Source organism: Solanum pennellii, chromosome 6, assembly GCF_001406875.1.
Source record: "Solanum pennellii chromosome 6, SPENNV200".
NCBI lineage: Eukaryota > Viridiplantae > Streptophyta > Magnoliopsida > Solanales > Solanaceae > Solanum > Solanum pennellii.
In genome coordinates, this window is record NC_028642.1 from 19,157,041 (window position 1) to 19,229,129 (window position 72,089).

The following is a 72,089-nucleotide window of genomic DNA, read 5'->3' on the forward strand; positions in this document are numbered from 1 at the left end:
TCCCCTAATACCTAATTAAACCCTTAACTAAGTAAATTATTAAATGAACTAACTTAAAAAAATAGGAAATCCACAAGTCTGACCTAAGAGACCCCGACCTATGGGTCGTAGGTTAGTCGACGGCCAGGACCCCCACAGTCCATTGCAACCATAGTTTCAGTCAGAGAGTTTCCAAATTGACCCCTTATTAAAATGTATAAGTGACCACCGACGGAGGCATCGAATCCCCGTCGATCAGGACATTCCTCATCGCCTGCAATCGTTGATGGCTACTGCCTGCACTACCTCAAATGACAGCTTTGGTTCAAAATATAAGGGTCCTCCTCAGGGACCCGTAGGGTGGTCTTTGGGGAGTCGTGCCCGGACATTTTTACCCGAAATAAATTCTAATAATGTTTAGACACCTTTTGACCAAATTTCATCAAATTTCGACTCTTAAAACCTTGTGAAATTTGCTAAGGCACACTAGCACCTTTTTGCACTAGTCTCTGGACATCATGGACGTTCCTTGACTTTTTGACTCTAAAACTTTTTAAATGACATTTATACATTATTATTGACCTTAAAATAGTGTTACAAACCTTATACACTCATGTGAGGCTCTATACTAGGTCTTAGACTTTCGAAATGTTACTATAACTTCTTTCTATCTAAAGCTCAAAAAGAATCTTGTAAAATTTACAATACTCTATATGAAGTGACTCAAGAACTAGTGAAGATAAGGTACTTATACCCTGCCCAAAGAATCTATAAGAAACACCCATGGAAAATTATAAATAAACTTACTCAAGATGAGATCGTTGTATGAATGCTGCTGATTTCATTTTTTGAGATGTTTAAGTACATCCTTCGTTAATGGACTTAAGATATGGAAATTTTTTTGGTGAACGGATGCAATGTGAGTGTTTCCATGTGGGATTTAATGGAGGAGAATGTCTCTAATAAGTATGAATGAGGACGTGATTGGTTTAGGATGTTGCCCAATGATGATTTTTCACTATGGTGCACCGAATTGTTTAATGGTCGTAGATTGGGAGTTGGTTATGAAATTGAGAATTATTGGGAACCTATATCTGCAAAAATTGTATTCCAATTTCTTTATCAAGTTGGATCTAAGTGGAAAGGTTAAATAATTTAGGACCATAAATAACATATAAGCTATCATAGTCTTTGATTTAGTATTACTCTTCAATGTAATTGTAATAGCTAAGGACTTGATTATGAAATTTGAGTGCTTGAAATTCCCAATTTAATATACGCAATTACATTTCTGTACTTGTGTTTTCATTTTCTATTATTATACTGTTGCTTTAAGTTTGTGTAATAGTTTTGTAGTTTTGATATTCTTTGTCAACCTCACAGAAAATGCCATGAAATAAGGACCTAACATTGCCTAATTAAGGACCTCATTTCTTCCACAAACTCAATGGTAGAATATTATTATTTAATCATCAGTGTTGAATAAAGTCAATGCATTCCATACAATAAAATGGAATATATAAGACATCTTTAGCGAATAAGAGTATATTCTATTTGACATGTTTTAATAGAGGGATGTGATTTATAAATTGAACAAATATTTATTAACTCAAGAAAACTAATTTTGTAACAATATAGGGTCTAAAATCTTTCAACCCTACTAAAAGATTTTGCATTAGTACTAGAATAAGGCTACATTCATCTAAGTTTTTATTTCCATTTTTCTGCGTAATAGCTTGATTTTTTAGTCTGCACTTTTTCATAGAACAAGTTAATCTAACAACAATAGTCATCTGATTCATATTTTATTTCATTGTGTACAAACGAACATAAAGCATCTTCATTAACATAGTAAAAAATTAATAAAATATTTTTTTCCTCCCATCTTTTTTAAGTATTAAAAATTTAAAAGGTTATTCCGTAAATTAATTGTAGTTTTTATCATTTTGTCTAGTCAAATTTTAAATACAATTAATATTTCCTGTTAGAAGGAACGTTAACAATAAAACAAATTCAACTCTTGAAATGTCAATAAAACTTAACTCTTGATATAACTCAAGTAGTTTGATCACAGTTTTCCAAAGTATCTTAAAGTGCCATTCTACGAAGGTCTTAAAACAACAATATATTTTCTTAGTTTGTATATTTTTTTTAACAGAATCTATTCTGCATTTTTACTTGAATATGATAATATCATCTTATGTCTTCACTCCTTATATTTTATGATCTAAAATTGTTTTGTACTTGCATTCTAGTATCGTAGTGTCAACCTTCACATAGGAAAATGTAGTTCTTCACAGTTCATCTAACAAAATATGCACAGAAACAACAAAGACACGATGTCCATTTTTGTGTAAAAGACAATATTTTAGTGGTCATTTTTCTGAAGTTGATATACTCATAGAGAATGCCTTGAAATAAGGATGTAATGTTGACAACCAATTTTGAGTATCCCTATAGGAGTTAATTCAAGAGCTTCTTAATTTCCAAATGATTGAGAATGATTTCTTATATAAAATTCAAAATACATTTCGAAGTCATTTTAAGTTATTTTAGTCGATTGTTATATTTTGTAATTAGTAAATATATTCCATATAGTTTTACAAATATAATTGATATATTTCTTAAATTTTTAAAAATCATTTCAAAAAGATTTTATTTTAAATATTCCATTAAAATATTTTAGACAAATTATGGTTAACTTTAAAAACCAATTAGTTTATAGCTGAGCTTATTATTTTATTTTGTCAAAGATTGAGAAGGTAAAAAATTAATTATATTAATTCATCTTGTTTAGATTTTTTGTCGAATTTGCAAATGAAATTCAATTTGGTTATCTAAGTAGTCAATGGGCCAATTACAATTTTATTTGGCTAAATAATTGATTTACTTAGTTATGTCAAAGACATGATTTTGGGCCTATCTGACCAAATTTCACCAGGACAAATAATCATTCACTTTTCTCAGTAGCTCCTCCTCTAAACTCTTATTAGCTTTTGTTCTCCAATAGCCTACCCAGTTCCGCCTCAACCCGGACCAATCATATTCTAAACATACCCAACAATGTTAATAATACCATAAAGTTAACATCACAATAGAAACTCACGATCTACACAACATCTCTATCAGCCATTTCTAGGAGAAATTGTTTCGTTCAAAACGATAACAACAACAATCTCACAGACATCCTCTCCCAACGTTCTCTTATAGACGATTATTCATGAAAGCTAGTCGGGGTAAACACACTGATCAATACACTATGAACTCGTTGTCTTGTTCCTCTCCTGAATCTCAATAAGATTGTAGCAGCAAGAGCACACATTTTCGTCCTTCGGGCTGTGAGATCACTTTATATCGCTTCGAAGGACATATAATCAATCCGAGAATTCGGTCCCTCCTTTTCCTCTTTCAGAATGTTTTGATACTTCAGAAAAAGTTTGCCTCCCTTTATTGGAGAAAACAATTTCAAGTTTGAATTTCTAATAGGTCTTGTTCCTATCCGGTTTTCAACCACTTTCCCCCATTTCTGTACCCTTATTTCCCTTCTATATATAGTTGCTTATTATTCACTATGGAGGTTGGATAATAATATTGAACGAAAAATTGGAAGGAAAATTTGTAAAATTTTGAGTCATTACAAGGGAAAATATAGAGGAGAAGGTGAGGTTTAGAGATCACATACAGAAAAACAATGTTTAATTACAAATATATACAAAATAGATTTGAAAAGGTAACTAGAGATACTTATAATCGAGTTTATAGTTTTCTTTCTTGTTCTCTGCCTACGAAGTTCTATAAGAGTTTTACTCTAGTTGTGAAAGAGCGTAGCTAGCTCATTTTCGTTCAGTTTGCTGCCTAGAAAAAGGTGGTACTATTCTTGTCCGCTTGGACTCCTATATTTTCCTCCTTGTACTTCGGATGGGACATAAAGTCCCCATATCCTTTTCTTCCTTCAAGTCAGCCCCTTGAAAAGATGCTAAATGAGTAAACACAGTGAACAGGTTGAAAATGAAAATATGTGGATCAAGTTAAATTTATAGGTCATAAAAGTCCCAAAGGATAGTTATATACATGAAGTATACATTCTATTACATGATATAAATGCCCAAAAGTTTAAGATTGCAGGAAACCAAACCCAAAATCGTATTACAGATTTTCAAATGTGTAAATGGCCCCTAAAAGGCCTAAGAGAAATTTTGCAGATGACTCTTGATCTAAATAGGCCAAAATCATTTTTTTGGGTTACCTTTAAATTTAGGACATGTTATAAGGATTTGGAATTTGGGCCAAAGTCCTAAGTTAAGTTTTTTTCTCCATCTACTTTTAATTATTTGTTATTTATAAACTTTATTTGTTTTTTCTTATGGTTCAATTTAGTTATGTTCCTCAATATAGACTTTCTTAATTATGAAATATATATTTTTTACTTATTTTTTATATTGAGTTGCATATGATTTTTTTTGTCTCAATAAAGTCATGCCAAATCTTTTCTTTAGAAGTAACAACTTAAATTTATATTCCTTTTTAAACTTGATGGAATTTTCAATCTTAATTTATGAAGTCATTTTAATCAAATAATCGGTGAATTGTGGGTTAGCGGAAATTCCAAAGGCCTAAAAACTTCTCGGAATGTACATTGAACTTCGAACCCTTTTATTTTCAATTTATTTTATTCAATAAACCTTAATTTTTTAATTCAAAAATTAAGTGTCAACTCTGTTATTTTTGAAATTTTGTTTCTCTTATGTCATAAGTTCAATAAAGTTTATTAAATCTTGGTCATTTTTTAATTTTAGTTTTACAAGTAAAATAGAAATGTCGACTCCGTTATGGATTTAATTAGGTTCTAACCATAACATTTGACTATTTGATTAATTGTTATTAAGCGCTGAATTCTCCATTTGTGCTTAACGTGTTTAAACTTTCATAATTGTCATTGCATTTCATGGAATTTTTTGTTATATGTATTTTATATTAATGGATGGTTTTACGGGATAACTGGATATATTCCACCCTTTTCCTGAATGATTGATAATTTATTGGTACGTTATATATCTAAGGGTTGTCATGAGTTCCAACCTTAGTTGTCTACTTGGGTTGCCGGTCTTTCTAAGTCACTCTTATTCAACTAGCATAAAACTTATAGAAAAAACCTTTAAGTGCATGAACTAAGAAGACATAAAACCCTAAGCATGTTTTGCCTATCAGATAGACAAGCTTGATCCTAAAACGTCCCACGGACTAAACGGACGTTCATACTTGTATATTTCAATTTGAAGTATGTATTCATAGTTTGAAAAATCATTATACTAAGGGGTAAGGATTAGATTAAAGTTTATTCTAGTTGAAGAGAGTATGTAAGAAACTAATAGTCAATCAAAAGACGTTGGCACCAGACATGCCAAAAAATCAAGAAAGCAGAAGGATTATTCGTGGAGGAATGTTTAGGGTCGTACCCCTGCGTGGGTCTCATGATCCGGAGTAGCCCCTAGTCATAACCGGCTTCGTTGACCTCGAGATCTTAGCCAAACCTTTAGCATTTATCATCGCATATTAGATGGAATAAAACTAGAAAAATCTAAAGCTTTTCATTTGAAGTTCAATCTTCACTTCATATATAAAAATAAAACAAACTTGTCTCACATTTCTATATAGACATAAGAGTATGAAAATTTGAACTTAGCCCTTACATAATTAAAAGTCTTATAAAATGAATACAACATAGTCCATAAAATCGAAGAAGTTGAACAATGTATTTCAATATAAGCAGAACAACTAAAGCTAGAATCATAGGGTTTTGTCCTAAAACATGAGGACTAACTAACTTGGGAAACAATCCAAGCTTTCATAGAAAATGGCCTCTAATTACCTCAATGGTTCGAATCTACATTTGTGTAGAAAATAGAAGAAATATGGGTTAGTACAAACCACATGTACTAAGTATGGAAACATATACAAATAAAACATTGAAAACATACACAACGGGATATTTTGTTTATAACCATGCTATATTCACTTTAAAAGTATTTATGCAGTTTCCAAGAATAATATACAAGTCCATACCACAACAACACGACATATCCATATTCAAGATTAACATAACGCTAAAGCCATAGTCAACCTTTCATACTTAGAGTCCTTTTCATCAATACATAATAAGAACTTACTCATAAGCCCTTAATCAAGTCTACTAGTGCAATGCATATGTGAAACCCCGTAAACCCACACAAACCAATAAAAACAACAATGGAAGTCACAAGCATTGTCAGTTACCTCATACATAAACGTAACATGTATAGTCACACACATGCATACCAATTGACACGAATATAATGTTTGTAAAGTGAAAACGACATCATGCATATTATATGAGACGAACATCATGAATTTCATTCATGACATATATACATAAAGAACCCACCCTAGAACTCCCCAAAAGATCCACTTGTTCAATGTATATGTAAAGTCCCAAACCCTTTACTACACTAAGTAACACCTCTTACATACTCCTAATTAGCGATAATCTTCTTACTCTAATTCATTGTTATTAACATTTGAGAGACTTTGTCATAACCGACATAGACCATGTGAGTTACATGGAATCCGTTGTCATCCCCTCACACCGAAATGAGGGTGTCCTACATTCAAAGGTAAGACATAAACATTCATATAACAACTAGGTGGATCCACTAGCTAATGGTCTTAAGGGATCACATTGATAATGAATTAGGCGGTTGTTACTAGAAACCCTTTTTATGCTAATTATTATTGTAGTTTCCACCTCATGAGAAAACATAGTGTGAGCGTCCCTTCCTTTTTGAAGGAATACCTCTCATTGTCGAATTCACTCAATGCTAAGCTAAATTATCTTTTTGAAGCATCTTCGAGTCTTAATTAACATCAATTCATAACATAGGTAATAGGAGATTAAATCCTCATATAAGATGTACACATCTCATAGGCATTAGGATGATAAATTTCTTTCATTATAAACCCAACATTGTGTGAGAACATTACATCATAGCATAGTCACTAGATATGTATAGAAATTAACTTCATTCCACCTATTTATAGACCCATCATCATCTCATAATAATCACATTCATATAATGTTAATACATTCATTAATTTATCATTCCTACTTCAAGTAATCCACATTACCAATGATAAACCACAATACTACAATATAATGTTCATAGTTGTGATGGTCTTACCAATGGCCTCCACGATACCCTTTCAATATTTCATCCAAAATCTATGATAATTAACCATAAAATTAATTATTATCATTAGAAAATAGTCAATTACGCAAGAACATACGCAAACAAATCACCTTTAACCATTATTCAACATAATATTCATTGTCTTTAGGGATTAAGGTAAAAAACCTAAGAAAATACATCAAATAATACATAAACATTAATAATAAATAATTTTTAATCAAATATAGACCTAATAAGTAAAGTTTAAAGGCTACCCACGATATTGAATGAAATCTAGAAGTTTGGATGACTTTGAAATCAATTTGAAGGAACCTCATGAGGAAATGAGTCCCAACAGCGAAGAGTTACTTTGCCTTTATAAACCCTAACAATTAATGGAGAAAATCCTTTTTCTTGATACCTATTTGAATTTTCGACCTTCTTCAACGGAATCATTGGTCAGTGAGAGAATCTAGAGAGAGGTGGGAGTTCTTAGGTTTTGGAGTTATAAGGTGGAAGACTTGTTTTATGACTTTAATTACCTTAATATATGTAAAATTACTAATTATAACAACTTTTGAGTGTTACCTAGTTAATTAGAAAATTACTCAAATACCCCCACATAATTCATGTGGAGGAATAAAGCTTGGTGCCATTTAACGAGTCCCTATTGACGTGGTATCAACCACTCAACAGACTGTACTGGTCAATCATAGATTTGTACTGAGGTTGTTTTTTTGGGGAAGTGTGGAGGAGTTTATGTATGGAATCACTACCACCATTTATGGGGCATGATCCTATTGACGGTTCATGAATTGCCTCTTGTAATTTGTTGTCGTTTTAGATATCTTTTCGGACCAAGGGATAGGTCCTCATCAAGGACCCATAGGATAGTCCTTGGGGAGTTGTACCTGGATAATTCTACCCTAAACACGTACTAATATGTATTCAAATTATTTTTGTAATATTTGTCCCCAATACGACTCTTCAATCCCCTTTCAAGACCTAACAACACTCAAGATCATTTTAGCTATTTTCCGAATGTCATGGTTGTTTCTTGATGTTTATGCACATAAACATCCAAACTAAGTTAGTCATGTTAGTTTAGGTCTTAAAACATATATATATTTTTAATTTATAGTTATCAAAATTCATTCGAAGCTCTAGATTAAGTCATTGGATTTCCGAGGTGTAACAATATGCCCACCTTGGGGAACATTCGTCCTCGAATGACACTTTAAATATCTTTTTTGAACTTAAAACTCATTACTAGCATTCTAACCAGAACAAGATATATAATTATAATTCAATTACAAAGGAGGAAAAATTAACTCCACTCTCAAACACAACCATACATCACTATCAGGTATAAACTTTACCAACTTCTGAATATGCACACATTTCATCACTTCACATTTATGCAAGGAGGAATTTCCTTCTCTTTCTTATATAGCTTAACATATTCAACTGGGATCCAGTACATCATTTAATCACATCATACTTTTGAAATTTCATAACAAGTAATATCACACGAAATCATATACATCAACCACATCATCAAGTGCCATCAAGCATGGAGAAGATATGTTTTTATGGAAGTTGAAGACACTTATGATGTAACAACCCACAAAATATAATAAGGTAGCCAAAGTCTCACATGTTCCTAAAAGATGTAATAACATAATTATAAATTGTTTTAAAGCTTGTATAATTGATTTGAAGTTATTTGGAGGTCAAACGTCCAAATTCATCCAAGACGTTCAAAAGTTGGTCTTTAGACCTGCTAGCGAGTCCTTGTATGTTTGCCTTGTTTATATGTGTTTTTCTGTTAAGAAGTAGTGTATTTTACCCTAGTACCTTAATATACATGTTAAGGGTCAAAAAGACCGAGTACGACTCCCCCGGGACCACTCTAAAGGCCTCAAAGAGGACCTAAACCTTGGACAAGGAGGCTGCCCAAGGCCGCGAGCAGGCCAAGATTTGGAATTTCCCTGTGCGACGCACACCTACAATGCACCTTACTGTCCCAAAAATTATTTGGGTAGAATGGGAAGTCTTCCCCGCGACACGCATCCCACTCACAGATCTGGTTACATCATTTTTAAATAAATTTTTGCATGTCTAAAAGTCCCAATTCGTGTGGGGGTGTTTTGGTAACTTAGGGGAAGTTTTATTAACTTATTTTAGGACCTTTTTGAAGCCTTTCCCATGAAAAAACCCCAACACCCATTAAGAAATCAAATTTACAAAGTTCTCTTATCTTTTCCAAACCCCTAACCCTTCAGTGAAGACCAAGCTCAAGAACAAGCTATGAAGGTTGATTCTTGGAGCTTTGTTCTCAGATTTTCATAGGATTTTTAATATATAAGTTATAATGATCCTTCATCCTTAGATAACAAATCATCTATGGACTCCTTTCAAAGTTTTTCAAAACATGATTCTAAGGCAAAAATCATATCTTTCAATCTAGCAATGGGTTCATTCTCAAATATATTTCAAAAGCATTCTAATGATGAATATATGTTTATTTACTGATTTTATCCAATTTTATGAATAAATCACGATCCTCTTAATTTCTCAAACTAGCCTATCATGTGGATCTTGTGATCTTTATTTCATGTTTATAGAATGGTGATTAGAATGTATTGAATTGTTTATTAATCTTACTTTCTATATCAATTAAATATTAATTGTGGATGAATAATCAAAGATGATTATTATCTTGGAGATTTGGTAAGTTGACCTATTTCTTATTATTAGCCTATAATGTACATTGAATTGTGTTGATTGGTCCACTTATGGTGGAGATGTTTACATTCTTGTTCATGTTTATGTGTTATGATGATGGCCTTGAAGGTATTAGATTCAATATGAATTGATATGATTATCTCATGTTTTGGAAGTTGAATGATTAATCCTTGATTCTAATATCATGTTCTCAGTAAATTTCTGTTATGTGAAGTATATGAGTAGTCTTCCACACTAGTTGCATGATCTAGGTGCGTGGATGATATTGTGTGTATGTAATGATCATGTTAGGGTTAGGTGTGGTCTATACGATTAATGATGATGAATACTCTTGTAGCATGACTCTTACCTATATGAACCCTATATTCATATGTGATCAAAGTATGCTAGGAGTCTTCTATTCTAATGATTGAGTATGTTCTTGTATCCTATGATGTAATGTGAGTGTGTATACGCTATAGTCCTTAATGCTCTATGTGTGTGTATGGATTGAGCTTAGAGGAATGGCTGTACATGTTTTTGATCTTTAGAAGGTGATTTCCTCAATATTAGGTGTTAAGCCATTATGTGATCATGTCGACCAATGTACACACACACACTTCATGCATGACTAAGAATAGGATGGATTCATGATGAATAAGGAATGGATAGTTATCCTACGCATCATTACATATTTAAGGCATGTATGTATATGATTAACGAAGTTATGAACATGTGTGATTAGAGGTTTTATATGATGGTAGATCTCATATTGTATGCATACACACATGATGTATGATTGTATGATTATGTTAAAGGACATTATCACATGAATTAGAGTCTATGATGAAAGAACATTCTCATCTTAGAATCATTTGAGCTATATGATGTATGAAGGATCAATCTCCCAAAGCCTTCTTTATGAATTAATACACTTAAGGATTAAATATAATTAAAAAGGGAGTTAGATCCTAGCACCGAGTGGGCATGACAAATGAGAGTGGAAGCTCACGTTTAGTAAGTCCGGCTTCCCACAGAGAGAACTTCCACATTTAGTAAGTCCGGGTTCCCAAACTAGATGTTGTCTCATGAGCTGGAAACCTCCAAGCTAGAAGTCAAGGTTTCTAGAAACAATCTCCTTATTCCATAACTATGTGCCCCATAAGTTACAATTTGTGGTTTCCACCTAGATTGCTATGTACGAATGGTTGCACTTTATGCAAGTGTTAACCCTCTCTTTTCGGTACGGAAGTAGAACACCGGATTCCATGTAGCTCACATGGTATATGTAAATTATGAGTATGTCTGTCGAAGGTTTATAATTAACTAAGATAAGAATATTAACTCTAATCTATATTCCTTGAGAAGTGTACTTTGTATAGGAGGACTATGGACCGTACCTACATATTGCACTAGTGTGATTTAGCAGTTGTCTTAGGTGATGGTTGTTATGTGAAGTTTATGTTTATGAGATGTTTATGAATTATGAATATATATATGCTTTTCTACAAATCATGTTATGAAACACTACTGTAAGGTGACCTCAAAGTGATACATTGTACTAAGTACACTTGAGGGTTACTTAAGGAAAGAAGTAATATAAAAAAGAAGTAATGTATAATATGTATTGAATATGTTTCAAAGTATGATAAATGTGTCTATGTGATATTATGAGTAGCATCCATGTCTATATTATGTATGGAAACTATAGTGATCTTATATATGCCTACGTTCATGAAGTTTACTAAAAAGACATGTTGTATGATTTCAAACGAAATTTCCTCTTTAAATGCATGTTTTTTCATGGTTGCTATACTTAGTGCATACTTGTAATAATAGCATTCTCTTAATATTTTTACAAAAAGTTTAGGTGGTGATGGCTAGAGGATGTTTCCTATGTGAACTACATGGATCGATCTCCCAAGTTCAAGTTAAGTGAAACTTATGATTCAAGGGTTGCCTATGTCAAGATGATTCATTAAGTTAATGTAATAGCTTAGATTTATATTTTATGTTGTAAGGGATGTGTCTCTTTTATATTGTATTTAGTTGTGTCTTAAGATGGCAAACAGACATAGAGTATAATTATGTATTATGATATTATAAATGTGTATATGTGTATATGTATATATATATATGTGTGTGCGTGTGTGTAGAAATGTTCTACCATATGATAAGCTATGAATTTTTTTAAATTTTCCGCTTTTTTTTTAAAGATTATGCAAAGAAAGATGTCTAAGGAGTTTTATTAGACCTCCGAGAGGTCGATGACACTGTGTGGCATTTTGACGATAACATAACTTTTAGGGTATACCCTCTGGTCGTTACATATGAAACATGAATTCCTCACAAAAGCATGCATGCATAAAGAAAAATCGTGGAAGTTCAAATACACTTATGACCATTCATAAACCTAAACTAGGAGGATTACCAACATCAATTTTTACTAGAATAGGAAGGAAAAAGATGAAAATATCATAACTTCATATCAGCCTCGGCATCCCAAGTAATACTTTCCACAAGAGTATTCTCCAAAGAAAATTTACAAAAGCTACTTCCTTATTCTTCAAATTCATCACTTGCCGGTCTAAAATCTCAATCGGGACCTCTTCATAAGAAAGAGTAGCACCAACTTCTAAACATTCAGGAGGAAGGATAGACACATGATCACCTATGAACTTTTTGAGCATTGAAAGATGGAACACCGGATGTACAAAACAAACGCAATAGGTAATTTCAACACATAATCAACGCTTCCGATGTGTTTTAAAATCTCATATAAACCAAGTCACCCACCATAAACTAAAGGTCCCTCTTTCTGTTGGCAGACTAAGATTTTTGCCAACTTTAGGCCGTCTTCAATGTATTAGAGCAAACTAACCTACCTGAAACCACCAAATCGGAGATCTACATCTCCTCCCATAGAGAGACTCAAATGATCGATGGTTATACTTGAGTTATAACTATTATTGTAGGAAAACTCAATCATTAGTAGATAGTCATACACATTACCCTTGAACTCAAGTACACATGCATTCAACATATTTTGTAAGGTTTTAATGGTTTTTTCTGCCAAAACATCCATTTGTGTATGAAATGCGGTACTAAGATGCACCTTTATATCATGTCCACTTTGTAACACTTTTGAAAACCGGGAAGTTAATTGAGTAACACTATCAGAAATGATAGACAGGGGAACTCCATGCATCCTAAAAATATCATTAAGATAGAATTTTTCCTTAAGACACAAGAATACTTGGGACACGACCCATACTTCAAAATACGAATATAGAAATACCTAGTCTATTACAATACTTTGAATAAGAAACATAAAAGATATAAATATGCCCTCGAGTCAAGTGAGGACATTCTTCAACTTCTCTTGAACAATTTTCTAAGTCCAAGTCTTCACTTCTCAAAGCTCCTCACCTAGCAAGAACTATATAGATAGATAAAAGCGTGGATTTAGTACAACCACATGTACAATGTACGGCTTATGCATAAAAATCATGAAAAACAAACTTTATTGGAAATATCCATCTTTTCATTTCGAAATCATATTTTAATCATAATAACATCATACATCAATTTGAAACACATAAGATACTTCTAGCATGTAATTTCCTCAATTAAAGTCATCCTAAGAATCAGTTAAGTCAAACAAAGAGAGACCTCCCATAAACCTTCTCTAGATGTTCCTAAACGACCTTTAAGATTACCTATAATGATTCACACACATACATTACAAAGCAATCATAAACATCAAGGTAAGATTCTTCTACCAAATGTGAACTCTAAGTCTCAGTTGAGTGAGTTGTCAAGCGACTGCCCATACAATCTCTTACACACACACTTAAGAGATCCAATATAATCCCTAAGATAGAATCATGCTCACATAAATCACCAACGCATAGATGATATGATATTTACCAAAGGCTATCAAAAGAACTAGTTAAGTAAATCAAGAAGATAACATCCATAGTGACCTCTTGGAGATTACCTAAATAGTCCGTAAGACTACCTAAGGCTTAGATCATGTCCACAAAATCAATCAACTTCCCTAAATTGAGTCCTACTCAAGACTTCCAAAGATAAGACATGAAGAGGTCATCCCGTATGCCCTCTCCACACTTTAGCTAAGGAATTGTTAAGTCATTTTAGATCAGGTGCTCATTTATTTACACACTCCTTAACATAATTAATTAGTTCATTAAGACTCATACATCACATAAAGGACATTCAAATAATGGTCTTGAACAAGACCTAGGAACTCCACATAACACCTTAAAAGTCTATTGTGCAATGTCTAGATAGCATCCCATACAACCACCTAAACTCCATAAACTCCTCAAATGCTAATAGGTATTCTATATGATGAGAATAGACAATAACCAACATAGACCATGATAGCAATACATGGAATCTAGAGTTCTATCCTACTTCGATGAGGTTGTTCTACTTGCCAATGGTATAACTTAGACTCATCCCATGTACGCACATCGTTAAGGAATACGAAGGGATTCTTTTTATTCTAGTATCATACATAACTGAACTTCTTCCTTTACCATACTCACTCGGTTCTAGTGTCTTAGTGGGTTTATATGAAAGGATTGCTCATATAGTTATGCCTATAGACTCATGCATTAATATATGAACTTGTGTGACTTAATGTATTATGTGAAAGGTTTTCCACATATATGTATACAAACACACACATGTATGAAGATCTAGTCAAGAGAGGGTCTTTGAATGGTGTATTCATGTGTACCCTAAATTAGATGATGCTTTACATATGCTATGTTCTTGTGAATGGATTATTTACATGATTTACATTAATGAACTTCCATCTATGACCTATGATTTAAGCATATGAGGGGATGCCTTTCCTAATCCCATGATTTATAAAGTAAAAATATAATAAAGGTTTTCAATAAAGGGAACTTAGCTTAGCACCGAGTGAACTTGAAATGAGTTGTGTCCCTTGCTATGGTAGGAAGGTAGGTCACCATAAATCTCATGAGGTGGATAACGACAATGACTTAATGGGCATAAATAGGGTTTCCATAAGCGAATAACTACAATGCCTAATCTTGGCATAAAGAGCGTTTTCACATGTACCTCCAAGTTCCATAATATGTTGCCACCATAGGATACTAGCTAGTGGATCCACCTAGAAAGCTATGTTTATGATGGGTTCTACTTTGAACAGTAGACTACCCTTTATCGGTGTGGGGTTTTATGACATCGGATTCCATGTTTATCATCATATGGTCTGTGTCATTTAAGGCTATAGTTTCCCGAAAGTAAAATGCAAAAAGGAAGTAAATGACTAGGACCCTAAATAGAATGACTTAAGGGAGGTTACTTATGATAGGTGAAAGTAATGAACCCATCTACACATTGCACAAGTAGCTCCTTAGGAAGTTATAGGAAAGTGTTTTAATGCATGTTACTATGTATGTGTTCCCAATGCATGACATTGTAGTATTTGTATACTTATTATGAAGATGTGCATGATATGAGTCTTTATGCATGATGTTGATCTTGTTGACTATATGATGAAGGCCTTGACTTAACTATGTTTATGTGATATTATACTTGTATGATGGTATGTGTTTTTATATGATGTTTGGCCTTTGATTGTGTTTCTATGAAGTATATAAAATGATGTATATGTGATTGATAAAGGTTTTATCATGATTTACTCAAAATGGCATAAAGTATGATTTCAAAGAAAATGTCCCTTTTCAAATGCATATTTTCGCATGGTTGCCATACTTAGTAAATTCTTGTGATAATCCCATTATTCTCTACTTTTTACACAAAGTGTAGGCTATGGATGCTTAAAGAATGTCTTGAATGATGAAGAGCTTGATAGGTGATTCCCAATCTCAAGGAAAGGAAACCTTATGTAAAAGGATTTCATAATGTGTACTTATTGTGAAGTCTTTAAACATTGTATAATTCTGTAATGTGTCTTATGGTCCGTGTCCGTAATGTACTCCAAAGTTATTGAGTCTAAGATGGTAAAGAGAGTTAGAGCCTATATATGTATTATGACATATATTTTATATGTATAAGAAGTAAAGTTTTTAGTATATGAGGTGGTATGACAAGTATTATATTTTCTGCTAAATTTACTATGTCGATGCGATGAATGATAACTATGGGCTTGTATAAGACCTCCTAGAGGTCAAGTACGCCGTGTTACTTCAATGGGGGTGCTCCCCGGTCATGAAAACTTCAATCATTCTTAAACTTACCCTTAAGTCACGGTTTTCACATAACAGACTCTCATATCATTATTTAAAGTCACATGTCATTCATACATTCAAGACTAAGAGCTCTAACACCCTAATTCAATAAATCACATTATTCAAAGTCATATATAAGTCAAGCAAGATATACAAGTCAATCAAGAAAAGACGTCACATACTTTACTTTTAACACATAATAAAATTCATCTAGAAAGACCTCTAAAACAACCTAACATCTTGAAGCCATCATATATGTCATCATAATATCATTAATATACTCCACATAGACTCATAATGTCAATTAGGAATAACCAAGACTTAACCTAACAATATAATCATAATGTCAAAGTCAAAGTATAACATGATCACTTAAGGCAACATAAGTATATATGACTATATAACTTCACTTGTAGATAGATAACGTCAAGATTCACATAATCAACCTACAGAAATAGACATATAACTTCAAGTAGTTTCCAATAAGGCCATACTCATAATATTGCATACAGTAACGCTGACAAGGCCACGTCAATTGCAAGTAAAACACGTAGCACCGCCACCATAAGTGGACCATACCAATCAAAATAGAATTGAAGTATAATTGATATTAAATTAAAGAAATTCGGGAAGCATACCTTCATTCCCTTATTCACACATCAATTAAATGCTAAATCGTCCAATTCGACATCACAAGGCCCTTACCAAGGCCATAACCAACAATGAAACAATAATCATAAAATCCAATAAAATATCTATCAATTAAATCTAGGTTTAACAAATCTAGGATCAATTAGATAACGATTGAATACAATTCTTATATCATTAGAAATCCCATAAGAAACTACAGAACAATTCATCAATATTAGGCAAAAACTAGGGTTTATCCAAATTCATGGGTTCATAGGTTATTTAAATTGAAATCAGAAATACAATATCAATTCGATCATAATTCAATGTTTAGAAATCATTTATGCAGGAACCCATGGTAGAATGATGAATTTGTACAATTCACTTAAGAAAACTTTGAAAACACATGTTGAGGATTAGCCTCCTTGATGAAACGAGTTTCAAGGATTAAAAACCATACCTCAAGGATGATAATTCCTCACTTTGATGAAAAATTTCAACATAAGAACCCCTCACCAAGCTGCCTCTTAGAGTTGGACTTTAACGGAGGTTTCGGGATATTTTCTAAGTGTTTTGAGTATATGACTTTGAAGAATAATACTTAATTAAAATACCAAAATAACCCTTAAATAATGGTCCATGAATTATTTTAGAAGTGGTGTGAATTTACTTTTTAACCCCTTGACTTGGCAACAGCCTGCGTAGGAAGGCAGGTCGTGCGACGCCTGCCCTTTACGGGGCGTCACTACCTCGATGGGCCGTGACAGGCCTCTGTCGATGGAAACAATATCTGGAAAAGCTTCCTATATTCACCGTTGGATAATTTCCTCAAAACAGGACCCTTTGACGGGGCGTCACAGCCACGACTGGACGTTGACTGCGCCGTCGCCAAGGTCTGCGTTGGACAGCCTGCACACTGATTTTGGGTCTTCCTCAAGGACCCTTAGATGTTCCTTCGGGATAATTTCACAGAAGTTTCAAACCCAAATACTATATTCTATAATTTTAACACCTCTTACATGAATTTCATCCAAAAAAAACACGTACAACTCGAGGAAACTCGCCTAGATGTACAAGGTCGACTCAAGGCCTATCTTTCGAACGCCTTGGACGTTCTTGGTCGCTTGACTTCGAAAGTTCACGAAACATTAACCACGTCATGTACAATATATATTAACTCTATTAAGAACCTTAAAATACCATTAACCACACATAAATACATAGAACTACATTTTAGACATTTAGGTTACATAGTCGTCGAACGCCTTGGTCGTTCCTTGAGGTTTGACTTCCAACACCTCTAATACATTAGATACTGACTATATACCATATATTATACATATTTAGGATATTAGAAAATAAATACCAACATGATAGGCTCTGACTATATACCATATATTAGACATATTTAGGATCTTAGCACATAAATACCAACATGATCTAGTTAGCCTAAGTCATTTTAGGGGTCTTACAGTTCAACTAGTCGATTCCACCGTGGGTGGTATTATGTCCATAATGGTTCCGAATCATCTTTAGTGGTTGACGTGAAAGCAAAGTAATTCCCTTATCTGAATATAGAAGAATTGAAAAGGTGACACTAATGGTCCGTAGAGACTTTCTCTTATGGGGGATTTTGTACCCTAAGGTACCAAGGTCATTTATATGTTCAAAATGTTTACTAATTTAGGGAAAAATTCTCTCAAGCCATTAGTTCTTAATATTCTTTTCACTAGGGTGACACCAAGATGTAATGTGAGTTTTTGGAGATCTACTAGTGAATGAGATGAAGAATGATATTGCTGAATTTGTTGGTAAGTGTCCTAATTTCCAACAAGTGATGGTTGAGCATCAAAGACTAGGAGATCTATTCTAAGATATTATTACTATATGGATGTAGGAAGATTTGAATATAGAATTGTAGTAGGGTTGCCACAAACCTAACACCAATATATTCCGATTTGGCTTATAACTGACCAAATGAAAATGTTTGCCCATTTAATTTCAGCCAAGGTTTCATATACGTGAAAGATTAGGATATAATATATTTGAGAGACGGTGAGGTTGCATGAAGTGACGTTTTTTATATCTCCAATAAAGGTACTCATATAATTTTTGAAGCACTTTAAAATTGTCCTGGAACTAAAGTTAAGCTTAGCAAAACTTTTCACCCCCAAATAGATGTCCAAGCAGAAAGAACAAACCAAAAATTAGAAAAAATGTTTAGGTCTTGAGTGATATGCATCTAGGAAAATTAGGAGGACCAGTTTCCCTTGATCGAATTTGCCTATAATATTAAGTACTATGAGCATTGATATGTCTCCATTTGAGGCTTTTTATTGTAGCATGTGTAAGTCCTCTATAGGATTGTTTGAGGTGGGTGAAGTTTGTACATAAGGATATTAAGAAGGTTCAACTCATAAGATAGAGGTTTAGAATGAGCGAATGTTTGAAAACATCTTATGTGGACGTTAGAAGAAGAGACCTTGAAGTTGATGTGCATGATTGGGTTTACAAGAAAAAATCACATATGAAGGGTGTAACGAGGGTTGGTAAGAAAGAGAACTTATTCCCTATTTTTAAGTCCCACATAATATTTGGAGAAGTGTTACTAAGATTTACTATCATCTTGATTTTCCAAATGAGTTGGCACCGATGCATCCAATTTCCTTGTATCTATGTTGAAAAACAGTGTTAGAGATACGATATCCATAATTCCTTTAGAAAGGTTAGATGTTAAAGAGACATTTTATTATTAAGAAGTTATGGTTGAGATACTTGAAGAAAATTGACGAATAAAAAGGTAGCTCTCATTAAGTTGTTGTGGAGAAACCATCTTTTTAAGGGTGCTACTTGTAGGAAGAAGGTGATATGATCTCTAAGTGTCCCTATATTTTGCTTCCTACTATATCTTGAGGTAATCACTTCCTCTTGGTTTGTTTATGTTTAAAATCATGTGCGTTTTATATGTTTCCATGTTTTCCTTAAAATTTCATGTTCATGAAAAAGCTTAAGCTTTGGAAGGAAATATCTTTTATGTTATATTTTCCTCATGTTGTTGAGTGCTTATAAACGTCATGAGAAGAGTTGCAGAACATGCCTTGACTTTGAGTGGATATCGCCTCCTTGAATTTGTTAGTTTTGAGATAAAAATGCATGTGAGCTCCATGAGATTGTGTTTAGAAATATTTTTGAGTTTGGAGATGGTAGTACCTCCTCGAAGTAAGAAATTTGAAGTTTCATGCATATTGGGTTTTAAGATGTATCTCTTACTTCTTTAAGGTGAATTATGTTTTTTTTAGGTTTGAGATGAATTTCCTCATTATTTATATGCATTAAGATGAGTTGCATGTTTGATGGCCTGCTAGTCTTCAGTCTCTCTTCCTAGAAATGTTCTTAGAATCTAGTTCAAGGACTAATGATCCCATTGAGGAGAAAATGTAACACCCCATATTTGAAAAAAAAAAAGAAAAGTTTCAGAATTTGGACTTCCAAGTTCATTGCACAATGGCCATCTATGGCCCATAGTTTGACCCACTTACAGTAGGTGAGGTCGTGGATAGGTAATTGAAAACTTTGTCCATATTAGAAGAACGGATGGACCTACAGATCGTAGGTCCATCGACCGTCTCTTGAGTAGCCTCTGTCGAATGGATAAAATTATATTATCATGGACCACTAATGACAAGGACGGACCGTAGATCAATTGACAGTACCTCGATCAAGGGTCTTTAGTTCGTGATTGTGAGGTTATTCTAGGGGATTAAGGGACTTCTCTGGTTTAAATTAAATCAATGTGGTGTAATTTATACTAAGTATAAGACACTTATATAAGTAATTTTAACCCTCAAAATCCCCCATTAAAGTCATTCTCTCAAATTACAAAATAAAACCTAAAACTCCTTTAAAATATTCTCTCTGAAGAATTTGGAAGAAGAAGAAGAAGAAAAAGATTGGAGCTAGGACAAGGTCAAATCTCCAAATTTTCAAGATTTTGTGTGCAATATGACTAAGGTGTGATATCTTTTCATCCATGGGATCCTTCCGCCAATGGAGTCCCCTAGAATTCCACAATTTGAAGTAGAATTTCTCTAATCCTAGTAAGGGTTTCTTCCATTGTTGTGGGTTATGATGAACGTTGATCCAATTGAATGAATTCTGATTGTGTTATGATTCTAGTAATAGAATTGCATACATTCAGGATGAAATTGCATGTACCCATGCCTATCCTAATTTTTAGGGTTGAATTGATACAATGGGTTGATACCATGTAAGGGAAACTCTATTGCTTAGACAAATTCTTATAGGATTTATGAATCTTGACTACAATCTCTTTATAATGAAGCAGATTTGATGAATATTATGGTAATTTTTTTAGAGTTAAACATAGATAATGATCATGAGATATAGTTCTTTGTGAGTAAAGCCTAGACTCTAATGTGTTGATTATTGCTATTATAGTATGGAAGAAATAATTCCTATTAAGAATTGATAAGCATGAATGTATGAATGTTAAAGGTTAACTCACCTTAATGATTCTAGGTTTAAACGATTTCTCACCTAAAATAAATGAAGACTAAGATTCTTAATTAATGACAAGGCTAGACGTCATTACTCTTGACCTTTATATGTAAGTATATGAGGTGATTCTCATATTCCATCGAATTGTACAAGAGGCAAGTTCCCACATTCCTACCATTATTATTGAACATGGAGGCTTGTACCCATGATCCATATTAAAATTATGTATAGGCGAGCGAGTACCCGAAATATAAAAGTAAGGCAAGATGTCAATACCCGTTAATCTTTATATGCTAGGAATTAAGGTGAATCCCCATGTCTGTGATAGTACGTATGATTAGTATGACTATTTATGATTTTTACTTGTTGGGAGTGTTTATATATATGCCTTCATAGATATAAGCATCACTAGAGGCGGACCTAAGTCTTGGCTATTCTTAAGTGAGGTTAATCAAGAGAATCTTCCTCTTTCACTATGATGATGATTATTATTTCTTAATTAAGCTTATTCCCAATTTATTGTTTGACTAATGCTTTTGATTATGTTATTTATTTTTTGCAATATATTTAGTACTTGATTGTACTAATGCAAACTCTTGTCTACAATCTAATCTAATGTAGGGACTGACATTCCTGATTCAAACACGTGTGGCTAGGTTCCTACAGGACCATAAAGTAAAGATTTGGTCAGTCCTCAATTTATTCGAGTATCATATAATCCTATCTCATTATATATTTCGTTTATGTTTGATACTGTTGTATGGACTACATCGAAAGATTTATATTCTATTATGGTTAGATTGTTAGAGATATTGTCATGTTAGAATTCCGCTTGCTTTTATAAAATTCTATGATTTTATTGAAAAGTCTTAAATTTAAGCACCTTTTCTATTTCTTTATGTTATGATATTCTAAGTGGTTTGTATGATGCCTCTTGAGGTTTGACAATTCTTGTTACATCTAGGTAGTACCGTTGGGTCGCGATAAAGGAAATGGTGTTCCTTATTTTCCAAAAATAATGTCAAGGCTAATCTTTGACTTCCTTATTGATGGTCATTGATTTATCGATTGAATCTTTGTTTTAATGCCTATTTCCTTTTAAGTTACTCTTGATTGGAGGTTATGGTTTGCGATCGTTACATTAATATTATTTGATTGATGATTTTGAGCTATATTCACACTGCAGTTGTAATTTCACGTATTACGACACTTAATCCTATTCTAAGTGTCAACGATTGTTAGTCAGTAACTTAACTAACTAAGTTGTGTTCGAATCCCATAGGGAGTATTATTAGTTTGAGAATTAATAGGTATGTATGAAAATGTTCAAATAACTCATAAGAATAAAAATTTATTAATAAAATCATAATTTAGATTAAGGGGTTCAACTGAGTGTCAACTAACCGATTTTTTATTTTTACTATCAGCTATAACAACAACAAATGACACGAAAATACCGATAAATAGCAAGGTTCTTTGGATGTGATTAGATTATAGGTATATGTATAAAAGAAATTAATTGCAACCTTTAGTAAATATATGTAAACTAGTGAATAAACTTGACATTAGTGGGGATAAATTTTCTCTCGTTTACCATGAATAAAGTTTTTTTCTCTCGAACACCAACAAGAAAGCAAATAATAACAATCTAAAGTATAGTCTATTTACTCTATTGACCTGAATGTGTTGAAAACGATTAAGTATTCACTCTCTCGAACTAAACCCGTGACAACCCAATACCGGTGGACCATAAATTCAATAACTTTTGTTTTAAAACCTGTTATACCTTAGAAATCCAATGATCTAGGCTAGAGCCTTATATAATGAATAAGAGTTTAAAAGAAGTTTTCATACCTAAAATAATGTTATTAACTTAATTTAGAAGTATTATAACTTAAACACTAAGACACGACCTTGACGTCGGGAAACTAGTGAAGTCAAACTAGTAGATGTCCTTAGGTCTTGTGAAGGTGTGGTAGTGTCATAAGAAGGGTAAAACTTTTTGATATAATTTAAATAGGCAAAATAATGTTGATAGGATCAAAATGTTCAGGTGCGACCCCTAAGGACAACCTTAGGGGTCCTTGAGGAGGACCTAAACATTTGGGGAACAAACTATCCAAGGCAACGAGCAATTGTGCGTTGAGGGATCATTTCCGCGTCGTGGACTTGCTCCAACAAGGGCTACTCTGTCTGTATGTGTCGCTTACATTTTCCGTACTCCTCTGTCACAAATTTTATTTCAAGAAACTTGAGTGAACTCTTCAGCGATGCAGACTTGTTCTGTAATGAAAATTCTTAAAATTATAGTCATGTTTGACTTAATTAAGAGGTTCATCTATGTTAGGGGTGCTTTGGGTATTATAGGGAATGGGTATATGTTGATTTTAAGTCAGTTTTACCCCATTTTTACATAACCTAAACAAATCCCTAAATTGAAAACCCAATTGCTCTCACTTTTCTCTAAATTCTCTCTCTATGTATACCTCTATTGAACAACATTGAAGTTTCAAGAAGAAGATTAAATCTACAAGTTTTCTAGTCAATTTGGTTGATAAGTCTTCATTAAGGTATGAATTATCTCACTCTTGGGATTCTTTTTCCCAAGAGGTCCCATCAAACATATTTTGATAATTACCAAAAAATCAAGGGATTTTCTCTACACATGGGTGTTCTTTTTAAAACAAAAATTATGGATCAATAATAACGAATTATTATTACTTACGGTTTCTGAAGTGTATAATGAAAGGTAATTTTTGTTGTTCACTTGAAATTCCCTTGGTCTTATGTTCTTATCGAATTTCATAAATCTTGGGTCTTGTTTGATCAATTGGTTGAAGATGATGAATATAGCGATTATTATATTGGTTTTAATTGTGTTATTACTTCATAAATTTCCTTATAATATGTATTGATTGGATTCTGACCTAATTCCTTAAGAACTCTTGAATGTTCCTCAACTTCTAACCATAACTCTTGAATTATGTTGATTGGTTAATAGAGGTGATGTAGTTGAGTACGTTCCTGCATAACTGACTATGTATGATGATAATAATTTATTTGATGGGTAAATATCATTGATTTCAAATGATGTCTTGAATGGGATTCTTGGGAGGACATTGGTAATATCTTTAAGGTCATGAATATGTTATTGTGGTATTGTTCGTTTATCTTTGGTATTGTTTATTAATTGAAGTATGAATAATGAAGTTATGAATGTATTATTATCCTTTAAATATGATGGTTGTAATATGAAGATAGGTGTCCTACTATAACGGGTTGAAGGTAATCCCCATGTACATGTAATAACTGCGCTATGATGAAATGTTCTCACTTGATGTTGGGTTGTGATGAAAGGAGTTTCTCATCCTAGAATCTATGAGCTATGAACATGTTATATGAGGGGTTAATTTCGCAATACCTATGTTATTCATATATGTTAAGTAAAACTTAAAGATACATCAAAAAGAAAATTTATTTTAGCACGAATTGAACTTGATAATGAGAGGTATCCCTTCCCAAAGGAAGATAAGTTCACCGGATGTTCCATGAGGTGGAAACCTTTATGCTAACTAGTACAAAGAGGGTTTCTAATAACAACCTCATAGTTCCTTAACTAAATGCTCCAATAGGAAACCTTAGTTATTGGATCCACCTAGATGCTATACAAATGTATATGTTATACCTTGGCAAGTAGGACCCCCTTCTTTTTGTGTGAGGGGATGACATCAGATTCTTTGTTGGCTTATATGGTCTATGTATGTTATGGTGAAGTTTCCCGTAAGTTAAAATGAATGAATGAAAGTAATAAGATGAATACTAACTAGGAATTACTTTAGAGGTGTTACTAGTGTAGTTAAAGGTATGAGACTTTGCCTACACATTGCACAAGGGAACTTTTAGGAGAATTCTAGGGTGTGTTCTTTATGTATATATTGAATGCATAATTTTGCGTTCTCTTGAAATACATGATGTTGGTTTAAATTGACATGCATAATATTAAGTACACTTGTTATGATGATGTATGAGGTAAAATAGAATGCTTACGGTCTCTTTTCTAGTTTAGTTGGTTATGTAGGGTTGTGGGGCTTCACATAAACATTTCACTTGTAGACTGAATTGTAAGGTCGTGTGATGTATTGATGAAATGGACTCTAAATATGAAACATTGGCTATGGCTTTGTTATGATGTTACTCTTTAACATGAATAAGCATATGCCTTATTGTTGTTGTGATATGTACTTTTATATGTTCTTGCAATGTACAAAAAGGCTTTTAAAGTGATCTTAGAATATTTGTAACAAAATGTCCTTTTGTGCATGTTTTCAACTAATTTACAATCATGCGTTTCAGTACTTACTACATGTGGTTTTATTAACACATATCTCTTCTACCTCTACATAAATGTAGGTTCGGGCCATCGAGGTGCTTCAAGTCAATTTTCTCAAAGAAGATTTCGGAAGTTGGTGAGTCCTCATGTCCGAGACAAAAGCCTATGAATTTGAAAGAGATTGTTCTGCTTCCTCCTATTTGAAGGGCTATGTTGCATGCACTTTATAAGACATAGAATGATGTAGGGAAATAAGTCCCACTTTTCATACTCCTATTTTATATGGTTATGTGAGACAAGTATAGACTCTATTTTTTTGTAAATGTGAAGTTACGTTGAACTTTTTCTCTTTTATTCTATTCAATATGCAACGATAAATTCTAAGGGCTTGTCTAAGGCCTCTTCGACGATGAAGACGCTGGTTACGACTAAGGGGTACTCCCTGGTCGTGAAAAATATTGTATTAGAGCATTAGTTTGAATAATATTATGAATTATTTCTCCCAAAACCACGCCTATTAAGAGTTTTGTTCAGAATTGTGAAGCGTGCCACACTTATGAATGATACCTAGGAAATTCTCACTTCTTATTGTATTCTTAAGTCATTCCTCAAAAGTCTTAACTCTATCTGTCCTTTTATTTTAATCCTTTTCTTGTGGATATAGGTTATTACTACTATAAGGGTAGTCTCCAGAAGGGTTCAAGAGGTAATTGCAAATGCTGGAGTTCCTCCCTAAGAAAACCAAGCTCCTCCTCAAGAGAAAATTTCTCTAGGTGGACATGATACGGTCAATCCTCCGATCATGTTGGATGGAGAAATAGGGAGACTTTCATAAACTTCACTCAAGACATGGCTATCAAATCTCAAGCCATGACTAGTCAAGCTCAATCTATGACGTCCAAGGGAATCAAAATGCTAGTACCATGGCTTCACATTTAGGGACTTCATTTGGATTAATCCTCCAATGTTCTTTGGGTCTAAGGTAAATTATGATTATCAAGACTTTCTAGATGAGGTTTATAAGATCTTGTATGCTATGGGGGTGAGTTCAAATTACAAGGTCGAGCTAGTTTCTTATAAACTCAATTATGTGGCTCAAACTAGGTACACTCAATGGAAGGAAAATAGGCCTTTGATAGAGGTCACATAAGTTTAGAAGTCTTACGGAGGGAATTTCTTGATTAGTTCTTCCAAAGGAAGAAAAGACAGGCAAAAGTGGAAGAATTCATCGACCTTCGTCAAGGAGGTATGAGTGTTCAAGAATACTGTTGTAATTCATTAATGTTGTCCTATAATGCTTCATCTCTGGTGTCTAATCCTAGAGATGAAATGAGTCATTTTGTAATGGGTATGTCCCATCATATTGTGGAATAATGCAATGCGGCAATGCTTCATGACAACATGGACTTTTCATGTTTGATGGTTCATGCTCAACAAGTTTAGGAAAGTAGGATTAAGTGGAAAAATAGGGATGCCAAGAGGGAAAGGTGCTATGATTGAGGTACTTCTAAGGGTAAGTTTGAACCCAAAAAAACCCAAAGACTAAGAAGAGATTCTACAACCAAGTTCCTTCTAATTTTATAAGTCTTACAAGGATAGGGTACCTAACCGTAAGACTCAAGGGGGAAAAGGTGGTGGTTCACAAAGTGAGAAACACAATTGTGCCAAATGTTGCAGGAGGAACATGAGTAAATGCATTGTGGGAATGGATAGTTGTTTTTGTTTGTTGAAAGAGTGTCCACATGGTAAAGATTGTTCCATGGACAACACTCAAGCAAGGGAGAGTAACCATGCGCACACAAGTGGTCTTAATTCTGATGCTCCTAAGAGAAAAAATGTTTAATTCTTGTTCCTTATGAACCTGTTTATGCATAATCTGATTTTGTTTATGCATGGCTAGATCCCGGTTCCACTTTATCTTTTGTAACTCCTTTATGGATATGAAGTTTGACGAGATCCCTGATCTCTTAGTTGAACCTTTTTTTGTTTTCTACCTCGTTAGGTGACTCAGTTGTTTAAAAAAGGGTCTATAAGAGCTGTCTCATATTATTGTCCAATAGAGTTACATTATTTATTTGATAGAACCTTATATGTTGGACTTTGATGTCATATTGGGAAATGATTGGTTACATATTTGTTTTGCTTCAATTAATTGTAGAACAAGGGTAATTAAGTACCGATTTCCTAATGAACCCGTTTTAGAATAGAAGGGTGGAAACTCAATCCCTAGAGGTCAAATTATTTCATGTCTAAAATCTTATTGGATGATTCCTAAGGTATTTCTATATTATATTTTGAGGTTGAAGGACCTTAGGCCCGAGGATCCACCTTTAGGGTCGGTCCCCATAGTGAAGCACTTTTTGTCAGTCATCCCCAATGACTTAAACGGAATTCCTCCTTAACGGGAAATTGATTTTTGCATAGATTTGATACCGGATACTCAACCCATATCAATTCCTCCTTACGAGATATTTGAAGCATAGTTAAAAAAACTAAAAGCTAAACTCATGGATTTTATAGACAATTGCTTTATTCAACAAAGCATATCTTCATAGGGCGCTCCAATATTATTTGTGAAAAGTAAAGATGGATCTCTTAGAATATGTATTGACGATCAAAAATTAAACAATATCACTCTATAAAATAAATATCCCATCCCTAGAATTGATAGTTTGTTTAACCAACTTCAAGGTGCAAGTTACTTTTCGAAGACTGATTTGAGGACGGCGTATCACCAACTTAGAGTTAGAGGAGTTGACATTTTTAAAATGGATTTTCGAACAAGATATTGTCATTGTGAGTTTCTAGGTATGTCTGTTGGTCTAACTAATGCCCCGGAGGATTTCATGGACCTTATGAATAGGCTGTTCAAGACTTATCTTTATTTATTTTTAATTGTCTTTAACGATGATATCCTGGTATATTCAAATAGTGAGGATGAACACATGGGTCATTTGAGGATAGTATTCCAAGTTCTCAAGGAACATCAACTCTTTGCTAAAGTAAGTGCGAATTTTGGCTAATATTGGTTTCTTTTAATGGTAACGTTGTATCTTGTTAGGGTATTGAGGTTGATCCGAAGAAGATGGAGGAGGTTAAGAATTGGCCTAGTCCTTAACTCCCAAAGATATTCGAAGTTTCTTGAGTTTATCTGTGTACTATATGAGATTTGTTGACGGATTTGCAACTATCTTTTCTCCATTCACTACCTAAACCCAAAAGAAAGTTAAGCTTTAATGGACGGAAGCTTTTGAGAAAGGCTTCCAAAAGTTGAAAGATAAACTTACTTTTGCTCCGATGTGACCTTACCGGAGGAAAGCAAAGGGTTCGTTGTGTATTGTGACGCTTCTCGAGTAGGGTTGATTTGTCTCCTCATGCAACATGAAAAGGTGATAGTATATGCCTCTGGTCAACTCATGGTACACCAAAGGAACTATTCGACCCATTATCATGAACTAGCGATCGTACTGTTTGCTCTGAAAATATGGAGAAACTATCTATATGGAGTGCATGTAGATGTGTTCACGATCATAAGAGTCTCCAATATGTTTCACTCAAAAAGAGTTAAATTTCCTAAACAAATAAGGTGGTTTGAGTTTTTGAAAATATTATATACGAGTGTACTTTACCACCTCAAGAAAGCCAATGTGGTTGCGAATTCTTTGAGTCAGATATATATGGGTAGTGTAGCACATGTGGACAATGGTACGAAAGAGTTATCAAAATATGTGCATAGATTTGACAGGTTGGGTGTTCGACTTCAAGATTCTCCAAAATAGGGTATCATGCTTCATCATAACGCCAAATCATCTTTAATGGTTGAGATGAAGTATAAGCAACATCTTGATCCTCTATTTTTATGGAGTGTAATGAATCGGTTCTTAGTAGGTCAATGAGTATTTCTCCCAAGGGGGTATGTGTACTTACGTACGAAGGTAGATTGTTCGCGCCAGATGTGGATGACTTAAGAATACAAATTTGGAAAAGGTTCATGGTTCCTGATATTCCATTCTTTCAGGTGCCACCAAAATGAATCGTTATCTATAGGTGACCTATTTGTTGAATGTTTTGAAGAGTGATATAGTGCAATTTGTGGTTGAATGTCCTAATTGGCAATAAGTCAAGACCAAACATCAATGATCAAGAGGGTTAATGTAACAACCCTAAAAATGGATAAGATAAGAAATGCTTAATGTGTCAAGAATGCCTATGATTAGACTAGGGTTCACACAGACTGATGCGTGTAGAAAAACACCTCGAAACCCTTGCTACAGACAATCCAAATAACTTGGGGAGTTAGTGGAAAGGTTGGGTCCAACCGTGTAGGGCTCTCGAATACGAAGATTTACTCAAAGGAGTCTTTACCGGACTTAAGAAGAAGAAATCCTAGGTTGGAAGGGTCTAAGGGTAAAATGGTTTTTTTCATTGCTAAGGGTAATATAGTAATTACCCTAAATATGTAATTAATTATCTAACTAATAAGGTTGAAAGGTAATTTTGCGAGAGGGGGCCGAAAATAGGCTCATGAAGTGAAGTCTTGCTCCACCCGAGTTTGAACCTAGGTGGAAGCAATGAATTAAATTGATTTTTGTTTAAGATATTGAATTAATGTAATTAATTAATAATTCCTATTCATTATCTGATTTAAAATAAAATGGAAATCAGATTTTTATTAAAAATTGACTAAGTCCTAAAACTAGACTCCTAAGCCTCCTACAACTAGCACTCTCTCACGTTTATCTCTCCACTCTCACATTCAATCAATCTTATTATTTCTCACGTATTTTCTCTGCATACAAAAGCAGAAAAAAATAAACATAGTTCTTCAAACTTGAAGAACTCACACGAAATCACAAGAAAACAAACGTTAATCGCACACTAGGCTAAGGGAGGTTGTCATTTGAGTGGAGTTGATATTGAGGAAACTTAGACGTGTTCTTGGGTGAAGTTTTTGGGCAGAAAGTCAAAAGTTTAACGTCAAAAGGTATGGATATTATTCTCTCTTGGTCCCTTTCCCAAGAGACCCCTTAAGGTCATATTATTTATTCGAAAACTAGGATTGTTTCCCCTTTTGCATGCCCTTCTCACTAGCTCCCAATGAATCGTAGGTTGGGTATGATTGCAGGTAGATTTAGGTATATGTGTATGAAAGACAAACATGTATTTGAAATTATATGCAAGTGTGTGCGTGTGCAAATGTGGTACAATGAATGAGGTTCTCGGATTAAGGCTTCAATTTGATAATTAATGCCAAACATTTTATCCTCAAGAAATCTGTATCTTGTAACTATTAATTTAATTTCAATTTTTTAAATTTATTTTATGCTATAAGAGAGTAAACTTTAGGAAGTTCATAATAAGGTAGTGTACCCCTTTGTCTATTAATTGCTACTTTAATTTGTCTTATAAAAAATATAAAATTGATATATCTAAATTTTAATATGGGGAACTAAATGCAAACAAAAAATTCTTTTGATTAAATTATTCAATATAAACATTTTCTACCTATTCACTTTTAATTGTCATGACTTTCTTTTTCGAATAAAAAAATAAGTAGTTTGACTAACATTGTATGATGTATATTTTTATTATATTAATCTGCAAAAAAAGGGTAATGTATAATAATTTTCATATATTTTCTTAATATCTAAATTTATTGCTTAAAATATCGAATTAATGTAATCTATTTTGCTTTTAGAAATTACTCAAGTTGAATTTCTAAAAATGCAACATGATAATTATAAGTGGCAAAGGGGAATATCATTTTACTTTCCATATTTTTATTGTAACACAAATAAACTTTTAAAACAAATTAATTTATTTTTTAATAGTTCATATTCATTGTTATGGAGCATACGTGCAACGCACGCGCCTAAGTTCTAGTATAATCAAAATATTAACAAATATGCAGCCTTTTATTTTCAAAAATTAAATACTTAGAAGTTGTATTCGAAATTATGTGCAAGTGTGTGTGTGTGTGCAAATGTGTTACAATGAATGACGTTCTCGGATTAAGGCTTCAATTTGATAATGTCAGTTGTCATTTTACGTGCATAAAACTATGTAAATCATGATGTTCATTAAAATGGAAGTGTGACTGATTCGATAACAATATTTTGGCTAAACGAATCTATGAAAATGCACCCCAAAAAGTGTTAGATGATCTATTAATTCCCTAAGATTAAAATTTAAAATGTTGGTGGAACTAAGCTTTAAAATGACTAAATTTCCAGAAAACTTACAAGTTTAGTTTAGGCTAAATGTAGAGAAATAAATCCAGAAATTTAGTTGAGTATAAAGGGATGAGGCCACCAGGATTCGAACATGTGACCTCACCCGTGTAATGCCTTGAAATCGCAAGAAAAGAAATGGGGTCAGGGGGAATCTATATGGGGTGTGCTGGCTGAAAATGTAGAGTACGAAAATTAATAAAATAAAATGGGAGGTGTGGGAGTCGAACACACGACCTCCAGGCAGTGAGTGAAGTAAAGGAAAAATAAAAGAAAGGTAATGTGAGGTGTGGGAATCGAACCCAAGACCTCAAGGTTGTGAATGAGAGTAAAGGAGAAATAGAAAATTATAAAGAAAATAAAGTGAGGTTGTGGGGGCTCGATCCCACAACCTCACTGCGCAGAGATAGTCAACATTTAAATGAAATTAAAATAAGGAGGCTGTGGGGGTTCGACGTCACAACCTCTCAGTCTCAAACGAATAAAACAAAAATAAAGAGAAGTTGTGGGGGTTTGATCCCACAACCTCCTGGTTAATGCGAAATAGACAAGGAAAATAAATAGGAAAATAAAAAGAGGCTGTAGGGGTTAAAATCCACAACCCATCGTCCAAGGGAGAGAGTTTCTAAAGAAAAGGAACTAAAAAGGAATTTTGATGTTGGGGCCTAACCTAGGGTCCAATGTCTGAGGACTAAACATAAAATAAAGGGAAATTGTAAGTGTTGTCCAAGGGATTCAAGCTTGGGTTTCCTTTCCCAAATTTCCATATTGATACATAAGTCATACGTGAATTAAATGTTCAAGAATAGTGCCACCTACTTAGATCGATATAGAGATCTTGGCAAACATAAAAGATACATAATTCTTGTACTACATAATCTTAGGAAGATATGAGTCACTTAACAAACTATGAATGAAGCCTAATCGCTTGTATATATAGACCCATATGTCTAGCATACGTTTAGAAATAAGTGATCCTAAGATGTATGTAATTAAATGAAGTATCCCTAGAAGGTTTAAGTACAAGTGTAAAATACACTAAATGGCCAAGTGCATTGGCATACGATGAAATGATTATTATGTCATGAAATGATGAAACCCCAGAAGGGGAAACTTAGAGTATGAAACACACAAATGGCCAAGTGCATTGGCATATGAGGAAATGAACATTCACGTATAATGGGGTGAGTAATTATGAAAAGCAAGTGTGCCAATGTTAAAGAATGTGGTGACAACATGATATGAGGCTAATTTAAAAGATGAGAATAATCTCAAAAGAGCCTAAGTAAATGTTACCAAAATATACTCACCTATGAGATTGTAAAGTTAATGAAGAGACCAGTTTCTTTAAACACTCTAATGAAAGTATTGAGTTTAACACACTTAATACTAATGATAAGATGAGAAATAATCTATTAAGTTATGATTTCCTCGTACTAGAAGCTAGCTTCCATGACGTATGAGTTGAATGTAATGGAACTTCATACTGAGCACCGATAGACTAGCTATAAGCGGTGATTCCCTCTTTCGAAAATGACGGAGGTTCACATAACTCTCATGAGATTAGACTATCCAGCTTGCGAGGTATGGGTCTTCTTATATCTCCTACTTTTTGAACCTATACTGCTAATATAAGGATCCGGTGGGGGAGACACTAGATTTCATGATGCTCACATGATTGATGTTGGTTAACGTTAAAGTTCCCAATGAATGAATGAGGCAGCCACAAATGATGCACATAATGAAATGAATGATACCAATGGTATTAGCACAGGATAATCATTAGGTGTGCTAGAGTTAAGTAATGACATTAGATCATTCTTAATCATTGCACAGCAAACCCGATGAAAGTCTTAACTACATCCTATGTATAGCTTGTGTTCACACTAGCTTTTGAATAAAATTAAATGAAGTACGTAAAAATGAATGAAGCAGACTCTGTGTTTGCTAAAGAAGGCTCCCTAGTTGAGGTCACATATGTTGAGCCCTCATTTTGGGAAGTCTAAATGTCAAATTCATGATTCCAAGTCCTCATGTCATATGAACGAATTATATGAAAAATGTTATGTGCTTTATGCAATATGTTATGTGCTATATGCAAGATTTTATGTGTTGTCTGCAATATGATAAATATGATGATGCATGTTACTCTCATGGAATTACTTTCCTAATCAAAATTTGGAAAGTTCACTCACTTTCTTAATCCAAATTTTGAAAGCTCACTAACTTTCCTAATCCTAATTTGGCAAGTCCATTGACTTGAGTTTCCATAATCATGTTGTTAGGAAAGAGTTATTCTTACTCATCCATGTCCTTGGTGTGTGATTGCATATATTCATAGTTAGTACAAGTGTGTACTAACCCTATACAACTATACAATTTTAGGTGCAGGCACAGGGTGACGTTAGAGCTACAGGTTGACGCTGAAACTATTCGGGCGTGGAGCATTCAACCGGACTTGGTAGGCCCTAATACTTTCCAGGATGCTTGCCCATTATATTCTAGCTTAGTCATAGGATTGAGCTAGTGGAGTATGTTCCAGTAGCACTTCTTTCCACTTTTGTTCAGACATTGTATTGATGCCATTTTGGCAAGTATACATTTAATGCTATATTAAACTATTGCTTTCACTTGATGGTCTTAATGTTATATGGTTTATGGTGAGCAATTATGAACCAAATAGAATGATTTGTATGTATGTTAAGAAACAAAAAGTTTCAAATATTTCGCTTAAATTAACCTAGATGAAGTAAGAATTATGTAAGTAGGCTTGTTTGCGACCTCTAAGAGGTCAACAATGGCGGTCTCGTCTGGGGTCTAGACTCCTGTCGTGACAAAGTTGGTACCAGAGCACTAGGTTAAATTACAGAACTAATAAGTTCACATCAACCACATTGAATAGTTTCTAAGTCATGGTAGTGAGGTGCACCACTATCCTGAATTAGAGACTGCATGATGAGTAGGAAGAATTCCCTTCTTCTAATCTTATCGTGTTTTTCTTAATGTTAGATTTCTTTGTGTTATGAGCGTGACTAACATCAATTCTTATTGTGTTCATAGAATGACTTCTAGGAGGAATGTTGGTCAGAGGAGAACAAGTGCAGCTGCTAGGGGCAATCAGGTTAAACCCCAGGCTCCAGATGAAGGAGTGGCTATGCCGGTTAACCAAGCTGGGTTGACTGATGCCGAGGTGCGGGTTCCTCTAGCCCTAATGGCACAGGTCACCACTATGCAGGCTCAGGCTATGACTGCCCAAGTCAACCAGTAGGATGTTCTGAGGGAGAACCAACCGGTTCGTAGCATGGTTGACAAGTTGAGAAACTTCACGAGTATGAATCCTCCTATTTACACAAGGTCTAAGACTTCAGAGGACCCCAAGAGTTTGTGGATGAGGTTCACAAGATTTTTCTTGATATGGGGGCCACATATGTTGAGAAGGCTGAGCTGGCTACTTATCAGCTCAAGGATGTTGCACAGACTTGGTGCAAGATGTTGAAAGATAGCTGAGCTTTGGGAGGAGTTCCGGTCACTTGGGAGCTGTTTAGGACATCCTTCTTGGAGAGATTATTTCCCACGGAGATGAGGGAGGCAAAGGTTGAGGAGTTTATCAACCTTATGCAGGAATCAATGACAGTCGGGGAGTATTCCCTGAAGTTTGTCGAACTATCCCTGTATGCTACTTCCCTTGTATCTAAGAGCAGGGATGAGATGAACAGGTTCCTCACAGGAATCAATGGATATCTGGAGGAGAAGTGTCGGTCTGCGATGCTCCATGATTATATGGACCTCTCTAGGTTTATGGTGCATGTCTAAGGTGTAGAAGACAACTGCAAAAATAGGGGCGTTCATGATGCTAGGAGACCGAAGCATCAAGATAATGAAGGTCCCAACCATGGAGGCCATAGAAACAATTTTGGCGTCCGCGAGTAGCCCAGGTTCAAGAAGGGGCAGCAGAGTTCTGGGAACTCTAATTCTCAGAAGAGACAAAACATAGAGGAGGCATCCCTGAACCCCAGAAGGGAAATGGAGGTTAGATGCAGCATCCCAAAAAGAACTGTGATAAGTGTGGTCGTGCTTACAGTGTAGAGTGCAGACAGGGCACTAATGCCTGCTTCAGTTGCGGTAAGACTGCGCACATGGTTAGAGACTGTCGACAGAACAGAGGTCAGACTTGAGGTAATGCTCAGCCTAGTGCTGATCCACTGGGTGCAGCAGCAGCGGAGCCTTTTACGAGAAACAGATTCTATGTCCTGAATAGAAGGGAGGAGCTAGAGAAGTTCGCTGATTGGCCACAGGTATGCTGCAAGTATTCTCAACTTCTGTTAACGCTATACTTGATCCAGGGTCTACGTTTTCCTTTGTAACTCCTTTTCTTGCACTCACTTTTGAAATATTTCCTGAAGTTCTGAATGACCCTATAGTGGTTAGTACACCTTTAGGAGAAAATGTAAGAACTCATAGAGTATACAAGGATTGCCCAATAGTTGTAAGTGGTAAGACTATGTGTGCAGACTTGGTTGAGTTACCCATGCATGATTTTGATATTATTCTTGGCATGGACTGGATTCACAGTTGTTATTCTTTTTTGGATTAAATTAGTAGAGTGGTGAGATTTCATTTCCCTAATGAAAATGAACTAGTCTAGGAGGGGTACAAATTGAGTCGTACTAATCCCTTGATTTCGAACCTTAAGGCCAATAAAATGATGTCCAAGGGGTTATTGTGTCATCTTGTTAGTGTTAACGATTTAGACCATGACATTTCTTCCATAGACTCAGTGCCTGTAGTGAATGAGTTCCAAGATGTATTTCCTGATGATTTGCCTGGAGTTCCTCCCTCTCGAGAGATTGACTTTTGTATTGACTTAAACCATACTAAAAAAATTTCAATTCCTCCTTACAGAATGGCTCCAGCTAAACTCAAATAGTTGAAGCTCCAATTAAATGATCTCACTGATAAGGGTTTCATTCAGCCGAGCATATCCCTTTGGGGTGCTATAGTGTTGTTTGTGAAAAATAAAGATGGAACTTTTAGAATGTGTATTTACTATCGGCAGCTCAACAAAGTCACTATGAATAATAAGTATCAACTTCCAAGAATAGATGAATTGTTCGGCCAACTCCAAGGGTCTCTATTAGAAGATTGATCTTCGTTCAAGTTGCCATAAACTTAGGGTTAGGGATAAAGATGTTCCAAAGACAGCCTTTCGTACCCGTTATGATTATTACGAGTTTTTAGTTATGTCATTTGGTCTCACTAATGAACCTGCTGCATTTATGGGTCTCATGAACAGAGTCTTCCTTGAATACCTTGACTCTTTCAGCATAGTATTCATTGATGACATTCTCATCTACTCTAATACCAAGGAAGAGCATGAACAACATTTGAGGCTAACCTTGCAGGTACTTTGAGAACATCAGTTGTATGACAAATTCAGCAAGTGTGAATTCTAGCTTAGATCAGTGACCTTCCTAGGTCATGTTGTGTCTGGAAAAGTTTTTGAGGTAGATCCCAGGAAGACTGAGTTTGTTAAGAACTGGCCAAAACCTGTTACTCCCACAAATATTCGTAGCTTCTTGGGATTGGGTGGTTACCACCACAAGTTGGTGGACAGTTTTTCTTCCATTGCTTCCCCACTGACAGCTCTTTCTAACAAGAAGGCCAAGTTTAGATGGACAGAGACTTGTGAGAAGAGTTTCCAGGAGCTCAAGGACAGAATCACTTCAGCCCCAATGCTTACTTTGCCTAAGTGTGGTGAGAATTACACTGTTTATTGTGATGAATCTAGGGTTTTTTTGGGTTGTGTTCTTATGCAGGGTTGTAAGGAGATAGGTTACCCGTCCAGACAACTCAAGGTTCATGAGAAAAACTATCCAACTCATGACCTGGAGTTAGGAGCTGTGGTGTTTGCATTGAAGTTGTGGAGGCACAACTTGTATGGTGTTCATGTAGATGTGTTCACAGACCACAAAATTCTCCAATACGTGTTCACACAAAGGGAGTTGAATCTACGTCAGCAGAGATGGTTGGAGCTGTTGAAGGAATATGACATGAATGTCCACTACCATCCAGTTAAAGCTAATATTGTTGTTGGTACTTTGAGCAGGATGAGCATGGGAAGCATAACTCATATTGAGGATGAGAAAAAAGAGTTAGTTAAAGATGTACACAGACTGGGTGTGCGATTGGCTGACTCTACTAGTTGGGTTGTTTTAGTTCATCCTAGTTCTGAATCAACCTTGGTAGTTGAAGTCAAACAGGGTCAGCATCTCGATCCTGTGTTGATGGAGCTGAAGAACTCAGTGTTGATAAATATGAATAAGTCTTTCGCTTTGGGAGGTGATAGCATACATAGGTATCAGGACAGGCTGTGTGTGCCAGATGTGGATGATTTCCGGACTAGGATTGTTGGAAAGGCCCATGTTTTTAAATATTCCATACATCAAGGTTCCACCAAGATGTATCATGATCTTAAGAAGATTTATTTGTGGGATGGCATGAAGAAGGAATTTATAGAATATGTGGACAAGTATCCTAATTTTTAGAAGGTTAAGGCAGAACACCTTAAAGCTTGAGGTCTTACTCCGATAATTGAGGTTCCGACTTAAAAGTGGGAGGCCATTAATATGCACTTTGTGGTTGGTCTTCCGTGGACTAGGGGACAGCATGACTTTATATGGGTTATTGTTGACAGGATGACAAAGTCTGCTCACTTATCCTTGTGAAGTCCACTTACAGAGCCGAGGATTATGCGAGAATCTACATTGATGAGATTGTGAGATGGCATGGGAATCCTTTGTCTATCATTACATATATAGGAGCTCAATTTACTTCACATTTCTGGAGATATTTTCACAAGAGCTTGGGCACGCAGGTAAAGCTTAGTTCCGCCTTTCATCCTCACACTAATGGGCAGGCAGAGCGCATCATTACAAAATTGGAGGACATGTTGAGGGCGTGTGTGATTGACTTCACGGGTAGCTGAGATTACCATCTGCCTTTGATAGAGTTCTCGTATAGTAATATTTATCACTCCAGCATTGGGATTGCACCGTTTGAGACACTATATGGTAGGATGTTTAGATCTCCAGTTGGGTGGTTCAAAATTGGAGAGTCATCCATTTTGGGTCCAGAGATCATTCATGAGGCCTTAGAGAAGGTCAGACTGATTAGGGAAAGGTTGGATACTGCTTACAGTCGGCAAAAGTCATATGCAAATAACATAATATGGCCCTTAGAGTTTGATGTTTGTTACCACGTGATGAGGTTTGGTAGGAAGGGGAGGTTGATTCCGAGGTATGTTGGGCCATACGAGATCCTACAGCGTGTGGGTGAGGTGGCCTATCAGTTTGCATTGCCTGCAGAGCTAGCTTCTGTCCATCTAGTCTTTCAGGTATAAATGTTAAAGAATTTCCTAGGTGATCCAACATCGATTCTACCTGTGGAAGGTTTTGGGGTTGATGAAGACTTGTCCTATAAGGAGGTACCGATTGAAATCTTAGACAAATAGGTCAAGCGACTGAGAAACAAGGAGGTTGCCACAATGAAGGTATTTGGAGCAATCATCTTGTTGAGTGTGCTACGTGGGAGGCTGAGGCCGATATGAGATCCACCTACTCTCATATTTTAAGCTCTGGAAGTTAGACTTCCTACTCTTAAGTCTATGTTTCCTTATCTCTCCATTTTTGTTGCTATTGCTTGATGGTGCATAGTGATTATGTTATGATCTGACTTACATTACGTTAGATAGTGGTAGTGTCATTCCGGAATTAATGTTCCTAAGGGGGGATAATGTAACAACCCTAAAAATGTATAATAAAAGAAATGCTTCATCTGTTAAGAATGCCTATGATTAGACCAAGGTTCACACAAACTGATGTGCTTAGAACTAACATGGGGAGTTAGTTGAGCTTGGAAAGGTTGGGTCCAACCATGTAGGACTCTCGAATACGATGATTTACTCGAAGGAGTCGTTACCAGACTTAATAAGAGGAAATCTTAGGTTTGAAGGGTCTAGGGGTAAAATGGTATCTTTCCTAGCTAAGATAGTATCATAATTACCCTAATATATGTAATTAGTTATCTAATTAATAAGGTGGAAGGGCAATTTTGTGAGAGGGGGCCAAAAATAGGCTCATGAAGTGAAGTCTTGCTTCACCCGGGTTCGAACCTAGGTTGAAGCAATGAATTAAAGTGATTTTTATTTAATTTATTGAATTAATGTAATTAATTAATAATTTATATTCATTAGCTGATTTAAAATAAAATAGAAATCAGATTTTTATTAAAAATTGACTATGTCTTAAGACTAGACTCCTAAGCCTCCTACAACTCCCACTCTCTCAAGATTATCTCTCCACTCTCACACTCAATCTCTCTTATTCTTTATCACGTATTTTCTATGCCAAAATAAGATACAAAAGAAGAAAAAAATAATCCAAGTTCTTCACACTTGAAGAACTCACACGAAATCACAAGAAAAGAAATGTTAGTCGCACACTAGGCTACGGGAGGTTATCATTCGAGTGGTTGATATTGAGGAGGCTTAGACGTGTTCTTGGTTGTACTTATTGCGCAGAAAGTCACGAGTTTAAAACCAAAAAGGTATGTTATTTCTTCTCTCTTGGTCCCTTTCCTAAGAGACCCTTTAAGGTTCATATTATTCATCAAAAAAGTATGATTGTTTCCCCTTTTGCTTGCCCCTGTCACAAGCTCCGAATGAATCACAGGTTGGAAATGATTGCTGGTAGATTTAGGTATATGTTATGTTTTCGTGATGAATATGATTATGTTTGTGTACTTGAAATTGTATGAAAGATAACCATGTATTCAAAATTATGTGCAAGTGTGTGCATGTGCAAACATGTTACAATGTTAATCAAACTACTTATTTTTTTATTCGAAGAAGAAAGTCATGAAGTTACAAGTTTAGTTTTGGCTAAACGAATCTATGAAAATGCACCCCAAAAAGTGTTAGATGATCTATGAATTCCCTAAGATTTCAAGTGAAAATGTTGATGAAAATAAGCTTAAAAAATGAATAAATTTTCAGAAAACTTACAAGTTAAGTTTTGGCTAAATGCAGAGGAATAAATATGGAAATTTAATTGAGTATAAAGAGATGAGGCGACCAGGATTCGAACTTGTGACCTCACCTGTGTAATGCATTGAAATTGCAAGAAAAGAAATGGGGTCAGGGGGAATCTATATGGGGTATGCTGGCTGAAAATGTAGAGCTCAAAAATTAATAAAATGAAATGAGAGGAGTGAGAATCTAACCCACGACCTCCGGGCAATGAGTGAAGTAAAGGAAAAATAAAAGTAAGGTAATGTGAGGCGTGGGAATCGAACCCACGACCTCAAGTCTTTGTAGGAGAGTAAAGGAGAAAGGGAAAATAAGAAAGAAAATAAAGTGAGGCTCTGGGGGCTCGATCCCACAACCTCACTGCAAACGCAAATAGTCAACATTTAAATGATATTAAAATAAGGAGGCTGTGGGGTTCGACCCTACAAACTATCAGTACCAAACGAATAATAGAAAAATAAAGAGAGTGGGGTTTGATCCAACAATATCCTGGTTAATGAGAAATAGACAAGGAAAATAAATGAGAAAATAAAAGGGGGTTGTGGGGGTTCGAAACCACAACCCCTAGGCCAAGGGAGAGAATTTTTAAAGAAAACGAAATAAAAAGGAATGTTGAAGTTGGGGCTCGATCTAGAGTCCCAAAGTCATGAGGTCTAAAAATAACATCAAGGAAAAATGTTATTGTTTTCCAAGGGATTTGAACTTGGGTTCCCTTTGCCCAAATTTCCATATTGATACATAAGTTATACGTGAATTAAATATTCAAGAATAATGCCACCTACTTAGATTGAAATTGATATCTTGGCATACATACAAGATATATAAGTCTTGTACTACATAATCTTAGGAAGATATGAGTCACTTAACAAACTATGAATGAAGTCTCATGGCTTGTATGTATAGACCCATAAGTCTAGAATGCGTTTAGAAATAAGTGAACCTAAGATGTATGCAATGAAATGAAGTAACCCTAGAAGGGTTAAATGTGAGTGTAAAACGCACGAAATGGCCAACTGCATTGGCATACGATGAAATGATTATTATGTAATGAAATGATGAATCCCTAGAAGGGGAAAGTAAGAGTGTGAAACACACAAATGGCCAAGTGCATTGGCATATGAGGAAATGAACATTCACGTAAAATGGGGTGAGTAATTATTAAGAGAAATTGTGCTAATGTTAATGAATGTGGTTACAACATGATATGAGGCTAATGTAAAAGATGATAATAATTTCAAATGAGCCTGAGTAAATGTTACCAAAACGTAGTCACCTATGAGATTGTAAAGTTAATGAGAGACCAGTCTCTATGAATACTCTAATGAAAGTATTGAGTTTAACACACTTAATACTAACGATGAGATGAGAAATCATCTATTGAACTATGATGTCCTCATACTAGAAGCCAACTTCCATGAATTATAAGTTGAATGTAATGAAACTTTATATTGAGCACCGATAGACTAGCTATGAGCGATGATGTATTCTTTTAGGAAGGGCGGAGTTTCAAGTAACTCTCATGAGATGAGACTCTCCAGCTCTCTGGGTATGGGTCTCCTTATATCTCCTAGTCTTCGAACCTATACTGCCAATATAGGGATATGGCGGTATGATAGCATGTTTTGGGTCACTTTGGCCGGTGATTCCACCTCTTTTTGGTGTGGGGGAGACACTGGATTTCATGATGCTCAAATAATCTAAGTCGGTTTAAGTTAATGATCCCAATGAATGAATGAGGTCAGCCTCAAATGATGCACATAAGGAAATGAATGATACCAATGGTATTAGCATAGGATAATCAATAGGTGTGCTAGAGTTAAGTAATGATATTAGATCATTCTTAATCATTGCACAGCGAACCTGATGAAAGTCTTAAACTACATCGTATGTATACCTTGTGTTCACACTAGCTTTTGAATGAAATGAAATGAAGTACGTAAGAATGAATGAAGCAGACTCTGTGTTTGCTAAAGAAGGCTCCCTAGTTGAGGTCACATATGTTGAGCACTCATTTTGGGAAGTCTTAATGTCAAGTCCATGATTCTAAGTCCTCATGGCATATGAACGAATGATATGAAAAGTGTTATGTGCTATATGCAATATGTTATGTGCTATATGCAAGATTTTATGTGTTGTGTGCAATATAATAAATATGATGATGCAGGGTACTCTCATGGCTAGACTTTCCTAATCCAAATTTGGAAAGTTCACTCACTTTCTTTATCCAAATTTTGAAAGCTCACTAACTTTCCTAATCCCAATTTGGCAAGTCCACTGACTTGACTTTCCATAATCATGTTGTTACTAAAGAGCTATTCTTACTCATGCATGTACTTGGTGTGTACTTTCATATACCCAAACATAGTACAAGTGTGTACCAACCCTATACAATTCTAATATTTTATGTGCAGGAACAGGTGGACGCTAGAGCTACAAGTTGAGGCTGAACTATCCGGACGTGGAGAATTCATCAAGACTTGGAAGGCCCTCATGATTTCAAGGATGCTTGCCCATTATATTCTAGCTTAGTCATAGGATTGAGATAGTGGAGTATGTTCCACTGGAGTTTCTTTTCGCTTTTTTTAGATATTGTATTGGTGCCATTTTTGTAAGTATACATTTAATGTTATATTAATCTATTGCTTTCACTTGATGATATTAATTTTAGATGGTTGATGGTCAACAATAATGAACCTAATAGAATGATTATTATTTATGTTAAGAAACAAAAAGTTTGAAATATTCTTTTAAAATTAACCTAGTCGAAGTAAGAATGATGTAAGTAGGCTTGTCTGCGACCTCTGAGAGGTTGACGACGCCGATCTTGTATAGGGTCTAGATTCCGGTCGTGACAGTTAACTAAAGATATAGATATCCCCACATGGAAGTGGGAAAGATGTCAATATGTATTTCTTTGTAGGTTTTCCTCGTACACAAAGAAATATGATTCAATTTGGTTTACGTCTAGTCCTTCTGGATATTGCAGATCCTCTACAATGTTAGCATACCCTCGAAGCACTTTTGCTAGACGAATGGTTCAGGTCCTTAGGAATGGATTGCTAGGCTACCTCGGTTGATAGTCCCCTTTTCTAGTTGGGTTGTGTGTTGATTAGTTGTGTAATTGTTACTCATTCAATATGTGCTCGAATTTGACTTGTTCACTTATTACCACTCTTTCTAGCTAGATTGGAGTAGATTAGTTCTTGGATTATGATTTGGATCACTCATATTTATTATAGAATACACTATAATATGTACTCGTTGGTCTTATGGAGGTCTATATATGTTTTATTTAGACTTGCACACGTGTGTACCTTCTAGAATTTTGGGATCCACTTAGGTTTACATTAGCAACATTCGGATTTATCGTTGGTATTCTTGTATGCCTTCTTTTCATATCTGCTTTGACCTCTATTTTGATACATATTCTATTTTTTAAATTATTTTTACCTTTATTAATTATTTGTGTATGATGCCTACAAAGTAACTTGTTTTGTTACTGATGCTACACTCAAAATCTTCTCGTGATACATTTCATAGAATCAACTATCATCTTTGATTGTTCAGTCTATATTGTTTAGAGCCTTCTTGTAGAGGCCCCAAGTCATTAGTGACTTGCGGGTACAGAAAATTTGGTCATCTGGTTGTTCATTTGATTCTCTGCGAGTTTTAGTGTTTAGAGAGATTTTGAACCTTGAACGACATATTGGATTTGAAGTTCAGAAGATGAATTCAGAATCCAATTGTCACAATTCCATTAACTCTATAATTTTCATTTAGGATAGTAGCATAGTCTCTATGATACCTAAGTATTTCAGTGTGAGTCCATGCGATGAGGTGTTTTCATTTTAAATTTAGAGATTAAGTTTGACTTTGGTCAACATTTTGAGTAAACAAACTCAGATTAGACTTTCTTTAGTTTTGTGAAATGTTAAGGGTCCTATATAACAAGCCTTAATTTAGGATCCAAGGCTTCCAGGATGATTATGATGCCCTTAATGTAACTTGACTCTTAATATAAATTGGGTGTGCGACCCACTTTTCATCAAAACGAACTCGAATGGTAATATTGATTGTTTCGTTGTGTCGTATCCGATGGATTAACATATCTTATTTTCACATACAAGATTTCAAACGAATCTCAAGCACACTCTTGAAATTTTGAGGGCCTTATCCCTTTTGCAATAAGATGTTGCACGACCGTGTTCACAGAACACGTGCACCAGGGAAGGTTAGGGTGCCACGTTCGTCCATCGCACATTGTGAAACACTTTTTCACAGTCTCATACATTCGCGACAATCTCTCCTAAGGCCTATTTAATTCCACTCACGAATAGAGCATGGGATAAATTAGTAATTTCACATTTTCTCCATCATTTTAACTCTAACTTTGGTGATTTAAAGTTTCCACAAACTCGTTTTTGTAAGGGATACATTTTGGAGTGATTGGATTGTTTTGGTGGAACTTTGTTTTCGATAAAGATAGCATAAAAGATGTTGCCCCATATTTTTTGATTGAGTTTTTCTTATGTTGTTGTTTAAGATGATATTTGACTCTAGGATTACATTTTATTTTGGTACATAAGTTTATGGCATAAATTTGGAACTTTTGGCGGAATCAATCCTACAATTTTTGGAACGGATCCCGTGATTCCTATTTGACTCTAAAAAGTTGTCTGTCCATGTTTTAGGTGATTATGGCATATAAACGACCATATTGACATTTTTACCCTATTATTTTGTGTAGTAGTATTCAGAGGCATATTAATAGGCAAAAGCTCTTGACTTGTGATTTATACTATGTGTGGTCGACCTATTGGTACAGTATGACTTCCTTTCCATCAAGATTGAACATGAATAAGTAAATTCATGATGATGATTGTGACTTGGAGTGGGTTCGTAGTTATTTCTTATTTTATTTGTAGAAAACATGATTTAGGGCGGTTTAATAAGGATTTGAGGGTATTACCTCATTGATTGAGGGATTTATGTGATTTATATCATGCTATGTGATTTACTTGGTTTGTTACACTTTTTTGGAGAATGTTTTGCCCTAGTCAAGGATAGACTAGTGTTGTGTTAGACACATGAACCTTCTTACTATGGTATGTCTCTAGACGTCATATCAGATGGACTAGATCCTTGTAGATTAGAATAGTAGATTTTGGTCTGATAGTATGAGACTTAGCTTAGGCATTTGGGCTGCTTGCTAAATTTCTATTTCATCGGCATATTTTGGCGGCCTCGATGCATTTGTGGAGCTTATGTGCTCTATCGATTCAGAGAATTTCTAGATGAAAGACATTAGTGATATCTTTGTAGAGGATATGTCCCAGGTAGCTCTTGTTAGAAAAGGGATGGCGGTGCGGACAATTGGATGGTTGGCTAAGAAGCCTGGATATATAAGATTTTCTATGGAATTTACACGCCCCGAGTCACTCTTGCTAGGCCGGTGATTGAACCCCTTGCGAGTGAAAAATTAGACGACCTAGGTTGATAGTCACTGTCGCTAGCTTGGGTGTGAGCTTATATGTTAAGTAGATTGTTGCTTTTTCTTGCTGGGTTCGTAGATGACTAGTTGAGTTGATTGTTAATCATGCTAGTTAGTCTTATAGTTAAGTGGTTCATGGATTCAGATTGAGAGTACTATTCTATCATGATGACTTAGCTATTTTGTACACCTATCAGGCTTGTGGGGCCCGTTTGAGCTATACACAAACCCTTGCATGAGTTTCTTCTGCTTATGTGGTCTGTAATACCTCGAAAATGAATTAGATGAAGCTAAATTCTGAAATGGTTGTCATGTCTTTTTAAGATCCTAAAGTGGTCTAAAATGAGGTATTGAGGTAATGTCTAGAGTTTTAGGTGATTTAAAAGTGAAATGTCAAGGGACGACTAAGACGTCCTACAACTAAGTCACTTGTGTGCCTCATATGTGGTTATATGCCTATTTGTGTGTTAATGAGTTCATAAGGTCCTTACATAAGTTATTATAGTTCTTTGTGAACGTTTGTCAAGTTACGTAAAGTTTGGAGGTCAAACTTCCAAGAACGCCTATAACGTTCGAATGGTTTGCCTTAAACGACCTTGTGTGCCATGGCATGTTTCATTGAGTTTTACGTGTTTGGTATGGATTATATTCATGTTAGAGGTGATAAACTTGTATATGAACATTTTTGAGTTTGAAACGTCTGGGTGAAAGTCCCCAAGGATGACCGAAGGGTCCTTGAGGAAGGACTCTTCTTAAGAACCAAGGTTTTCTAGACCAGGCCTCAAACAACTCAGGAAAACGACGTCTCGTGGGAGAGTCGATGCCCCGTCTATGGGTGTCGTGGGTGAATATATATAATAGGGAGCTCAATCTCCGAAATTCATGTCTCTTAACCAAACGGTGGGAGGACAGGATGGTCTGTTTGTTGACAAACCGTCCATCGACTGCCAACCGTCGATGATACTAGTTTCGAGCGTGCAGTCACTATTCTGTTAGGGGTGAAGTTGTAACTTTATCCCTTGTACAAATAAGATAAAGGGAGATAACATAGGGGTCTTTTGGGTATTTTAAACACGTATATTAGTCTTTCAGACTTAGAAGAATTCATTCTTCAAAATCAAAACCCAAATTCCCTTCTTGAATGAGATGTTATATGTGATAATGCAAAGTGAAATGTGACTAGTCTAGGTAGGCGTATGTCTCTTACGTGATACATCAATGAATATGAATCCTTTACTTAATAGGTTATAGTACCATTTGTAATGATTGTATGTGTATGAAATTAATATGATCTAGAATGTAGCAAAGAAGGTTATTTTTGTGGAACATTTTAGAAAAACGGTTATGATATCCTTGTAGTTGAAAGTCTTAATGGTACCCTCCCTGTGTAAATGATGGACTTTGGGTTGGTCGGCTGGAACCACATGAAATCATCATTAGTAAATTTATTGAGCTATCCTATTAACCATTGTAAAGCAACCCTAGGGGACTACTTTGGTAAGGTATAATGTGATTTGGTTATGAACTAGATATGAAACCTCTTCATATACTCCTTGATTTTATAACTCTATCAGATCAAAGTCTAGCACCGAGGAAGTATGGTTTGGTAGTAGATCGAATTAGACTAGAGTACAGAGAAACACTTCATATTCCTTAACTATGTGCCTACATGGGATGTGTCTTAGTTCTACCCATGGCAAGTAGAACACCGTCCTTTAGAGTAGTTTTATGAATCCGGATTCCATGATTAGCTAGCATGGTCTATGTAAGTTATTGCCTATTCTCATCATGTGGGAGGGTTGGAGAGGTACTATGAAATTTAGGTAGTGGAATGGGATGCTATCTAGACAATGCACGACTAGGCTTTGAAGATGTTAGTGTGTGAGTCCCTAGGTCTTTCCCAAAACCATTATGTGAAGTTCTCTAACTGCTTAAAGGAACTCTAATTGACTTAATGAGTGTTATGACATAGGTTCATGAAGATTCAATGGAAGTATGATAATCCAGGTAGACTTAACGATCATTTAGGTTTGCTTCAAGAGGGTGTATGAGAGGTCGCTTCATGTTCCACTTAAATGAATCCTACGGTGACCTTAGGTGGGGAGTTGAATGTTTTGGAACGTTATAATTTTGTCTTAGGTATACTTAAGTATCATTTATGTATGCTTGATGACGGAGTATGGGCGGTCTCTTCTTGTCCTACTTAAGTGAGTCATTGGATAACCTTCAACGGAAGGCTTTGATTTAAGTACCTTACTGTGAACTTACTGTAAAGTCATTGTGATGTTATTGTGATTCCTATATATTGTGTATGACTTCAGAATGTGTCTTAAATGTAATATTTAGTGTCAAAATGTGGTTTTTATGCTTATGTATGAAGTTTTAATCCAAAAGAGCACATTTTGATAAAAATGTCCGTTTATCATGATTTTATGCATTATCCATACTTAGTGCATGCATTGTACTAATTCCATACATTTTATCTATTTATAAAGGTGTGGCTAGCAGGTCAGAGGTGCCTTGAAGCAAAGCTTGGAATTAGGACTCTTTCAAGAAAAGTTAGAGTACGTACTCACATGACTCGAACACCTCACTCGACCCGAAGACAAAACAATCTTTAGATTTCTTTTGTTAAACAAGTATTATAATAGACTAAGTTTCTATATTTCGATTTTATGGGCCGTGCCCCAAGTATTCTTGAGTCTAAGATTGGCATATGTTGAGACTTAGTATTTCATTTGATTTTATATGAAAGATGTTACGAGTTAATATTGTATGAAAAGTTTTAATTCTACACTACTTTTGATACATGTATATAATGACTGATGTCAACGGGCTTGTACAAGACCTCTGAGAGGTCAAGTACGCCATGTTGCAATCCGAGACCACCATATCTTCTAGGGTGTACTCTCGGAGTGTGACATGTATCCTCAAGACAATCCCATATTTATTTTTTGTTTGAACATCCTATAACGAGGAAAATTAACTCTTTTGTCATTGTTCCAGACATTCAATTCCTAACAAGAACGTCAGGTTCTTACCATTCAATGAATTCTATGCTTGGAATATTTTCTTCCTTCTCGTTTTCTATAGTCTCTGGAAAAGGGTCTTCATTGATGGTTTCTTTCAATTTTCAGGGTTTGCGTAAATTGAAGGAGTTGTATCCTCCGAACAAGATAGTTTGAAGGTGTTAGTTTAATTGGGTATGTTGTGCAACAAAGGGGCAGTGAAGAGCGACAAAGGGCTAAAGTGGTGTTGCAATGTTGAAGGATGTTCCCATAACGTACAATTGTGTAAGGAAGAAAAAAGATCTTCAAGATCATTTGTTCTTAATTGAACCTAGACTTTTAATACCATAAAGAACATATGGAGAATACAATGTATGATTGTTAATTTGTTGTTTCTCTTGATTGCACGTACAATTCAATACGAAAATATATATATAAAAAACCAGAGTCCTTGAACCTATCTATATCTACCTTACCAAGTAGAGATTGATTATACAAACTCCTAGTGAACGAACGTTTGCTAGAACTGTAGAACTACTTAACCAACTCTAATCAGGTTGTCTTACACCAATAACCGTGAAAACCACATGAACAAGCTCGCGCCTAAAAAGTCTAGAAAACATGATACCGCTCAAAAATCAACCAAGACCTCACCTAGGACTAAAATCATCCCTAGAACCCAAAAAACTCTGAAAATTCCTATTATTGCTCCCAAATTCTAAATTTTGACCAAAGTCACTCAAGGGATTAATTTCTACAATTTCACAACTTAGGAACTCAAATCTGACAATACTCCAAAATATAAATCAACAAATCTCACATATAAGATTTCAAAGTTCGGGATGGATGGACTCAATGGGATCCTACTCCGAAACCTGATACTTCAATTGACATCGACAAAAATTGCCTTAACAACTTAGCCTTACAAATTCAAAACACACCAAAAACTCTATCTTTAACTCAAAGTTTAAAGCCAATATTTCAAACTCAATCAAAAACAAATGGGGTTGACATCAGAGGGGAAAAACTGAAATGGACTACATGATCATCACATTATCATTGGTATATTGAAAATATGTAATGACCTGAATCAGTTAAGATGGAAAAATCAATAAAGAGAGAATTATGGACAGAAAATGTTTTCGTAGTAACTTTGAATATCCCAACCTAATCAAGATTTGGGTAAATAAGAGGCGTTAAGGTGTAGTAAAATCTAGTAATTAATGAGATAAATAATTGAATTTAATTACATGAGTCGACAGTTAAGACAATAAGCAACCCATATAACTTTACAGAATCGTATGGGTAAATTATGTGTTTGTCGTAGCCGCAGGAGCGGGATTCTTGTCGGTTGTAGCGTCCAAAATGACTTAAAGTCTCTAATAAGCTCCTCAATGACCATATTTTGTATTTTCTGTTTTTAGGGCGAAGGAGGCGTCCCGAGAGTAGTTTTTGACAGTGTTTCACCATTCTTGAGGATAAATGTTTTTAACACCGCAAATCCATTTTTTGATCCGTAGAACCTATTTTTCTAGGTTTCTGATAAAGGTGGAAGGGTTTCGATCTAGAAGTTATGGTTACAAATCCCTAAGTTGGTATTAGGATATTGGTTTTTGGTCTAGGGTTATTGGATTAGTTATAATTTGAATAATTAGACCTTTGATTTTTAATCCTTGCGTATATTAATTGTTATACATCTAGAACAAGCTGGAAGAATCTTGAAAAAAAGGGAAGATTCTAGTTGTATAGGGGATTCAAACTTGGATTTGAGGTAGGTGATGGTTGTGATTCATGTTGGTGTGATATATGTTTGTTAGTGATTCATTATATAATGCATGTATGTATGTGTATATTTTATTATTAATCACACACTATGTAGATGAGTAGGAACGAGTAATTGTAAGACAATAATCACCTCTTGTTGTATGATCTTTATGATATATATGTGTATGTTATTGTGGTGTTTTGATGGGATAAGATTGCCAAGTTCCCGAAAATTAACTTGTATCGGATTGTCACATTCCGACATAAATATTGGATCGGGTTTCCATGTTCTGGAGCAACTGTGGTCGGATTGCCACTTTCCGGTAATCTATCTGGTATTGGGTACCACGCCGGTGCACTAACTGTTTGATTTTGGGTTCCATGAGAGGACCATTGCATTAGGTTCTGTGAGAGGACCAACTACTTATTTGAATTGTATTTATTATTTTTGAACTATGACCTGTCACTTCTAAAAGAGTTCTACTTAGTGTGAGTTTGAGTGGGAATCCATTCATGCATTGCACAAGTGGACTTTAAATGTTGTTGTGGTGCGGTTCTCTTATGTTATGCATATTGTGTTAATAAATGTTGTTTATAATCGATATGTTACATGATTATATTGTTGCTTTGACTTATATATGTTTCAGTTAGTGGGATAGTCATGATATCCTACAAGTACACTGTGTTTTTGTACTGATACTTCAGTTGGTCTTATTTTTGTTTAGTATCGGACATATTTCAGTTGCTATTGACAGAAATCGTTTTGAAGATCAACGAGCATTTTGAATTCAAGGGTGAGCTAGTTCTTCCCATCTTGCTTGAGTTCTCTTTTGCTTAAGTACACTATTTTCAGAATCATATTATTGTTAATGTGTTTTTATTTTTGGGGTTGTAGCCATTGTTCTTAGACTTGTCGTTAGTACAGTTTTAGTATAATGACTTTCAAGTTCTAGGGGTGAATTTGTGTTAGTTCATTTGTTTAGTTCCTTAACAAATTATTTAGTTATTTAGAACTTTTTTTTATCTTAACACGCCTAGTTGTTTTTGTTAAGTTGTGTTTTAGTAATATTTCACCCACCAGAGGGATAGTGTGAGTGCCAATCACGATGATATGGGTCGTGACAAAGATTGTATTATAGCCTAGATTCGTTGATCTCATTCAAGAAAAATAAGCCTAGTTGAAGCTTGCAGAACGGTATGATGACGTCCGTACTTTTCTTCTAGAGTCTATAAGACATTAGGAAAAACACACTTCTTTTTATTCCTTCGTGCTATCACTTGAATACAATTGGTATCTAGGTGATAAAAATTGGTATCCTTGCTCCTCCACTCTGCTTTCCAAACTCTAGTAACAATACTGGTAATACCATAGCAAGACAGAAAGGATGTGTATAGACTACCATGGTTTAATACGGTTACTATTCAGAACAAGTATTCATTTCTTCGGAAAGACGACCTATTTGAAGAACTACAAGGTGCATAAATTTTTTCTAAGATTGATTTATGGTCTTGTTAAGATAAGTTAAGGATTAAGTCAATTAAGAATTGGGTTCGACCATATTTTATTATTAAAATTAGTAGTTTTATGGGGCTCACTAGCAACTTTTGTCGTTTGTGGTATGATTTGTGTCACGATCCGGGAGTACCCCCTAGACATCATATGACGTACTTGACCTATCAGAGTTCTTATCCAAGTATCTTAGCATTTCTTCATCACCTAAATATGAAAAGTAGTGCGGAATTAAAACTTTTCACAAGAAAGTCTACAAGGAAACTCTTTTATAAAACATAAGAATAACTTAGTCTCATTACAACCCTCTTAATTAACATCTCATTATCATAGGGTCACAACCGTTACAATGGAAAGAAACTTATATCTAATATTAAGTCTTTAATGAAAGAAAACTATAAAAAACATCCATGTCCTCAAACATATGAGGACATACCAAGTCTTGACATAATTCTACTTCCCAATCTTCGACTCTAGGAATCCTTACTTGCCACCACTTACACTTTTAGAAATAGAGAAAAATATCGAATTAGTACAGTTAAGCACTAAGTATGGTGACCATTCAAGAAATCATGTAAAAGGGGACATTTTAGTTGAAATACACTTTAGATGCTATTTTGATAAAATATAGTAAACCAAGTACAAAAGACATCATACAAGTCAATCATCGGCATACAAGCTAATACACCACTAATTACAAAGATATGACCATATTCATTCGTTAACCCGTTTAGCAATTTAGACTAGCAACCTAAGGTCATGCCAAGACTCACCTAAGTAAGGCATGAAGAGACCGCCCATACAAAGTCTTCAAGACACACCTAAGTGTTGATTAAGACTACAAAAGATAAATATATTTCCTTTCCAACACAAATCAACTAGTCAACAATCATTACTAGATATCTTAAAGGAGACATTCATTCATTTAAAGGTACTTCAAATAATGGTCTTCGAAGACCTAGAGAATTCACTTTAACATCTTCAATGCCTACTCGTTCCATGTGTAGAGGGTGTCCCGTTGCACTACCTACAAGTTGTGCACATCCCACATGGTGAGAATAGGCATTAACAAACATAGAACAAATACCACACTATCTAGGTATGGATTCCGTTTCATAAGACCCCACACTGTGGAATGTGTTCTACTTGATAAAGGTAAAAGTAAGGATACATCTCATGTAGGCACATGATTTATGGGATATCAAGGGCTTTTTTGTACTCTAATATCATTCTCAAGTAGAGATACTACCACAAGCATATCCACTTGGTGCTTTGCTTTAGTTTTAATAAAGTAAATTCATTAAATAATAGTATTTCGGAAGGTACCATCTCTATGTCCTACCAACTTATAACACGACTACCAAGAAGTGGTCCACAAGGGTTGCTGAGCAAGGTTCCTTACAATGGCTCAATCATGAAATGGGTACCATGCTAGGTCTATCCAATTCACTTCACTATAAACCTTCTTTTTGAGATAAAAGGTTTCACATTCACTTAGGGTTCTAGACTCATCAAGAAGGGATGTCATTCTTAGGTTTACCGATTCAAGACATACTTTAGAACACCTCATTTATCATTCTTGTATCATGCAGGGAAAACTAGGTTTACCCATACAAGACACCATAAACAACATATAGATCCTCTTAATAGTCTGTCATCATCACATACAAACATTTAGAGGAAACATGATTTCATTGACCATGTAACATAGCCTTGTACAAGTTTATCTTAACATCATATAGAAACTTCACAATATGTCTATCTTATAAATAAAAATAATAACCAACCTTCAACTCACCTCATAGTGCATCATGATCACAATCATAATAATAAGAAAAAGTAATCACCTACAATAAAAGTTGATCAAACCATTCAAGCAATCCTACTATGCTAAGCAATTGAATTAACTCACCATTCTCCAATATTAACAATTCATCGTTAATCAACTTCCAATACTACAAAAGAATAACCAATCATCATGCTAATAAGGCCAAGATAACAAAATCATCCTTATATTCATAATTCATCATATATATAGATAGATAACAATAAGAATCAATAATATAAGTCAATCTAAATAAAATCCATCCATAACCAATCACAATTATCAAACCCACTTTACAAGCAAAAATTAAAGAATCATAAAGATCATGGGTTCGTGGATTTTTTCACTTGAAATAATCAATAAAACTTAAATATAATCATAAAAATTCGTTTGAAATAATTTAATTCAAGAACCCATGATTTTAAGGAAGAATTGTGGTTTTTAACATTTTTAGGAAACTTGAAAACTATTTGAGAATTTTCTCTAGAAAGAAATTTAGCTCTACATAAAGAGTAAACATACCTTAGTATTTAGAATCCTAAAAAATTTGGGTTTAAGACTTTGATAATTGACCTTCTTCCTTGGAGCTTCAAACTTATTTAATGGAGAATTTGGATAAAGAGAGAATTTAGAGAGAAGGGATATCTTTTGGTTTTTTATTTGAGGGTTTTTGTTTTTGATTGGTGAAGTAGGTTAGAATTTACTTAAAAACCATTTATATTAAATCTTCAAAGTATACAAAACACATATACAGTTAAATAGGACTTTTTGGAATGTCCAATTTTAATTTTAAACAACGCGACCGAATCTGGAACATGGTTACGTGTCACAGAAGCACTTCCCAATTTAAAAAAAAAATTGAGGAAGAGGGTTTGTGACAAGACCGCGATGCAGAGTCAACTTTTTTCTTCTAAATGTTGGGCACAAGACACGACTAGGCGTTGCAAAAGCTACTGCCTGCATGCTACCTTGGCAGCTTTTTAGGAAAAGATTGGGTCCTCCTCAAGGACCCTTAGGTTTTTTCTTAGGGAGTCGTCCCCGGAGTTTTTGACCAAAAACTAGATTATTAAGACACTAAGGTCACCTCCACTTATTTTAGACTCCAAAAGACACACAAAAATACCTAAAACATAAGAGGACCCAATAGCACCCCCAAGACTAGTTTACGGACGTCTTGATCATTCCTTGACGTTTATATTCAAAACCCTTTAAGACTTACTTCCAAATATATTATTAATTATTTTAGAAAGTTATTAACTCAACAAATTTATGTGAATATATAATTTATGCTAGCTCATTTTGAGGGTTGTTACAATGAGTACAATTGTTATCTCATCGAAGTGAACTAGATGGAACACAAACATGTTAATTGGAACTGAGAGGTTTTCGATTGTATTTGGTCTTAGGTTCCATTTAAGGAATGAGTGATAGTGATTTACGAAAAGAATTTATTAAATAAAAAATTTGACTTAATTGTGAATTGTAACATAGAACATTAAATGTGTGCGTCTAGTTGTTTGTAATTAACTAAGAATGTAAACGGTGTATTACTTCAAAGCTTTGCCATGATTAGGTGCCAATATTTATTTATTGAATGTGATATATGAAATGTGTTGGTGTAAATGTTGAATGTGTGCCATTTGTAACCACTTGAGTGTCGTGGGGCTTGTTGTAAAAAGGAAAATAATCATGAGATTAGGCAAAGGGGATAGATAAATTATGATGTGATTTGTAAGGGAGAGATATTCATATATGTTGCGATCAACTTATAATCATGTGAATGCTTGCTGTGTATCCTAGGAATGAGTGATTTGTAATATTGAATGTAACGTAAGGGAAATTGTGGAACGTGTGTTATTAATATTGACTTTGGGTAACTAAAGATTACCCTAGCTATGGGGATTATTCCAATGTTTCTGAGTAAATATGTGACCTTGGTGAAATTAGAGAGGATAGAAAAACCCCAGGAAATTGTTTTCTTAGGTTCTGGTCTAGTAAGATCCGCTACAACGAGATTGTCCTCGCTAGAGCGGTGTCACTACAACGGGATCTATTATTCTAGAACGGGACAAAGGGATGAAGAACCATGCCATTTTCCCCAATTTTTACTAGTCATATTTGAATTGATGTTCATGATCATGGGTAAGGGCCTTGTGATATTGAATTGGATGATTTAACCTTGAAATCGAAGAGGTGAGAAGTAGTGGGGTTATGCTGCCCTTATTCCTTTTATTCTATGTTTATTATACTTCAATTATGTTGTGATTGATATGGTTTATGCTGCCCCAATTTTTACTAGTCATATTTGAATTTACGTGTCCTTGTCGGCGTTACTTTATGCAATATGATGATCATGGCCTTGTGGGCACTACTTGTAGTATTATGATGATTTGTGTAGTTGATTTATGTGAAGTATGAGCATATATATCTACATGTGATGTAATGGGAAGGTATATGTGTTCTATCGATGTATATTAGGAGATCAAGTAGACTATGACTATGTTCTTATAAATGTAGTCTTAGATGTTAACACATGATTGTTACTACTTGACTATATGAGTTGTGATGGTTATATTGATGATGATATGATAATGTATAGGATGACATAACGAAGATAAGGGTCATTCCCAAGTGTGTTATAGAATGATATGCTATACATCTAAGGTGATAGAATGTTGTGTCTTGTATCGTAAACTTGTGTCTCTTACTTTATACATGTATGAATGATATGTGAATATCAAATGTCTTGACTAGGTAGGCTTAGTGCACCCGTGTCATGTATGAGTTAAAGATATGTGTTACCTTAGAGGATGTTAAGAAAGTCATGTACGTGGAAAAGGTTATGTGATGAATGTTAAAGTTGAGAGTTGTAATGGTATCCTTCAACATGTAAAGAAATGATGGACTTAGGTTTTATTGGATGGAATGACATATATAATCCTTAGGAAAGTCATAATGAGCTATCTTAGTCGCCATATAAGGGTAGCCCTATTGGACCTCTTCGGTAGGGTGAATGTGATTGGGATATGTACTAGATAATGAAACCTTTTCATGTGATCCTTTAATGTCGATTACTCTATGAGAACAAAGGCTAGTACCAAGTGACTATGTTTTGGGAAGTAGCTCTACTTGAGAATGAGACAAGAGTACAATGAACTTATACTTGAGAATGAGACAAGAGTACAATGAACTTATACTTGAGAATGAGACTAGAGTACATAAAAGCCCTTCACAGTCCTTAACCATGTACCAACATAGAATTTGTCCTAGTTCTACCTTTGGTAAGTAGAATACCCTTATCGGAGTAGGTTAGAACTCTGGATTCCATGTCTAGATATCATGGTCTATGCCGGGTATTGCCTGTTCTCATCTTTAGGGACACTCTCTAGACATTGCACAATAGGCTTTGAAGGTGTTAGTTAGAGTCACTAGGTCTTGTCTAAGAACATTAATTGAATGTCCTTTATGTAATGAATGATTAAATGAATGTAATGACTCAATTTAAGAAAGTATATTGATTGAATAAGTACTTACCTAAGGTAATTAAGGGTTGTCTAGTTCGGACATGAAGGGGGCATAGGAATGGTCACTTCTTATCTTACCTATATAAGTCTTAAGAATGACTCTAGTTAGAGAAAATGATTGTTTATGAGGACATGATCTAAACTTAGGAAGTCTTAAGGATTATTTAGGTAGTGTTGAAGAGGTCAATCATGGAAGTATTAAGTGAGCATGATTCTATCTTAGGTAGTCTATAGGATCTCTTAATTTTGTGTGTACGGAATTATATTGGCTGTCTCTTCATAACTCACTCAAGTGAAACTTAGAATCACCTTACGTAAGAGAATCTTACCTTGATGTTTATGATTCTTTATAAGTGTGTATGTCACTCATTATAAGTAATCTTAAGGGTCGTTTAGGCACATCTAGAGAGGGTGTATGGGCGGTATCTCATTGTGTGACTTAAGTTAATCATAGGATAACTTTGAGTGAGAGGATACATGCTAAAGGGTGTCTACATTGAAGTGATGGAACATCACTCTAACAGTGAAATGAGTTCACTGTACAATGAAGTGAATTCACTTTAAGGTTTCGAAAAATGTGATTATTGGCTTAAGTGATTTCTTATGTATTTCTAAGTTGCTAAATGTTGTTCTTATGCTAATAGGAAGATGTTTTAATCGAAATTAGCAAATAACATATTGTTTACTAAATGTCCCTTTTTCATGGTTTTTGCATGACTTACATACTTAGTAAATCTAATGTGATAACCCCTTCTTTTCCCTTTTCTGACATAAGTGTAGGGAATTGGAATTCTTGATGTGCCATGGAGGATGGATAGGTTTCTAAGGCTTGAAGATGAATTATTGGTTCATCGATTCGAGGACAATAGCCACATGTCCCTTATGTCATAGACTTTTATTTTATTGTCACTTATGTGGTTAGTTCCCCAGTATTGTATACTCTAATGTTTAGATGGTTTAAGTAGATGTTGTAAAAATTTAATTTTTTAAATGAAAGTCTTCCGCTTGTATACTGTTTATGAAAGAATTCATGGTGTGAGAAGAATGTTTTATATTCTTACCTATTTTAGTATATTTATTGTATAATGAATGGTACAAGAGGATTATATGAGACTTCTTGGATTCTCATTTGCCATGTAACGACACAAGGATGCCCTAAATTCTAGGGTTTACTTGCGGGTCGTGACAATGTTTTTATCAGAGCCAGGTTTAGGGAGTATCTTAGTTTTTGTATGAACCAAATCTAGTGGAGTCATGTTTATAATGTGATGCGCGCCACATTATAAATAGAAGGATATTCGGTGTTAGGAGTTTTACACTTCTTCATTGATCTAATCTTTCCTAAGAGCATTGTATATGGTGTCTTACCCTTGTTTCCCTTATGTATTGGTCCTTGAGGGTGATTTTATGAAGTTTTGGTTGAGGGAAAGAAAAGATCAGATTTGACATGTGAGATGAGGTGTGATAGAAGGTGATTTTGAGATTAAATTGGTTTGGTTATCTTTTGAAGGGTATTTAAGTTTGAAAAAAATGGTAAGGTATAGTGTGAGAATGTGAAGGAGTGGTTGTTAAGATAGTTTGAAGTTGGTTAAAACCCCAACCATAAGAAAGGAGGTTATGATATTTGAAAGAGTAAAAAGGGTGAGTTCTCCTAGTAAGGGGAATGTAATGGTTAGAGGATGAGATCTTTGAGAGTCCTTAGTCACAATGAGGTAGACATTAATAAGATAGTGTTAGTATAGTTTAAGGTACCCATAGGGAGTTCATTATAGTAAATGTTATGTCGACCTTTGAATGGGTTTCTCCTAAGTGGGGGAATATGGTGAATAGTATTATTGTGAGGAGTGAAGTACCCTTCACTTTTCTTTATGTGATTATTCAAGTCCAAAACAAAGATTTCTTAGTAACATGAGTTTTTGTAGGAGTCTTTTGTGGAATGTGAGTTCCAAACATTCTCCTTATGATATGCATGTTTTGATTGAGGTTTTGTTGAATCAGAAAATGAGCTTTCATGCATGATATCTTCCTCATGATTCAAGTGCATCTAGTGTAGGTTTCTAATAGTTTCATATAGTGAATGTTGAGCATGTCTAATACATTTTATGAGATTTATTTGTTTTAGGATGTGTTTATATAATGTTACTTTGCATATTAGATTATTTAGATCATGAATTGCCTAAAAGATGCATTTTTGAAAAAATTGCTCAATCCAATGGTCTATTCACTGTGAAGATTTTCAAAATTTGACTAATTGATTCTTTGGTATAATATTGTTTTAGTGTGGTTAGAATTGATGTATATAAGTATAATATTGAATATAAAGTGAGTTTTTGTTATTTGGAATGAAGCATGTGAGTTTTATAGCATAATGAGTCATAAAATTTTCTTCTAGTTTCTTGTTGTGTTGTGAACCTCTTGACTATGTGATATTGATGTTTTCTCATTAATTATATGTTATATGGTATGGTTATTACATTCTAATTCAGTCTCTATTCTTGGAAGTGTTCGGAGAGTTGCAAGTGTCATTTGAGGATGAATGTTGTCCATGTGGGGGAGACTGTATGACCCCAAAAATGACTTAGGTGAAGATAGAGACTAAAATGGTATTCATGATGGTATAAGTTCTTAAAATGGTTTATAATCTGGTACTGTCTAAGAGTTTAGGGTCATTGGAAGTCAAATGTCAAGGGACAACCAAGACGTTCCACGACTAAGTGACCAATGTGCTTCATATGTGGTTTTATTTGTTTATATGTGATTCATGAGGTTATAAGGTTCTTAAAATAGTTATTATACTATATATATACAATGTGTCAAGTTTCCAGATGTTTGGAGGTCAGACGTCCAAGAACGTCCATGACGTCTGAAAGGTTTGCCTTGAAATGACCCTGTAAGTCTATGTATGTTTCATCGAGTTTTACGTGTTCGTTTTGCATGAAACTTATGTGGTAAATCCTAAACTTTTATATGATCATATTTAGGTTGGAAACGTCTAGGTATGACTCCATGTAGGACCCGCAAAGGGCCCTAAAGGAGGACCACAACATTGGAGTTCAACACTATCAGGCAGTGGGAAACGACGACCAAAACACGGCCAGTTGACACGGCAACGGCCCAACGATGGGTCCCATATATGGAGCCACTTGTCCTGTAGGTTAGAGAGTTTCAACTTCAACCCACAAGACACCCATTGACGGTACGTGAGTGAGACCACGGATAGTCGATGCATCCGTCAATGGGTAGTGTGTTTCCAACCAGCTTTTTTGTTAAGTTGAGGGTGAACTTGTAATTCCACCCCAAGCCTCTATAAGTATTTGGACGATTTGAGCGTTTATGAATATTCTAGGAGTATATAAGTCATTAAACTCTCATTAAAACCTTAACATCAAAATCAAAACATATTCCCTCCAAAAGTTTCCCCAAAACCTCCATGAGAGTTCAAGGTGAAGATGGTGCTTGAAGATGGGTGTTCAATGGAGTTTATTCTTCAATTAGCTTTGGATTCTTCAAATAAGGTATGATAGTTATTCATCTAAGGCTTTCTATCACCTTAGAGACAATTTATAAGATGATTTTCAAAGTTTTCAAAGGATGAAAAGACCAATTTCTACTCTACGTCTTGAGTTCTTGCATAAATGGTTTTCAAACGTTAAGATATGATGTAAATTATGTATAATTATTTTTTCCTAATGAAATTATCCATGAACCCTGACATTCACAAATCTCTCAAATTTGGCTAAAATATGGGTTATATTATCATGCTTTGAGATTGATGAATTCATGTGTAGATTGTTATGGGCTTTTGATTCATGTATGGATTAGTGTTAATTGGTTTATAGGATATTTCAGTTTGATAAATTTAATATTGAATATTCATTTATATTTTTACGATTAAGCCTGTTGAATTGATATTGTCTTATTGCTTAAGATTATAATGTAGTTTTCCATGGGCTATTAAGTGAAGTAAGGATTGTATTCAATTGATGTCTAATTGGTATTATATTGATAAATATATATTTTATTGTCTTAGAATCATTGAATATTATGGTTATATTGAATTGATGCTCATGACCATGGTTAAGGGCCTTGTGATATCGAATTGGATGATTTAGCCTTGAAATCAATGTGGTAAGATGCAGTGGGGGTTATGCCACCGTAATTCCTTTTATTCTATGTTAATTGGACTTCAATTATGTTGTGATTGATATGGTCCACTTATGGTGGCGGTGCTATGTGAATTGATGTGGCCTTATCGGCGTTACATTATGCAATATGATGATCATGGCCTTGTCGGCACTACTTGAAGTATTATGATTATTTATGTAATTTATTTTTGTTAAGTATGAGCATATGTATCTACATGTGAAGTAATGGGAAGGTATATGTGTTCTATTTATGTATATTAGAATATTATGTAGACTATGACTATGTTCTTTAATACTGAATATACTGATAAATGGTCAATGCAGAGAGTCTAACTAAATTGTGGGAGCTACTAATAACCGATAATAAAACCAGATGAGCTAAATGTGAGTCCGATGTATACGCCCCATCGAGATGACCCAATATACCCTGCCAAAGGTATAAAGGCATGCTTGCGTTGTCACTAAATTGATTGTCCACAGAGGGGACTTACAACCTACTTGGCTAGTAGTTATGGGACTATTGGGTACGCTAAACCCTAGTCCAACTCGGTATCATGCTACTCCCAATGAATTCTGTAAATTAATTGATTATATCTGAATTTCTGTAAATACTGGATAGCTCAAAAGTGAACATGCAAACTGAGAATGCAACAATTACTCTGGTAATTATGCATTTATAACTGAGGCATGTACATCTGAAGTGTCAGATATATATGACCTAACATTTGTAATTCAAGAACTAAAGAAATACAAAGCTAGGGTTCTGAAATTCATGTGATAATCTGAGTAATAACATGATAATCTGATTTAAAAGATATATTTAATAAATTCATGAAGTTATATCAAAGTTCTTGAACACCTAGGTTTAATCATGATAAGAGAATCAAGAATTGACTGAAACTAAGGACCCAATGGGTGAAAGGAACACACTAGTGAAATCCCACATACCCGGTGATGAAATCCACATAAAAAATACTTAAGTTTCGAGGTTGGTACTACTGGAGCTTGTCGCGTTCTGGAACTAGGGTTCTTCAGCGTTTTTCTTCTCTCTTGCTTCTAATTTTCTAAGTTTTGATTTAATGATTTGACTTGGATATGTTTTACTTATGTTTCTAGGCTTAAACTGACTAAAATCTATGATTTAGGGTCAACATGATGTAACTTAGGGTTTAAACAGAGTGGGAAAGTTCAAAAGACCCCTGGGAAGATTGTTATCGGGCCTCACGACGGCCAGGACTGACGGTCCGTCGTGCGCCCGACGCCACGTCGTTGCGTCCGTCGTGAGGGCCTGTTCGACAAGCCTTTACTAAAATAGGCATAACTATATACTCGGAGGTTTGATTTTAGCATGTTCAGTGGATACGGAAAAATAATTCAATTATCTATCTGTGGGTATGTCATGGGATACCTAATTCATTTTGTGGTAAAAGTTATGATCATTTTAAGTTGACCCAACTTCATTTCACCTGAACTGGCTGCAAATTTTCCCCCTACGGTCAGACCTACGGACCGTAAGTCCACCTACGAACCTTTCTAGTCATCCAATGATCTTGCCAGAGAGTGGTTAAAGGGAGTCTTGATCTACGGTCACGGACTACGGACCGTCGTTTGACCTACAGACCGTAAGTCCATCCCTCGTTCAAGACTTAACCAATTTTTTCTAGGCTGAAAGTTTTCGTAGTTTCTGATCACATCGACGGTTGAGCAGGACGGACCGTGGCTCAGGATACGGTCCGTCGATGCCACCGTTGGTAGCACCTGCAGATTTTTCTCAAAAACTAATTTTTGGTCTGTTTTGCGTACGGGGTGTTACATGGGCGCAGACACCAACTTCTCCTTAAGCTCTTGCTTCAGATAGGATTAATCAAAACAGAACTCACATTCCTTCTCATGTAATTCGCATAGAAGATGTGGAAATTTTTGAGAAATCCTTAATAAACCTGTGGCAAAAACCCACATGCCCCAGAGAACTTCTCACACCTTTTAGAGAGATGTGCGGGAGAAGTCTCTCTATAACTTAAACTTTTGCTCTATCAACCACTATCCGTTTTTGTGAGATGCGATGGCACTATAAAATACCTTCTTTTACCATGAAGTGGAACTTTTCCCAATTTAGCACAAGATTGCAATCTTCACATATTTTGAGAACCTCGGCCAAGTGACTCGGACACCGATCAAAGGAGTCGCCAACAATCAAAAAGTCATCCATAAACACTTCAATGGTATCCTTCACCATATCAGAGAATATCAACATCATACATTGCTTTAAAATGGCCGGTGCATTACATAGCCCAAACGACACCCTTTTGAATGCAAATGGCAAGGGCAAGTAAAGTGGTTTTCTCTTGATCCTCTGGGAAATAGAGATTTTATTGTACCCCGAATAGCCATCAAGAAAACAATACCACCCTTTTGTTGCGCGTCTATCTATTATCTGGTCCATGAAGGGCATAGGGAAATGGTCCTTCTCAGTCCATTCATTCAACTTTTGGTAATCCATAAAAACTCTCCATCTAGTCACCAGCCTCATTGGAACAAGCTCGTTCCTCTCATTAGGCACAACTTTCATCCCCCCCTTTTTTGGGCACACACTAAATATGGCATACCGAATTACTATCTTCAATAGGATATATGACTCCGGTATCCAAACAATTAATAATCTCCTTCTTCAATACTTCTTCAGTAGGTTGATTTAATTGTCTCTGGTGCTAAATAGTTGGGTTATGATCGGGAATGAGCTGGATTTTGTGTGAACAAATACCGGGAAGGATCCCAATAATATCCGCAATAGTCCAACCAATTTCTCATTTAAACCTCTTCAAAACATCCACCAGACACTTTTTTTGTTGAACATTCAAATCTGATGCAATGATTATTAGCAATGTGTCATCTCTAACTAAGAAAACATACCTCATATGAGGTCGTAAAGCCTTAGCTCTAATTTTGGTGCCTCCTCAATAGATAGTCTCACGGATGGGGACTCGCGATGCTTCATATGTAACTCCTATTTCTTTGTTTTTGACCAATATTCATTTCGTTAAAGTACCACAACGAAAGACCCATAATTTTTCAATACCATCTCTCTCAAAATTCATTATCAGTACCGTTAGTGCCTCAACACCTAGGCTCTCTTTGATTTGTACCTCAAATACCGTTTGGAGCTGACCACTCTGCTTCATGGACCTACAAATGTTTAATGTTGCTTCATCCTTGTTCAACCTAAACTTCATCTATAGTTTCTCAATATCAAACAAGGCGTGACTAGTGACAAGGAATGGCCTCCCAAGAATAGTAGGGACCTCAAAGTCCACCTCACAGTCAAGAATCAAAAATCAGCCAGAAATATAAACGACTCCACTTTTTCTGAGCACATCATGGAGTATCCCAATGGGACTCTTCACTATTCAATTAGCCATTAGTTACTGCATTCCAGAGGGCTTTGGGTCACCCAAATGTCACGACCAGATTCTAGACCCTAGACGAGACCGGCGTTGTTGACCTCTTACGTCGCAGACAAGCCTACATACCTCATCGCTACTTCATCTAGGTAATTTTAGCGGAAAATTTGAACTTTTTATATACTTAACATTCATATAAGGCAATCTACTTAAACACATAAGCGTTCACAATCAACCATCTAATGTAAAGATAATCAAATGAAATAAATTTTTTAATCTTGCATTAAGTGTATACTTGCCAAAATCTCACCAATACAACGTTTGAAATGAAATGGGAAATGAAACACTAGTGGAACATGCTCCACTAGCTAAAGCCTACATCTAAGTTAGATAATAGCAGTAGACAACCTCGAAAGCATGAGGGCCTACAAAGTCCAGATGAAAGCTCCACGTTCGGATAGCTGCAATGTCGTAGCGTAAGATATAATGTCCACCTATGCCTGCACCTAAAAGTAGATATTTTGTATGGAATTAGTACACACTTGTACTAAGTATGGGTATATGCAAGCACACACCAAGGACATGCATGAGTAAGAATATCTCTTTCCTAACAACATGAATTATGGACGATCAAGTCAGTGGACTTTCCGAATTTGGATTAGGAAAGTCAATGGACCTGCCAAATTTGGATCTGGAAAGTCATGCCATGAGTGTAACATGAATCATCAACATTATCAATTTGCAAAAAGCACATAACATATTTCACATATCATATCACGTAGTTCATATCATTCTTTCATATGCAATGAGACCTTGGAACCATGGACTTGACATTAGGACTTCCAAAAATGAGGGATCAACATATGGGACCTCAACTAGGGATCCTTCTTTAGCAAACACACAGTCTGCTTCATTCATTTGTAGGTACTTCATTTTTCATTATTGTATATACTAGTGCAATCACTAGTCATACCTAGGATGTAGTTTAAGACTCTCATCGGGTTTGTTGTGCATTGACCAAAAATAACCTAGTGTCATTACTTAAGTCTATGTCACCTGTTGATTATCCTATTCTAACATCTTTGGTATCGTTCATTTCATTATGTGCATCATTTGAGGCTGGCCTCATTCATTCTTTGGGAACTTTAACTTTAACCGACATAGATCATGTGAGCATCATGAAATCTAGTGTCTCCCCCACACTAAAAGAGGTGGAATCAACGACCAAAGTTACCAAAACATGCTAGCTTACATGGGAATTGAACCCCACTACATCCCTATATTGGTAGTATAGGTTCGAAGACTAGGAGATATAAGAAGGCCTATACCTGGCATGTCGGACAGTCTCACCGCTCATAGCTATCCTATCGGTGCTCATTATAAAGTTCCATTACATTCAACTCATACATCATGGAAGCTTTCTTCTAGAATGAGGACATCATAGCTCATTAGATGATTTATCATCTCATCATTAGTATTAATTATGAACTAACTTCAATACTTTCATTAGAGTGTTCGTAGAGACGGGTCTCTTCATTAACTTTACACTCTCATAGTTGAGTACTTTTTGGTAACATTTATTTAGGATCATTTGAGATTGCTCTTATTTTTCACATTAGCCTCTTATCACGTTGTTACCACATTTATTAACTTTAGCACATTTGCTCTTCATAATTACTCACCCCTTTACATGAATATTTATTTTATCATATATCAATGCACTTGTCCACTTAGTGTGTTCCAGACTCTTACATAACCCTTCTAGGTTTACATCATTTCATCACATACATCTTAGGTTCACTTACTTTTAGACGTATGCTAGAATTATGAGTCCACGCATACAAGCCGTGAGGCTTCATTCGTAGTTTGTCTAAGTGATTCATATTTACCCAAGATTATGTGGTACAAGACTTAAGTATCTTGTAAATATACCAAGATATTGATTTTGATCTTTAGATGTGGAATTCATTAAGAATTTACTTACGTATGGATTATATGTCAATACGGAATTGGGTTTGGGGAACCAGATTTTGTATCCCCTCACTAACATAATTTTTCCTTTCTTTTTCCCTCCCCTCACTTCACCTAAGGAGTTTTAAGCATTAGGGGATCCGGGATCGAACCCCCATAGCAACATTAATTAATTTCTCTTTTTCCTATGTTTTTCCCATGTTGGCCGAGAGGAGGTGGGTTCGAATCCCACACCTCTTATTATTATTATTATTATTATTATTATTATTATTATTATTATTATTATTATTATTATTATTATTATTATTGATTTCTCTCCTTGTCTCCTCCTTCAGCCAAGAGGTGGTGGGTTCGAACCCAACTCCTCCAATTATTTTTATTAATTTAAAATGTCCCTTATACTCACTTGTTTGGCTGAGAGGTTGTGGGTTTGCAACCCACACCTCTCATTTTTTTCAGCATTCATGTAATGAGATATTGGGTTCAATCCCCACTGACCTCACATGTTTCAAATAAATTTTAAACTTCTCAAACTTCAAGTAATCTGGCCGTAAACTCAATCACCAAGTGCTGGAAATTTTTACTAAATTTTCTAGCCTTTATTAAACAACATTCATACGTTCGTTCTGTGGTATTTTTACAATTTGTTTAACGCGTATTTAGGTGTAAATTCATTGTTCTTTTAGCTTAGATTTTTTCCTGTTAAGATCATCCACCTTAAACTTCATTTAAACATCACAATTTACACACCTTATGCACAATAATTCCAATCATCAAACAAGCATTCTAAGACTTCAAAACGGAGAACAACAACAAACATTGTACACATTCCACCACATCATTTTTGGTTGACATCATTGAAGATGCTTGCTATTTCCAAACACAAAATCACAAAGAACATCATATTTCACACTTATCTACCAGCAACCATACAAAAAACATGATTGCAAACCTAGTTTAGATTTAAATTGGAAGGAGACTAGGGACAAGGAATTCGACAATAAAGGGGATAGCCCTAGTTTCATACGTTGAATTTTGTAGAAAAAAATTTCTCTTTGAGAAAGGATTCCAACAGAAAAAACCCATACATGGTTGTATCTTTCCACACCTTCAAAGTGCTACCCAAATCCTCCACTAAACCTTCAACACGATCCTGTCGAAAAGATGAAGTAAAATTTTTGTTTCTTAATTTAGGTTGCTTGTTTGTATATTTTTTTGTTGTGAGTTCTTCGAATGTAGAGAACTTTTGATTGTTTTCTTATGTTTTGTTTTCTGTTTTTGCAGCCAAGAAAGAATAACGGACGAGAGAAAGAGAGGTTTAGGCATGTGAGAGAGTTGGTGTGAGATAGTGCCCCTTAAAACTAGGATAGTTGGCAAGACTTAGTCAATTTAAGTTAAAAATTGATAATTAATAACTAAAAATCTAATTTCCCTTTTTTTTAATCAGCCATTAATTAAATAATATTTAATAATTACATTAATTTACCCACTTAAACAAAAATAATTTAATTCATTGATTCCACCAAGGTTCGAACCTGGGTGGAGCAAGACTTTACTCTTAGAACCCATTTTCGGCCCTCTCTCCCCAAAATACCTCTCCACCTTATTAATTAACTAATTAATATATATTTCAGTTAATTACCATATTACCCTTAGATTGGAAAAAGACCATTTTACCCCTAGACCATCCAAACTTAAGATTTCCCCTTTTTATGTCCGGTAAAGACTCATCAAGGTAAATCTTCATATTTGGGAGACGTAAATGGCTGGACACAACCTCTCCTAGCTCAACTAACTCCCCAAGTTAGTTGGCTTGGCTTTTTCAAGGGTTTAGAGGCCCTGTTATACGGGCATCAATCCGTGTGAACCCGGTCTAATCGTAGGCATTCTAGGCACATTAAGCAAACTTATCTTATACCTTTTTAGGGTTGTTACACCAAACCCAATTTTTTATAAATGGAAGGAGGCATGCGGTTTATGCTTTCACCTAGAACACATAGTGCTTTATCATATTTTAATAATCTGATTGTACATGGAATACTGAATGCACCCGGATCTTCCTTCTTCTGCACAAGAGACCTTTTAGCAATAACACTATAACGCTGCATTCTGTCATAATGCTCAAAACTTACCTATCTCTTCTTTGTAACCATATATATCATGAACATAGGATAAGCGGACATTTATTTCAAAGAAACAATCAAAGGGACATTGATGGGATGTTGTTTCAGTAGAATGATAAAATGCCGGTATTTACCATCCTTAGTCTTCTTCACCAATCTTTGAGGGAATGGTGGTGGAGGTCAAGGAATGGGGACTGCTTTCTAAGGGACCTCTGCTTCTTTTACCGTTTTGTCCACCAATTGTCCTCTAGTGTCTACCACCTCTTCAGCTTTTCTCATCTCATCCTCTACTACAGACGTCGTAGGTGGATCAATAGTTTGCTTAACTCTTCGAGTAATGACTTCCATGCAATGTCCATCATTTTTAGGGTTTTGAATGATATTGCTACAGAGATTACCCAGTTGGTGTGGGTTCACAGTAGCAGACAATTGTGTAATTTGTAACTCAAGATGCTGAATTGAGACTACATGTGCATCTACATTTTGCCCAATGTTAGCTAAATAACCTCTCAATTCCATGGTGTGCTCATTACTAGCATCAAACCTCCTCATCATCTTCTGCAACAAACACTCAACTCGCGCCATACTACCTCTAAAATTTGTAGGAGAATTTCACGATTTTGAGGTTGAACATAAGTCCCACTTTAATCATTTTTGTTACCCTAGTTACCCAGTTTGAAGTTATTGTCATGATTGTTGTTCCCATCTCGAACATACTAGCCTTCTCTGTTGTAATTACCATATTTCCAACCTTGATTTCTTTGACCTTGACGCCAATTCTCCTGATTGGGTCTTTAGGCATCCGTACCCTTTTCATAATAATACTCATCCGCTGGCGGTGGTGATTTAGTCAAGTAGTTCACCACATTTACCTTTTCTGCACCTCCACTGACATGTTTCAATATCAACCCGATCTCAGTTCTCATTTGAGCCATCTCTTAACGAATCTCATCAATTGCTGAATTGTTTGTAGCTTGCACTGCAAAGGTGTTTCTCCTAGTTTCTAACTTTATAATACTCCAAGCTTTATTAATGCAAGAAATTTTCTCCAACTTCTCTGCGATCTCGGCATAAATACACTTACCATAAGAACACCGCACAATAGTATTGGGTACTTCTTTATTTTTATCATCTTGACCCCGATAGAAGTACTCTTTCAACGACTCATTATCAATGCGGTGGTTTGGGACACTACTCGAAAACGCAGTAAACCTTTCCCAAGAGCTACTCACCGACTCAGCTGGCATTGACACAAAGTTGTTAACCTTATCCTTGTGATTAAACATATTGGACAGTAGATAGTACTTGTCTAGGAATACATCTTTCAACTGATCCCAAGTGTAGATGGAATTATAGGGTAGCTCAGTAAACCATACTGCTGCGTCTCCCGTCAATGATCGAAAAAACACCCGCAACTTGATGATATTCATATCTAAGTGTTGCCTCCCCACACAACTTTTGCGTACAAACCTCAGTTTGTCTATGTGAGCATGGGGATCCTCTGATGGTAGCCCTGAAAACAAACCCCTCGCAGTGAGCATCTACATAAAACTACTAGTCACCACGAACGTGTGCCCATGGGGGTAGAGGAGGTAGGACTAGAGGCCCATAAGAATCATTAATGTTCACATTTCCCCTATCAAACTTTTGAGGGCATCGGACGGGATGCTGCATCCTCATAGCATTATCAGCCTCATTTGCCGCAACTACCTGATTGTGTGTATCAACAGGTGGTAGAGGATGTCTTATTATCCCATCACCAAGATTTACTGGGCTCTTCTGATTTTCTATTCTTCAAAATGTATGGTTATGTTCACGGTCGAATGGCAATAGCGATTTTTCTTCGCTCCGTGTACTTGTCATACACTAGAGCTAGAGCGGAGAAAAACAAAAACAAAAGTTCAAAGTAAAATCAGGAAATCATTGTATAAGCTTCAGTAACATTATTAAGGTTAATCTAAAACCACTTTCCCCTACAGTGGCGCCAAATTTTGATACACTCAAATTACACCTCCCTAAAGAGGTATAAGTGGTCGTATCAAGTACAGAACCCAATTATTAGGTTGCGGTCGATCCTACGAGGAAAATTGTTTAAACTTAACTTCAATGTATGATTACTTTGATTTAGTCAAGTTCTTTTCAAAAAAAATAATTAAAAGGGGGGGGGTTGTGAAGAAAAAGTTTTTTAATATATCTCTATGTAAAACAAGTAGCTGGAGTAAAGCTTTGATTTTAATCAAATTGTGAGTGGAACTATCGTGTATGTATTCCCCATAGGTTCATTACACAGTATTCCGACCTATAATAATTTTTCCGTAACGTTATGCATGAAAAGTGATGAGTTAGGTATCTCTAAATTCTTGGTCCGACATTTA